We start from the raw sequence: 70751 nt of genomic DNA on the forward strand, positions 1-70751 counted from the left end.
TCTGTTGCAGCATCTGAATGATCCCTGCTCATTTGAGGACAGCTAAATGCTACAGCAGAAACCTTAATCTTTAAAAACGATGGCCTCCAGCAGGACTTCAGTCTTTTTCTTTTAAACTTATTAATTAATCATATGCAGAGAAAGTATGTTTGCTCTAAGTACTACAAGGGTTTGGAAAGGAATACACGCTCAGTGTCTGGTTTGTCATAAATACCTCTTTAGCCTCTTCCAGGGTATGGTAGTGGAACTTCTCATGCTCCAGTGACTCCACAAGGGCTGTGTGAAGGTGGTGAATGCTCTCCACAAACTGCTGGGTCAGCATCAGGTGCTGCTTGCACATGGCGTGTAAGACGAGAACCGAGGGGCTGTACGCGGTCAGGGCTGCGAGAAAGGGACGGTGCACTGCGGTGAGGCACGGCTGGCAAGCCAGGCTCAGGTGCAGAAAATAGAGTAAAAAAGAAGAATAAACGTGGTTTTGGTACCTTCTACTGCATCCATGCTGATCACGTGACTGGCAATTGGCACTGGATCGATGTAGCTGGTGCCCAGAGCGGGGTTTGCTGTGCATAGGATAGCATCAGAATTACTGCCTGGGCAGGGGGGAAAGGTTTAGTGCTACTGCTTGGCTCTTCTGCAGTTGGGACAGCAGCTGCCCCAAAACCAATGTACAGCCTAACAGAAGAACTCTCTCAGCCAAAAATATGTTGACATAGTTATACAACTTCCACAGTTTCTTTACTATTAGGCTCACTACACCATTGCAGAAGGCACCTTTTCTAACTCTAGGTAGAGTAAAAGTAAAGACTTTTGTACTCAATGCTTCTGTTTTCAAGCACACTCAAGTTTCTACTTCTTCTCAAATGTGGCAAGGAATGGTGGCTCTTAGCACTTTTTCCTTTTAGTAAAGAGATGTAGGCAGGGAGCTACCCCTCAGGATGTGAAAGCTCCTATCTGATCCTGTCATGGGGCCATAATGCTTTCCTAAGAGAGAAGTACAATGCAAAAGAGCTCTGAATGAGCAATCACTTCAGTAACACTACCAATACCAGCACTAATAATGCTATTATTTACAATAGTAAAGATAGCAGAATACTGAATTTCATTTGAGAGTACTACTCGTGCTATTGTGAGCTCTGTCCCTAACACTTGCTCATCCAGCCTCAGGTCCTGTGGGGGGTATTTTTAAGCAAAAAACATTCCTTATTATGATATTCAATCCCATGTAGACAGCAGATTAAAGTGTTGGGCTTTAGAAATTTTTTTATTTAGCACCAGTGAGGGGAAGCTGTCACTAAAGTGAAGAAGTGTTACTGTTTAGTAAGAAATGACATAAAGTCATCAGAAGGTGGAGTGGTGTATATAGTGCTCGTTTATTTCAGACTGCTCCTGTTTATACACTGTTCCAATACAGGTGGATTTGATTGGTTATTTAGTTAATACATTCCACCTAATTGACAAGATGCCCTTTTATAAACAATCTTTGAGAATAACAAGTAAACAGACAGTAGGAAAAACAACACCTGTAGGTTGTTTTTCATAACAAGCTATCATTGTTTATCTGCAGCTCCCTAAAGTCTCCCAGGCTGATTCTGGGAAAACTTCTCTAGCTTTCTCACTCTGACCAGGCTGTCACATCCACAAAGCCTCTCAAGGCTGACTGGGCTGGCATGTATGAAGGTGTAAAGGTTTTCTGAGGAGGGCAGTAAGTGCTGGACTCACCCCTGGCCCAGCAGTAGGTGAAGGGAGGCTCTGCTGTCTGCACCGCGGTTTCTGTGACGGTCACTCGGTGCCCTGGCGTGACCAACGGGCACGACCCCGAAGATGGGTGTGCTCCAGAACTGCAGCTCTCAGCATGTCCCTCTCCAGATTGCCTGTCTGTTGTAGACAGAGACCTTTCAAAGTCTTCAGAATATTCTGAATTAACAGTACTCTCATTCTGATTGAGATAATCCTGTTTGTGTGGAGGGAAATTTGAGGAAACTCCACTTAAATGTTCAGAGATTTCAGCTTCAGAGACACATTTTTCAACCTCTTCTTCAGAAGAATCACTCACAACAGTTATTGCACTGGTCAACTTTAGAGCAGCCTGGTCCTCTTCCACCTGCAATGTATCTTTTTCCACATATTTCTTTGATTCTTGAGTAAACGGAATGTCTTTTTCCTGTAAAATTATTTATTTTAGAACCTCCACACTCTACCAAAGGCAGACTGGTAATAAGTGGGGAATAAGTGGGGCATTTCTACTTACTTTCTGCTTTAATTCTTCTGCCTTACTGGTAGTATCTGGTGCCAAATCATCAAGGCTCAGGATATTCAGTCCGAAGTCTGCAAACAAATGACACCTATGCATGAGAATTTGCATGAAAATTAGAGTACACTTTCCTGTAAGTGAGAAAAGTGGGGGAAAAAAATCAGTACTACCTTCCTAGTTCAGTACTAAAAAGTAATAGCCACTTCATAGAAACCCCTCAAATTTCCTCCCTTGATCAGCTGATGTTCCTGAAGTTAAAGAGATTTTTGCTGCCCCTCATTTCCAGCTGTTCTCACTCTGGCCCATTGGTACATTGTGCCACTGATACAGGAAAACTACTCTAAATGTTCTGATTGTTTTGACATCATGATGTCACCCAGGGCAGCATCATTAATCTGAACCCATTAAGTCAAAAGCTAAGGAAAATACAAACCTATTACACTAGAAAAAAGAAACAGATCAAGATAATTTCTCTGATGAGGCTTTGGTCTATGTGAAATTTCACCAGTGAATCCTTTCAAAGTGACTATTTGCCCATGTTTATTAAGAGAACTTATCAGGAGATTATCAGTACAATTCATACTGAGTCTACTGAGACAGTATTTTAGAAAACTTACATTTCAAGCTGCTGCTGGATAGATCTTCTGCATCAGCTCCTTCAGAAAATAATTCATCTAATGACTTTATTTCACTTCTGTCACTTTCAAGGGATTCTTGGATTTGCTTGGTGTAGCTTGCTTTAGGCAGAGCACTCTTTACAGTGTTGTCTTTCATGGAAGATGACAGCAACTGAGATCTCATGGTATGTCCTGACAGGTTGCTGCTGGTAGGTAAAGGGGCTGGTGAATTAACTCTACCAAACACACTTTTCTCTGAGTCTTTGTTGTGAAAAGAAGATGCTTTAGATAACTCTGCTGGTGAAACTTCCTTACGAGGTGGAGGAGCCTTTCCTGATGGAACTGGAGTCTTGCTCTTTTTGAAGAATATTAAAAAGAGATTTATGTGTTACTTCATTGTTATGTGTAGATTGCTAAAGGGAGAACAAATCATTGTGGGTAAAATAGAGTAATTTTAAGATGTTAAGATGTCATCCTGAATTCTATCATGAGCAAGACACAAATGCAAATTTAAAATTTAGTTGCTGGTGTTATCTAAATAAAAAGCAATCAACGAATTAAAACAATTACATAAAAGCATTAATAAAAATACATGAACCAGCAAAGTTTGTATTTACCTTTCTACCCCACTGAGCATCACTTACCAGAACCTTCTGATTCCCACGTCCACTGGAAAACTCCAAAGAGCTCTCCATCAATTCTCTCATTTCCTCTTCATCACTATCCAGATCAAGCCGTTGTTTAAGCATAACACTCCTTTTAGGGCTTTGCATGCTCTCCTCTCCCTCAGGACAGGCATCCCTGCGGCTCCCGTTCCCACTGGTGCTACCGTAACTCTTCCAGTACTTCCTGCCCCTGGCACCACCTTCGTGCCCAGAGGCAGACGAGGTGCACTCCTGAGCCAAAGGCTTCAGGCCCGGGTCAGTGTTCTGCAATTCCAGGTGCTTTTTTTGACCCATGACTTTGCTTTCCAGTCGTGCCACTTTGTCCAGGACGGAGCTTAGCCGCGTGCGGGCGGCGCTGCGCGGAGCGCTCAGGGCTGCACGGCCGCTCCCTGCCCTCAGGGCGCCTCCCGGCCTCTGGCCCCGCTGCGTCCCACCAGCGTTTCCATCGCACACCTTCAGGAACCTGCCGTGCTGGGACGGAGCCCTTCCAGCGCTCTCCAGCTCCGTGTCCACCGCCGTGAGCTCACCACGGGTGCTGCTCCTGCGGGGTACGTGGCTGTGGCCCTGCCGAGAATCACAGAGTCACCGACCTCAGGGAAGAGCTGACATCAGCTTGGGACTGATCCCCACGCTGTTAACCTGACCAAAGCACTGAGTGCCACATCCAGACTTTCCTCAAACATCTCCAGGGATGGTGACTCCACAGGGACGGTGACTCCACGGGCAGCCCCTCCCAATGCCCGACCATCCTTTCTGTGAAGGAATCCTTTCTGATGCCCAACCTAAACCTCCCCTGGCACAGCTTAAGGCTGTCCCCATGTCCTGTCGCTGGTTCCCTGGAGCAGAGCTGGTCTCTACCAGCTCTTGTACAGATCCCTCCCCACACAACACACGAACACCGGCCCGCGCCGAGCCTGCCCAGGCACAGACTGAGACAGGGCGCCGGTGCCTCACCTGCCCTCGGCCCGCGGGTGCCCGAGAGATCGCGGCCATGCGGGACGGGACGAGACAGAGCTGAACGGCGCAGGACGGACGGGATGGGGCGGGACAGGGTCGGAGAGAACGCCGTCAGGTCCGCCCAGCCCGAGGCGGCCGAGGCTTCTCTGGGCCCGGCCAGAGCGGGCGGTGCGCGGCCGGGTCCTGGAGTCCGCGACTCCCCAATATCCCGCCCACTCATTGGCTCCGGGCAGCGATTCGGCGCCGCCAGCCAATCACAAGCAGGTTTACAACCGCAGGCAGCGGGCACCCCGACTACAAGCCCCAGCATGCATCGGGGTCAATAAATAGGGATTTTTACAAACCCGCGGTTTACTAATTATTGGAGCGAGTTGGGAATTAATCCACTTGTTCCGCAGGATTTGCGTTAAGACCCCCTCACTGAAACAACATATTGTAGGCTATTTCCTGCCCTTTGTACTTGTGTGTCATTTCCAGGGACTTGGTGAAACTTGTATTTCATGTGTCACAGTGAAATTTGGCATATCTAACATCTTATAGTTGATATATCTATATATCGATATATCTTATGTCTATATATCTTATATCTAACATTTTATCGTTGTAATATAATTATATAGCTATTGAGCTTCTGCTATGGATCGTTTTTATTTTGCCCAGGTTTTTTTTTTTTTTTTGTTTTTCTGGGTTAATTTTCTAGTACTTTCTAGTGATATCATTCTGCTGTAAGTCAGTCCCTAAGATTTGAGTTTAAGGTTCTTAAAAACTTTCCCTTGCTGTCTCTAAAACCCTGGCTGACAGATATACACAGCTATATATTCCGATTATATATTTTGATTAAAATTCCAGATCAGACTTATGAAATAAAAATTGATAACAAAATGCATCTGGCAACCCCACAAGATGATTTAGATTGTTTGCCACTGAGGAAAATTAATGAGCAAAGAAGCCCACAGACTGGGATGATTGAATTCGAATTTATGATCTAAATGACCAAATTTATGATCTAAATCACACCTGAGGTAATTTGCTCTCCTTATTCTGTGTTAGTGGATTCTTTAATTTCTTTTTAATATAGTTGAACTGTGCACTGGTTTTGCTTTTTTAATTTTCCTGTGTCTTTTAAAGGATTGGGATGAACCTGAACCCATGGTGGAACTAGTGCTGAGGATCTGAATTTTAGGATGAAGAATAACAATAATGCAGAATGGTATTGTACTCTGGTCAAGAGTCCTCTATACAGTTTATAAATAATTTCCTATTAGGAAACTCCGAGCTAGGGGAACACCTTGAGTCACTTTCTTTGCCTGACTGTATTCCAAACATATAGTTCATCCTGGGGGAATGGAAACCAAATCAGATGGGTAATCCAAGGGCTCTTAAGAAAACAGACTTGCTGTTTTTTTTTTCTGTTTTCCTTCCAAAGTGAAGGAGGAAGGCACAATTTTTTTACAATTTCTCAATAACAGATGCTGAGGTTTATGCAAAAGATTCTGGAGATGGAACATGGGGAGAAATGAACATGAAATTCCCATGGGTGTTTTTGTTCTTTATTTCCACATTTTAAAGATTCCTTGTCTAATCTGATTGAGAAACTATTGGTGCATAAAGAATGAAATTTTTTATGGTCATAAAAAGGAAATGGATGTAAAGCAGGCTGAGGAATAGCAGGCGAGAGAAACAAGTATGGAGGAAAAATACTTTGAGCAATAGTTTAAGAAGAAAATTAGAGAGCAAAGACGACTCTGGAAGGGACAGAGCAATGGGGAATGACATTTATGTTATAGAGAGGAACCCTGTCTGTCAGTGTCAGGGAGGGGTCAGAGCACGGCCCGGGGCGCCCTGCAATGGCACAAGAGGCAGCAGGCAGAAACTGACAAGAAGTTCCACCTGAATACGAGGAAGAACTTCTTCAGTGCGCAGTGACCGAGCACTGGAACAGACTGCAGTCCCTCACTGGGGACGCTGCAGAATTTGTGGACACAATCCCGTGCCCTGTGCTCTGGCATGGCCCTGCCGGAGCAGGGACGTGGGACTCGGCGGCCCAGGGTGCTCCATTCAAACCTCGCTCCTTTGGGGTTTGTGTGACTGCCCGGGGAGGTGGCGGTGAAGTCCCTGCAGGTGTTTGAGGAGCGACAGACCGCGGCACTCAGTGCTGTGATCCGGCTGACCTCTCAAAGCTTGGACTCCATGACCTAAGAGGTCTCATCCGTTCTAAACGACTCCGTGACTCTGTGGAGCGTTGCGGGCGGCGGCAACTGCCGCCGAGGAGCGCCTGCCGGGCCCCGATAAAGCCGCGGCCGCTCGCCGGCGGCTCTCGGGCACCTCCTCAGCCGCCGCCGCCGCCTCGCCGGGCCCGCCCGGCCCGGCCGTGCCGCCGCCGCCCGCCCCTCGCTCCGCCCCGGCCGCGGCCCGACCCAGCGGGAGGAAGATGGCGGCGCTCATCCCCCTCAGCCAGCAGGTACCGGGCTGCCGGGGACGCGCGGCCCTCCGCACCGGCGGAGCGGCGGGGCGGCCGCGGGGAGCGGCTAGCGGGGCTGTATCGTAGCCGGGTGCAGCCGGGCTGGGATTGGCGCTGGCTACAGGCCCTGTGCCCGGGAGGGGCTCGGCCCGCGGGGAATGAGGGTCGGGGCGCGGCGGGCAGCGGGACCCGGGCGGGGCGAGGGCGGCGAGCGGCCCCCGCCGTGCCCCGGGGGCCGGGGCGGGCGCTGCTGGGGGGGCCGCAAGCGGCGCCGGCGCCCTCCCCTCATGGAGGCCCTGGAGCTGCGTCCCTGGGGAGGGGCTGAGGGTCTCCTGCCGCTTCCCCACCCCGAGCCGCCGGGATTGCCGTGGGCCGGGGGTTTGAAGGCGAGAGGGCTGGCGCTCCGCACGTCACCCCCGTTTTCCTGTTGGTACCGGGGGGGGGTTTGATGCCGCCTGGAACTGCTGAGCTGTTGTGACAGGGTGCCGTGCCCGTGTGGGGTGTTCAGGACGTGCGGGGACAGCGGGAAGGGGCTGAGGGATGAGCGGGAGGCGTTCGCCTGTCAGGAGGAGGAGAAGCTTCTGCAGGGCAGGGTTCAGGACGCGTATCCCTGACCCTTGGGAGAGGCTGTTTCCAGCTCTGGTGGAATGCTTGGGATCCCCGGCTTGATTAGTGTTGTTACAAGTTTTTTTGATTGATTTCTCACCCAAATAATTCAAGCCTAAGCAGTGTGATCGCTGCTTATTATTTTCCACGGCCCTGTGAAGAGAGTCAGTTTACTTATTTGCTTTAAAGCAAAAGAAAAGCAGCACCACCCCACTACCTTCAATGTCCTGAAACCAAACTATTTTCTATGTGCTTAGGCCAGTCAGGCATTCTGAATGACTCCTATTAGTAGTTCAGATTATTTAAATATATCGATTTCCTTTTAATAATGATCTTTGAGTTGTGATACTCTAAACATTTATCTCTCAGTGGAGTTATGTGGTGCTTGGATAACATAACTTAATGTGTGTCTTACTAAGAACATGTACTTGCTGTTTAGCAAGAGTCCTGATGAACATTGGTTTGATTAAGTGAACATATTCAGAAACATCTGAAAACATCCATGTACACACAAACTGTTATCAGAAATTTTCAAGTGATTAATGTGGTGCAAAATATGTAAGTCAAATATACTCTGGATGTGAAAGGGTTTGTAGTTGTGAAACTTCTATAATATATAGGTAAAAATCAAATAATTATCAAATACTTACTCTAGAAATCCAGTTTCTCTATTGTTTAAATTCTCATTGATCTTTGAGAGACTGCCATCAATGGTATTCCTTTTGATAGAAAATTTTGTTTAGGGAGATAAAGATCACATTCTGTAAACATATCAGTTATTTTTATAGTATTTTCCAACTATTTCAGTGGAAGCATTGTAGTTCTAAAACTTGTTTTTGTATATTGAACTGTCAAGAGTAATCTAGCTGTAAACAGAATTTCCTTTAAAGTAATGAACTTCCTCCTCTAATAGCCTCAGTTTTGTGATTACTAAGGAGATGTGTGCTAATTAGAGTAAATGCCAGAAATGGAATTAGACTGAATAGGAGAGGGTACATGTGTTGTAACATTGAGGCGTGTCCACTCAGAAAAATATAAAATAAGACTGTTGATACCAACATATTAAGAGCTGCAAACAGTATGGGTAATTCAAGCAGCTTGAAATATTTTTATCATTAATCATTTATCATCATAATAATTTATTTAAAATAATTAATGTGATCCAGAGCTCTTTGTGACCCCGAGATGACCTCAGGAAAGAGAATTAATTGTTCTGGTGGCAGGAGCTTACTCGTGCCTTTTTGCCAGACCTGCTCGAAGGGACTTGGAGCCACATCCACGCGTGTGCACTGCCTGCCACAAACGCAGCGTGCGGATCTGCTGCGAGTGTGCAGGCTCACGACTTCAACTTCTGAACAAGAAGGCAACTTGGAGATGAAACAACAAGGCACTAGGGCTCTGAAGGGTCTGTTTGGGGGATGGTCTGAAGCATTGGTCAGAGGTGTTTTGGGGAGTATAGAGCAGGCAGAGGAACCACGGGGTGGATAAACTGTTAGTCAAACTGAACCTCTCTAACAGGTTATGCTTTGACATCATCAGCTGTGTGCTCTTCAAAATTTTTGCCTCTGCCAGTGTTGACAGTCTTGGGTTGGTCCTTCATGAGCAGATGTCACCAAATTACAGAATCCTCTTGGATGATGGTGATGTCATCACGTGTGGTGATGGGTAGATAGGGAGCTGTGCTATTTCTATCACTTGAACCCATTTTGTCTGCTCTGCTTCATCACAGAGATGCAGTCATTTAGGTAAATCGGTCAGAAAGACTGAATCTTTGTAAAATTCTGCAAGTAGACAATTGATCTTGAAGTGCTTTCCAGCAGAGCTTGGGTGAATAATTTGCTGTAGAAGAAATTTCACAGCATTGAAGCACATCAGTGTGCTTCCTGCCACCTCTGCCAGGTAAGTCAGCTCCACATCATGGCTGACAATATCAAATGGGGCTGACAGGAATCTCTGCTGATGGGATGAGATCATTCAGTCCTGCTGCTGGAGCCGTTTGCTCTCTATCTTGGTACGAATCCAGTCTCTGCATGCTCTAGGTCACTCACTGCATCACTTAGAGGAGCTTGTAGTTGGTGGTTGACTCTCTTGTCTGAGCTTTCTGATAAACAAGAGGTGCATAGTTTGATGATAGTTGGCTGAAAACATGCTGAGTTTTATTCAGAGTGGAACAGGCTATTTCCGACTTCCACCTTTTCTCTGAATGATGTGTTTCCTGCTTGGACAGGAACACAATGCTTATATGTGCTGATCATTTACGTGCCAGCACAAAGAATAGTCAGATTTATGAGTTATGTGTGCAGCATCCTTCTGAAATCCTGTCCGCCATCAGGAAGAGCGAGAGATTCCAGAGGGTGCTGATGTTGGAAAATGCAGCAGCTTATTTTCTGATGGAAATAAGTGATGCTTAGGAAATTCTTCTGGAAATGCAGGATTTTTCTATTCAAATAGAGCTATAATCTTCAGAGAGTCAGTGTTTGCTTGTGCTCGGTTCGGAGAAATTAGTTATTATGGATAGCTCCTTAAATGAAGAGTTAGCATGTTTATTGTAAACTCACAGGAAGGTTCTCTTGGCATAAAATACAATTTTCTTGTTCTTGATTGGTCTTTTCTTTCATCATGTTCCTGCCTTCCTTCCTCTCAGAGTAAGCAGAACATCTGGAAATCCATGAGGAAGACAAGGAGGAAGGTGACATCTGGGAGGGGACATAGTAGTGATGGGACTTAGTGTGAAATACTCCTCTTCAGGTGTCTAACTGCTGTCCTGGAGAGTGGCTGTCCCAAGCAGGTTTTGTGACATCTCTGTGTTTTGCTCATTAAACTCTTTATTGGGTTGTTTTGTTGCTTTCTTTTTAAAGCCTCTGAGTGGTCTGAGAACTGACTTGGTTTTGACCAGATTGGTTTTGCTGTTGGCATTGAGGCTGAGGAGAACAGTGTGGGGGGATAACCTGCACAGGGCTAGAACTCATGTGGCAACTCTAGGAGGTGTGTGAGAAGAGAGTTTTAGAAGATGATAGAATGCATCTTTTGGCATTCCAGCTGCCATTTGCCTGGAATGTCAGCAAGAGGAACAGGGATCTGCTTGTTTAGTACACTGAAAAGGCAGGGCTTCCCTTGGGTCTGCAGCTTTCGTGTAATGCAGTGGTTGCACCAAGTTGAAATCCTCCAAAAGCACTGTCAGGGAATTATGAGAGTTGTTAATTTGCCATTCATTTTACATATATATATATATATTCATATTTATTTGGGTTTTTTTGGTTTTTCTGTTTACTCCGTTTCAGTTTAAGATCCTAGTCTTGAAAATGTGTTAACACAGGCACAGGGCTCTGTGTGTGTGTGTAATTGTTAGCTGAAAATACTCTAGAAGGATGTATATGGTTCAGGGGGTGGTCAGGTCAGCATTGTGTTGAAAGCTTTGTTATCAGTCCTTCTCATACTGAGATCTGAAATACTTCAGCAAATAATTCAAAGCTGCTCTTCAAAACCTTATCCCTATGTAGTGTCCCTAAGTAAAAGTGTGAGGAGAGGTAGGAATCCTGATGAATGAGAAGCTCTAAGAGATGACAGTACTCTGTGGTCTTGGTGTGCATCACTGTTATCCACACTTAAATTTCAAGTGTCCAGTTTGTAACACAGCAAATGAACACACTATTTTAGGTTTTCAGTAGGAGTAATACACGAAGTGCTGTATGTTTCTTTTCCTGTCAATTCTGGTTGTTTATTGTGTTTTCTTACTTGTGTTTCAGTTTTCTACTGGGAATCCAATATATGAAACATATTACAAACAGGTATGTTCTTTTAAAAAAGTAAAAATAAAGTGCAGTTTCTTCTTCCCCAGGATTTCCTTCTCTTTCTTTTTCCCATTGCAGTGCTAAAACTGTGTGAATTCTGAGTGGTGATATAGTTTTTGTAACAATTTTTGACCTAGAGGCAAGAGACATTGAATTTCTTAAAACTGCTTTCACAACAGCCATGTTTCAATTAAATGTTAATTTTTCTCCTTCAGGTAGATCCAACATACACAGGGAGAGTTGGGGCAAGTGAAGCTGCTCTGTTTCTTAAAAAATCTGGTCTCTCTGATATCATCCTTGGAAAAGTAAGTTGAAGGAATTGGATAATGCACTACTTGTCTGTACACTTCTTTTAGGTGAAAAAATAATTAAAAAGAAAATTTGGTTTTTGTGTAACATTTTTGTTGTTAACTCGACAATTCAGTAACATTGTGTGTCATTACTTGAAAGCTGAATGAACACTTTAAGGGGACATGCAGTAGGAACTGTTGAGCTAAGTTTTCTTTGAAATCCACAGCAGCTTTTATTTTGTATCTCCACAGATATGGGATTTGGCTGACCCAGAGGGTAAAGGATACTTAGATAAACAGGTAAATGAAATGTTCATGTAGACTTCCTGTATTACCTTTCCCAGGTTAGCCTTGTTTCAATCAAGCCCCAGTACCACTAGTAGTTATCTTTTTCAGGGTTGAGTTTTTGTTTACAAGGTGAGTTTTTTCCCCAGCACTGCTCATATCCAAGTATATTACTCAGTGAGGCTGCAGGAGAAGTTTGTTACTAATTTTCTGTATCTCTTTTGTTTTGTGAATAATCAGTGTGTGTACTGTGTAGGTACACAGTCACTGAGTCACAAATGAAAACTGTAATTTGATTTTAGAAGACTTTTGTGCATGTAAAAATCTATCATTTTTACTAAAAATGGCTTGGAATACCAAAAAGCAAGTTACTTGTAGATACAAAAGAACTCTTTCAAAACATTACTAACTTTTAAGAAAAAACTGTTGTATTTTAATTAGGAGAGAGTTCTTCATAAAAACTAACTTCCACTTTTCTCCTCTTTGTTTCCTGTTACTGTAAAATTTTTCCTGACTCATCCTTAAAAGGAAAGGGGTAGTTGCCATTATGGGGCTGTAAATGTGAGGTTTCTTTTTTACTGAGTTGCACATACACAGTGTTAGTAAAAATGGTAAGTGGGTTATTTTTTGTGATTGAAACTGGTTTTTTAATAGACAGCACAATTGTTTGTAGGGTTTCTACGTTGCGTTGCGCCTTGTAGCATGTGCACAGAACGGCCACGAGGTAAACCTGAGCAGTCTGAATTTGACTGTGCCACCTCCTAAATTTGTAAGTAGTATCCACTTAAATGCAGGTATGTGTTGTATGAGAATTAAGGCTTCAGTTGGAACGTTGGAATGATCTTCTGTTTTGTAAATGTTATGGTTCTGGGGCTTCAGGCTGCTGTCAAACAGTTCCTTAGGACACAGCAGCCAGGGCTGCCATAGTCTTGTCATGCTGAGTGACAAGAAACCAGCTCCTTCCTGGACTGCAAAACCAAAGTGAGTTTAAGTCTGGTCAGCTTGGTCAGGAAGGGGCCATTTTTGTCTCTGCCAGTGTTGACAGTCTTGGGTTGGTCCTTCATGAGCAGATGTCACCAAATTACAGAATCCTCTTGGATGATGGTGATGTCATCACGTGTGGTGATGGGTAGATAGGGAGCTGTGCTATTTCTATCACTTGAACCCATTTTGTCTGCTCTGCTTCATCACAGAGATGCAGTCATTTAGGTAAATCGGTCAGAAAGACTGAATCTTTCAGTCTTGTCATGCTGAGTGACAAGAAACCAGCCCCTTCCTGGACTGCAGAACCAAAGTGAGTTTAAGTCTGGTCAGCTTGGTCAGGAAGCTGATGTGGCTGAACTCTTAATTCATCTAAAAAAAGGAAACAAAAAAGATTATTTTGGGGCTGGGTCAACAGGAATGAGTAGTAAAAGGCATTGCTGCAGCTTTGCCCTGCACTAGGTGCTGCAGAACCTCTTTGGCTTGTGTTGGTTCTGTGTTTGGATACCGAGTGCATCTACTGGATGTCCTTACCCAAGCCCTGTAATGCTATAAAATGAGTGTGACTTCTGTTTAGCCTATTTTCCTCAGTGTAGTTAAACTTAATGTCTATAACCATCTCAAACTTAGTGCAATTAGTAAGTACTAGAGACAGAAGTATGTATATTTATCTATTTATATATATATATAAAAATAAATTTTTTCTCATTTTTAGCATGACACTAGCAGTCCTTTGCTGATGACACCACCCTCAACAGAGACTCACTGGGCTGTTAGGGTAAGTGTAAAAGAGAACACATTCCATCCATTTTTTGGAAGTAAATACTTTTCTTGTGTGTAATTTTCCCAGTGAGAGAATTTTGTATCACATGTATTTCCCATTTCAGAAATCCTCCCTTTCTGTGCAAACCTGTGCACAATAGAGAACACCAAGGTGTCGTTTTAGATATGCAATAAGAATTAAAACAGCCCCTTGACAACCACTGGTGGGATGTTTTTAAGAAAATTAATTTTAATCTTCTGCCTGGATTTCTTCCAGAATCCTACAATTAGTCACTTTGTTTGTATAAAGGAACCCCACTGGGAACAGCAAAGTATTTCACCACATCCAGTCTGAACTATTAATTTAAAGCTTGAGTTCCTACTTTCTAATTAGTATTCAATGATACAAACAATATGTATAATTTGGAAAAAATAACTTTTGATGCATATGTGGAGATATTTATATTTAGGTAATTTTCATCTCCAAACATTTCCAAAAGGTAGAAATTTAATTTAAAAACTTGTAGTTATATGTACTTTAAAGTGGGAAGAATAAGTTTTAGTTCTACAGAGTTTATCAGAGTTACTTTAAAACAGAAGCACACCTTGTCTGCTGCATGGGAAAATCTCCCAGCTGTTGTAACCTTTAGATTTTGGAGCTTAATTTCAAAGCTTTCTCTATGGGTTTACATTTAAATACAGTACAGTGGCACTTGCAAGAAAGCTTGGAAATTTAGGATGAATACATTACTGACCAGTCTTAATTTCTTGCAAGATCTCATTTTCATTACTCACACAGACACACTTTTTTACTTATTCAGACTATTTCTTACCAACTAGGTGGAAGAAAAAGCAAAGTTTGATGGTATTTTTGAAAGCCTTTTGCCAGTAAATGGTTTACTTTCAGGAGACAAAGTAAAACCAGTACTGATGAATTCAAAGCTACCTCTTGATATCCTTGGAAGGGTAAGTAAGTTGTTTAGATTTAGCTACTCTCTATATAACTTCTTGTAGTTGCAATGTTAAAAATGTAATTTATCAACAGAGGTCAGGATTGCCTGAGATTTTGCATCATGTACTTGCTATAAAACAGGAACATTAAGATTCTGAAGTCTTCCACTTAGAGTAAGAGTAGTAATTTCAGCCCTAGAGTAGATTGGCTTCATTGTCTCTCTAGTCATTTAAGAGCTGGAAATTTGATTTTGGTTGATTAAAAACAAGAAAAAGCTTTCCTGAACCATAATAGCTGTTAGAACATTAGATTCTAGTGTTCCATCATTTTTACAAATATGAGTTATTAGACATACCATTAAATCCATCCTTTGTACAGGAGAATACCTTAAAACATCCTCCTTTATTCATAGTGCAAATTGTCAAGTTGGTTTTTCTTTCATCTGTATTTATAAATACTTCCAAGGTCTGAGTTTTGTGCATCCACTGTATATTTGCAAGGGAAGCAGGCCTTAAAGTATTTTTCTGCCTCCATTAAAAACACACTCTTTAATGCTTTAATATTGATATTTCTGAGTACATTCTGTGTAGGAGTTCTGTCTGTCTCTTCAGGAAGAAGTGCCTCTTGCTCTGTATTATCTACAAAATCTAAGTATGATTTGTTTTAATTCTGTACTTGAGTGTTGTGAAGTCTTGAAAGGCTTCGGATTTTATCTTGTTATTGTCACAATAGAAATTCAGGAAGCTTTTGCCTCTTCCAGAAGAGTTTGTGAACAAGATAAGGCACTGAGGAAATGGACAAAGGACTAATCAAGGAGTTTAAATTTGTCAAGGGTCCAGTGATAAAGCAGAGTTCTCACAATTGAGCCTCAAGTCTTGGCTTTTTGTGGACTCTACTGTCTCCAGGTCATATCGATGATTAAACAGTGCTGTGTTGGAGTTCACAAAGTTTTGTATTTCTCTAAATCTTCTGCAAGTTTTATTGACTGTGCCTCACCTAATAATGAACTAAAGCTGATAAATGCTTAAATTTTCTCCAACAGGAAATTCAGGGGGCCAGAGGGAGCTGCACATAGTTTCAGTTTTTAGTAGAAAACCCTAATCATCTAGGAATGGAATAGGAATGAGAGATGTATTGAATTTTCTGTTGAACTTTCTTGTGAGGAATTTGAATGATCTGCTAGCCCACACCCTCTGGGCAGTTCTGAAAGTCACCTCTGAATGCTTTTACTCAGCTTGATGACTCTGTAATTGCATCATAGAAAGATGAAAAACCTGCCTGCGTTGCAGCCAGAATTTGTTAGAGCCAGTGGTGATTCATGTGGCCAGAAAACTCTAATCCAGCCTGTTTCATCAGAGAATGTTTAGATAGGTAGTATAACTAAAGTGATCTTCACCAAAATCTATGAGGAGTCTTTAGAAGGCATGTTAATACAATGAATTCATAAAGTGTAACTTGGTCTGCAAATCATTTTTTAATCTTAATTGCTGTAGGTCTGGGATCTCAGTGATATTGATAAAGATGGTCACCTGGACAAGGATGAATTTGCTGTGGTAGGTTACTTTAAATTCTCAATTCACTGCCTAGTCTGTCTGTTGAAACAAATAGCTCATTTCTTTCTCAAGAGCTTTGCAGCTTTCTATGCTACATTCATCTCTTCTAATCTAAATTGTTCACATGGAGCTATTTAATGGCCTTCCTCAAATTCATCTACTGACTCTTGGCGTGTGTCAAGATTAAACTTGTTGGAATTACATTCAAAATTAATGGTTCTGGTTTGCATTTCTAGTCTTACTGTCTTTGTTTTACTAATATGTAAATGACTGACACAGGAAGATCTTGTTGCTTTTTCTAATAATTGTGAATGTTATCTGACCTTTTTGCCTTTGCAGGCAATGCATTTGGTTTATAGAGCTCTTGAGAAAGAGTCAGTTCCTTCACAATTGCCCCCTTCTCTCATACCACCTTCTAAAAGAAAGAAGACATCCGTCTTTCCTGGTGCAGTTCCTGTTCTCCCTGCAAGTCCTCCCCCAAAAGACAGCCTCCGTTCCACCCCATCCCATGGCAGTGCCACCAGTCTGAACAGCATAGGGAACTTGTCTCCCAAGCACAGCATCAAATCAGCACAGGTACATACCTCTCTTTCTTGGTTTTGTAGATTTGTGTATTTTTGTAAGCTGTAGGAAAAATAAATACATCTTTTGATTTCTGCCTCATGTGTTTGGGTGATTCAGGTGGAGAGGGTGAAATGAGAATGGTAAGACCTGGAGGAACATTGGATGAATTTTAATCAGTGACCACAAGGTAGCAAATCTTAGGGGGAATTTTCACTTTATGTAGGAAATGAAACCATAGAAAGGTTTTGTTTGTGTATCTGCTTTAATACCAAAGAAATCATTAATCTAAATCTCCTGCTATTAGTGTGAGGACTTTATATGCCTAGTTGGGTCTGTATTTCTGAAGAATTAATGCTTTTCCACTGATGAATAGCTCTTTATCAGTGTTTTTATTCACATAAAAAGTGTGAAGTTAAACCATGCCATGAAAATACTTATTTACTGGTCAGACTGGAGTATGCAAGATGTTCAGCACATCCAGCTCTGGATAATGTCCTATATACTCAGTGTGTTCATAAAGACTATTTCTGTTCTTTTGAAATACCAACCTTTGTTTTGCAGCCAGCTGTGAATTGGGTGGTCCCAGTGTCTGAAAAAGTACGATATGATGAAATCTTCTTAAAAACAGACACAGACATGGATGGGTTTGTGAGTGGCCAAGAAGTAAAGGACATTTTTATGCATTCAGGTCTATCTCAGAATCTCCTAGCACATATATGGTAAGAATTCCATACTAGCAGTATTTTTGTAACTTTCTGATCTGGGAACTCAGATTCAGAATGTGATCCCAACATTAAAAAAATGCCAGAACCAAACAAAAAATCCCAACTTCTTTTACTTGTCCACATACTGCAATATGTGGGCTATATGGAAAATGAAGAGAGAAATAAATACTCCCTTTGCTTCTCTGGGAGGGGGGCAATAGGTCAGTCTGTGAATTGTGATTGTCTTTTGAAGTTCTAGTGCTCTGAATATTTTCTCAGAGTAACACTACTCTATTCAGTTAAATATGTCTAATAAAATACTGCACTGTTTATGGAAACCTGACTAGAATAAGTAAGCTCTGATGAGGATGAACCAAGAAGAAATTACATGTATATATGCATTTCAGGCTTTTTAGTGGAGCAGAAATAAGATTTTCTTGTTTGTAAGTATGATCTATTTTTTATCAGGTCTTTGGCAGACACGAGACAGATGGGAAAGCTCAGCAAAGACCAGTTTGCACTCGCCATGTATTTCATTCAGCAGAAGGTCAGCAAAGGGATTGATCCTCCACAAGTGTTAACTCCAGATATGATCCCTCCCTCAGACAGAAACACACCCATCCAGGTAAGTCAGCAGTTTGTTGTAGATAACACTGAACTTATGTGCTTTAAAAGTAATGGGCTTTGAGTATGAATTTTATGTGAGTTTTTTTTTTTTAGTAATATGATAAAGAATTGCAAATTTTTTTTCTTATCTCCTCTTACAAAATTCTTTTAATGTTTGAAAAGATAGCTATTTTTTAAACAACTAAGATAGTAAGTAAAGAAAAATGCAGTAAAATATTCCATAAACCAAGGAGTAATAATGCTGGAAGAAATCTAGCATAAAAAATAATCTTTTGTCATACACAAGGTTGAATCAGGGAACTTGTAACAGCAACTATTAAAAGCTGGTTGAGCAGCCTGTCCCTGACTGTGATCAGCACCAAATTCCTCCCATGGAAACATAAAGTTTTTTAATGGCTAAATGAGGAGTGATGACTTCCTCGTTTCTGGGATTCATCCTTTGTAGCAGTCCACAGTCCTGTATCCATCACTGCTAATATCACTTTACTGGAGATCCTTTGCTGACCCTGCTTTGCTCCTTTCCTTGATAGCATGTCAGTGCCTTTCTGAAACTGAATTGAAGAAATACTTCTGTCATGTCACTACATTCACCTTTTCTATAAATTATACTGTGTTCTTCTTTACTTTTATTTGCTTTCCCTAACCAGAAACCTTTGGAACTCTAAATATATTTTGATTATTGCTCTTGCTATGGTCCTCCTAAGGTTTTTCCTAAATCCTTTTCCTATAGACTCTATCAGGTTACTTGACCCCTGTAGGATCTGAGATCTCAGCACTAACAGAAATGCGGCGGGTGAGTAACTGCAGTGTCCAAAGGAATGCACATTTCTAATGTTTGCTTTTTGTAACTTCAAAAAAGTTTTTATTTCTACACCTTTGCCTGTCTCTACTCTTGAGTTCTGTGCCACTTGCTCTTGGTGTGGTGATAATGTCACAGCAATGTGAAGTGCCCAGCACTGGCTGCCAGCCTGGTGATGTTCCTTCCTTCAGCAACTGGAGATGTGTTGATCTGGCAGGAGGTTCTTGGGACAGGCAGCTCAGTGCTGTTGAAATTACTCCTGGACTAGTTCTCAGCAGCTGGGAGCAGTAAATACATCTTGGTGTGAGAGCTTTAAGCTTCCTGCTATTTTCAGTTAATTGCAATTTTTTTTTTTTCCATGTAGTATGTGTTTAGCTGAGCATAAGCTAAAATAAACTGTATGCTATTGTGAGCTTAGTTAAGGGACTCTTATCCTAACCAGTGCAGCAGCTCATTTTAATTTATTTCATAGTCATGTTGGGTGACACGTGGCTGTGATCCTGTCCAGCATTCAGTACAGGTCTCTCAGCAAATCTGTACCTGGCCTGACAGTATAAAAGTGATTTTTGATTTGAAGAATTGAAGAATTAATCTGTATTGTTGTTATTTGTGATTACTTAATGGCATATTACCAAAAAGTGAAGACTATCCCTCAAAAGTGAGGACTTATTTAAATTATTTAAACTGTATATTCACCTATTGTTTCCACAAAAATGTCACATCTTACTCTGCTGGTCTTGGCTTGTTGGTTGGGTTCTTGTTTGTTTTTTAATATTTAATAAAGCCAAGCTTTCTATGGTTATCACAGCAGTCTCAAAGTGAGTGAAGCAGGCAAACTCTGCATTCTTCTATATAAATATATATGCTATATAAAAGTTATAGGTCTCCTGGGTTTATCATACTAGCAGTAAGTTCAGTGCTGCAATTTTTCCTCAGTTGTGTTTTTTTTTTCAAAGAACTTTTTTTTCAATTGCTTTTTTTCCCAAAGAGCAATCCTTTTTATAATAAAAATATAAACCCAACCAGTTTTGTACCTAATACTGACATCCTTTCTTATCTAGAAGGCAGAGGATCCCCTCTGTATCTTCCCTGATCTATGCTTGAATGAATGTAGAATTTCCTCCAGGAAATGGGGTGTAATTGCAGAAATTGCCATTGATTTGTGACAGGGCTCTAGAAGACTGGAATTACAATCTGATTTCATTAAGTGCCCTGTAAACTTTCCTATTGACTATAGCAGAACTGAGTTTTAGGTTTTGAATTTTAATTCTACCACAGTCTGCAATTTCCCTGTTGGCATTGTGCCTGGCCTTTCATTGCTGTGTGTTAAACAGGCATATTAAAAATTCTCCTTTCTCATGGGTAGAACTGTGTGGCATGTTCCTTGCTTGTTACAGAATAATTTGATGTCTCTTATAGAGTTTTGCAAATGGAAATAATGAGGATTTTGTATCCCACCTCTGTCCTCAGCCTTTGTTAAAGGAAGAGCTTCTGTTACAACTTGACATTTTAATAGATTGTTTCATTCTTAACAGGATAGTGCAAGTTCTGTTGGATCAGGAGAATTTACAGGGGTGAAGGAGCTGGATGATATTAGTCAAGAAATTGCCCAGCTGCAGAGGTAATAGTTGTGGACTGTTAAAAAAGTCTTGGTGTAAATAACTAAGTCTGTAGTACTGATGTGTCAGTTTATTTTCTCTTAGTCATTTTGTCATTATTTGTTGCTGTAATTGGTGCTGAATTTCCTAGTGGTACCCTACAGGTCTATCAGGTGACTTCAGGAGATTGATGATGGGCACAGATGGCATTTTTCAAAGAATAATTGATTCCTATGCACCTTTTCTCCTTTAAAGAATCCATGAGAATACGGGCTGGCATTTTTATCTGCATGGTGTTTCCAGAATAATATTTAATTGATTTTTGCATGTGTGTTGTATTATTTAACTAATCACAAATACATGTTCTTGTTTATCTGACAGAGAAAAATATTCTCTGGAGCAGGACATTAGGGAAAAGGAAGAATCAATCAGACAGAAAACCAGTGAAGTTCAGGTAAAAACCATTTATCATCAATAGTTTCCATGTTAATCTAAGTAATATGTGGCAGTTTAGCATTTTTTCTGTCATTCTATCATTCTTTCTCTCATTCTTTCTTTCTTGGGATTTTCCTCTAACTGGCAGAAAAAAAATATTTTACTGTTCTCCATCAGAAATGTTTTCATCTGATGCTGGCTAATATAAGCATAGTATATGTGAACAGTTTGAATGTCTTTTTTGTTAATGTTTAGCTAACATGTAATTTAGGAAATCAATGTTTGGAGAATATTGGTTTTGATAATTAGGACAACTCAATGCCATGTGCTCTGTGTCACAGTCCCTTTTCTTGTGAGCAGTGATTTATTTCTTGATGTCTTACACAAGTTCCTGCAGAAACAAAATAGGCCAATGCAGGGTGTAGCCTATATGATATAGAAAATATTCTGAATTTTGCTAAGTTGTCTGTAGCTGATGCTTCCTTAAGACAACAGCTAAATATGAGTTACAAGTTGTGGAATTTTCTTCAGGAGCTGCAAAATGATTTAGATAGGGAAACAAGTAACTTGCAAGAGCTGGAGGCTCAAAAACAAGATGCCCAAGACCGCCTGGATGAGATGGACCAGCAGAAAGCCAAACTGAAAGATATGCTGAATGATGTAAGGCAGAAATGCCAGGAAGAAACACAGGTGGTAAGTGGATGTTAATTCTGGCCCTGCTCAAGAGTAAAATGCCTTCTGTTGAAGGAAATTCTATTTATTTAATGAATAAACTTTCTTTTTACCATAAATAGCAATTTTTACACAAATACAGAGGTCCAAGAAAGGATTTTGCTATCCTTAATACCTTCCATAAAGGTCATAAAAGTTGAACCCGATGATCTCCAGGGGTCCCTTTCTACAGGAATTACTGTTCTGAAAATATATTGAACATTTATTCAGCCTAATAGGGCAGTTGAAAATCAGTAGTCCTAACCCATGAGACAGTCCATGGCAGTGGTGCTGGTTTTGATCACTCTGAATATCATCAGGATTGAGTTTTCAGGTGGATGCAATTGCCAATAGAAATAGGATGTTACCTTAAGGTAGAAACATCCTGTGTAAGGAAGTCACAGAAGAAAATGTATAAGGAAGGTTATAAGCAACTCTGTAATTTTAACTCTTAAAATCAACATTAAACTACTTGATAAATGTTTGAATGGGACCAAGTTCTGAAGGTGAACATCTAGGAAACAGCTTTACCTTTATAAGTAGTGGGATAGTTCTCTGATTTAAAATAATATTTCTAGGTTTTATTGAATGTGCTTTTATCAAGGATTCTGTGTAAGAGCAGAAGCAGCATAACTTCATATTAAGTTCTAAATATTTTCCCTAGTAGTTGATAGGTTGCTGTACCACTTTCTATTACTTACTGTAAATTCACCATTTAATAAGTCCCTTTTATTCTGAATTTCACTCTGATTTTTCAACTGTGTTGTTTCAGATTTCATCACTAAAAATGCAGATTCAGTCTCAGGAATCAGATTTAAAATTACAGGAAGATGACCTTAACAGAGCAAAAGCAGAGCTGAATCGCCTCCAGCAAGAAGAGACTCAGCTGGAGCAGAGTATCCAGGCTGGAAAAGTGCAGCTTGAAACAATAATCAAATCTTTAAAATCAACCCAGGAAGAAATAAACCAGGTATTCACTGTGCTTTATACAATTTTTTTGCTTCTTGAAATGAGTTGAAAAATAATTTTTCAGAGGAGGAAAAAGTCCTGGTTCATGAAATAAGCCTTTTTTGACTGGTGTTTAGTAGGTAAATTCCTGGTTTGAGTCAGGAAGCATTCAATTCCTGTGGGAATAAATGCCACAGTCAGGCACCAGTGTTTAAGGAGAGTGTAAGAATGACAGTGTTCTTGAGTGTGTAACATGCTAAAGCATTTTTCCTTCTCAGGCAAGAAGTAAACTCTCTCAGCTGCAAGAGAGCCACCAGGAAATGAATAAGAGCATTGAAGAATACAATGAAGCTCTCAATGGGATTCATGGTGGGAGTCTGACAAATTTAGCAGACATGAGTGAAGGCCTTGGGCAGACAGAAAGAAGCAATTATGGAGCTATGGTAAAAAAAATACTGTTACTTAGTATATTTTACACTAATTAAGCTTCTGACTTGCACCTTATCTGAAGGATTGTTTAGCTGGTTTTTGGCACATGGTCTTGTGGATTTGTAACCTGTCACATGGTCAGTCTCAGGACAGAGGTGGGGCTTTATTTCCAGTTTAGTGTTTCATTTTTTCTTTCATTTTTTTCTTCTCCAGTTTACCAAGGTGAAACCTTCTTTTGCTGTAAATTTTCCTTTATCATGTATTTCCTTCTTATTTCCAAAGGAAGCTCTACAAATTTCTGCTTTACATTGAGCTATATTTATTACATATCTCATGCTCCCTTTCTGACAGGATGGTTCTCTTTTGCTTAAATAATTTCAGCATCACCTTTCTCATTTATTATGCTTTTATTTAATCAGTATTTTTTCCCAAATCATAGAATCTTTCAAGTTCTTAAACATTTTTCGAGTCAATTTCTTTTGGGTATCTAATGTTGATTTAGGTATTAAATATTCCTCTAAAACACAAGAATTTTCTTTCGTTTTTTAAGCTTATTTCTTCTCTTAAATATGACAATATAAAAGCTGCATACTTGCTTGATTCTGCTTGCACATCTCACATAATGAGGCCCTTCCTCATTATGGAAACATATTTACTGTTGCAAGCACAGTATTTGCTATGGGTTTAATACGAAGTTGAATATATAATGTGTTCATAAATATTTACCATTTATAAATAAATATTTACCATTGCTGCCTTTATGCAGTACTTCACACTTGCTCTGTAAAAACAAACTGCTCAAAAGAAGAACGGTATAGATAAAAAAGAACAGTGCATTGAGAAACATGTACTAAAGTACTTTAGTGCTTAGTACATGGCTTGCATAAATATGTTTAATTTCCAGTGAAAACTTCCAGATGTTTTCTTGCAAAACCTAGGAGCCACTTACTGGCAGAAAACACCAGCCTATGTTCATAGCAATTTTTTTAAACCATTGTGCCACTTTCCTGTTTCTCAATTCTTCCTTCCTCTTCCTTCTCTCCCCACCTCCCTCCCGCTGTTCTGAGAAGTATTAATTAGGATATTTTCATTTGCATCTTGTAAAGGGATGAAAGAAATCCTGTCTCTTTCTGGTGCTGGGGGCAGTGTAAGTGGGTAGTTGTTTCTGGATATTCCTTTTGCTGGGATGGAATGGCTCCCATTGTCCCTGGAATTCTGCTGTGCAGGTGCTGTCTTGCACTTGGGGTTTCATCAGAGACCTCCAAACAAGGCCCAAGCCAGGGGTATCATGAAAATGATTGTCATGAAGGGGTTTCATAACTGCAGTTTGCTGCTTGTTCATGCAGGATATTTTCTGCAACTTGACAAATGTAGATTTGGCCTCTGCTGGGAAAACTCTGTCATCAAAATGTTGGGGTGACTCTTCCTGCATGAAGTGCTTTATCATGGGAAATCAGTGTTTGGAGCTTTAAGCTCAAAGATGAGTTAAGAAGAAGCAATCTGGTATCTGACTACTCAGTAGTAATCTGTTGTATTTGTAGTCACAGATTATTTTTATATCCTTTTAAATAAATATTTTACCTGAAGCTGAGCTATAATGGGGGGGGGGGGGGAATAATTTTTTGATACTGTGATGTTTGGGGTTGGTTTACTTTTGTTATTTAAAGTGTTTGAGAGTTGAATATATTAATATGGGCAACAGTTTAACATTTAATTGCTATATGTACTGTTATCTTTTGGTGTTCTGTGTAGCCTTGGGGTACACATTTCCTTCTGCTGTGTAATTACTTCTACTTAGAAGTCACATATTCAGAAAGTTCTTTAGGAAGTAATTTTAAAGACTGTTAAACAGGAACCAAGATAGCATACAATTTCTGCTAAATGGGTAACTGGGCATTTTTATTTTTATCATGACAAGCTGCTCTGATGTTTCTCCTCTTAATTTTTAGGATGATCCATTTAAGAATAAAGCCTTGATGTTTACCAATAATACACAAGAATTGCATACAGACCCATTCCAGTCAGAAGATCCTTTCAAATCTGATCCATTTAAGGGAGCAGACCCCTTCAAAGGCAGTAAGTGACAAATGCTTATCTAGGACCTTGAAGATCAATTGTTGAGTAAATTATATTTTTACAAACTTTTATCATCTTGCTAAATAGTAGATAAAACAAATTGTTTTTCTCTTCTGCATAGGTGACCCATTCCAGCATGATCCTTTTGCAGAACAACCACCTGCTCCAGCAGGTAATAGTCCTTTTTAATGACAGGACAGATGTAGTATAAACAATTTGTAGCCAAACACAAACATCTACAAACACAAAGGAAGCTTAAAGGTTTCCTTGGCTTCAGATTTTTGTTTTGCATGTGGGAACATAGAAACCCAACAGGGTGTGCATTCAGAATAAATATGTTTAATGAGAAGTGTGTAACTCTTTATTAAGTCTGAAAGCTTCATATAAACATTTACTTGCTCAAACTTAGTAAATACCCTCTGTAGAGAGGTCTCTGGAAGTCTGTCAGATTTATCAAAACACTGTGTTTGTGTAAGAAAAATTGTATCAGTGAGTGTGAGGTCAAATATAGAATGTTCTTTATAGACACACTAGTGCTACATTATATTTACCTTTTCATGCTCCTTCTAGATCCCTTTGGAGGAGATCCATTTAAGGAAAGTGACCCATTTCGTAGTTCTGCCCCTGAGGATTTCTTCAAGAAACAGGTGAAGAGTGACCCATTTACCTCAGATCCATTCACAAAAACTCCCACTTTACCCTCAAAGGTCAGTAATTTTTAAATCTACACTTAATAGATTGCTTTACTATTGACAGGCTTATTGTCTGAAAGCTAAAAGGAGTGTAATAACACAAAATACTTTTTTTCCTAACTGATGAAATATCATTAATTATATTCTGAAAATGTAAGCATGGATTGTTTAGGCGATCAGCAGTGTTCTCTCTGGTTCCATGATAATGAGATGCATTCACCATGAAGGTACTTTTAGGTGGATATTTTTCCTCTCCATTGGGAATTTCAAACCAGCAGCACCCACTCATTCCCACCATTCCCCCCATCCCAGAGATCTCTGCAGTCACACAGTGAATGAGATGGAGGAGCTGCTCTGGCTAAAGGATTCCTGAGCCCTCAGCAGACTCTGGAGCCAGCACAGTGGAGGGACTGCACAGAGCACACTTGTTATAGCCATAGCTGCAGTTCTGAGCTGTCCTGATGTACATGTGTGTGATTGTTTGGGGGGGGGAGTATGAATTTCTTGGTTTTGTTTTTACGAGTATTTTCCTCATTCTTATGCAATTCATTGAGTGTTACTACCCAAGACCAGATTCAGTCTGTGGGAAGTTAATTTGTCTTGAAATATAGGGTTGTACTTAAATAAAAGCTGACTTGTCCAACTGAAGAGCAGCTCTAAAACCATCTGTTTAAAAAGAAGCAGTATAGAGACTCTCTAAATTAATAATAACATAAATGCATGACCTGAATATTCTGTCTGTTGCTTAAAGGCTAAACACTTTTGGGGGTATTTTCATATTTTGCCCTGGTAACTAATGTTGCATAGATTTCAGTGGGATGTTTTTCTCACTTGTAGGTACCTGGTGTTGTGTTCAAGGCTATCAATAGCCAAATGCACTAATAATGTAAATTCCATATAATCAGTTGAATCATACTCTGTCCACTGAATAGAGTGGTCTGAAACTGGAAACTATTTGTCTTAAAGCAAGAGATTTTGATAGGCATGAAATGGTAAATGCTCAATCCAGCAGAAAAATAATGATGTGTATCTGTTCTTATTTAGCCTGACCCTTTTGAAAGCACCGATCCTTTTACGTCTTCCAGTATCTCTTCAAAAGGTCCAGGTAAGAAGTAAACATTTTCACATGAAGATGAATAATGAGGTATCTATTTATGAGAGAAGAATCAAATATAAGAATGTAGAATAAGGAGTCTTGTGAACCATTGGTAAAAAGCATCATGGTCTTGTTACAGTTCATGAAGGCTGTCTTTGTGGCACTATGTATGTCACTTTTTTCTTCTCATATTTTCCCTCCAAATAACTGGCAGAAAACTTATTGTTTTGTGGAATTCTCTTTGAACATCTCATGGCAGGTCAAAATGCAGGTGTTTTTTAATCACCTGCCTAGTTTTGTGCTTCATTGGCACCACCAAGCATTCATTGTAATTCTTAAGTATTATTCAAAATAACTTTTTTTTTTCCTGCTTATCTGTTCCAGATCCATTTGGAACACTGGATCCATTTGGAAGTGGTGCTTTCAGTGGTGGTGAGGGGTTTGCAGACTTCAGTCAGATGTCAAAGGTAAAGGTTAAAAGGAAAGCAACTGTCCTTTTAAAAATGTATGTACAGACACTTTTTAAAAGAGTGTGATATGATTGTAATTTTTCAGCTGACAATCTGGTTTTGTTCATTTTTTTCCAATCAGCCTCGCCAGCTATATAGCAAAGAATTTTCCAACCCTGTCAGATACGGCAAAGTCTTACTAAGACTGGTAGATTCAGTAGGGACAAATAGACTTTTCACAAATATTTTCATATACCTGATCAGGAGAATAAATTAACTTGTAGTTTTAACTTGTAAAAAGAGGTAGTTGTTGCAGATATTAATATATTTCAGTATCCAGCCTTTGTATAAGTCCTGGAATTTGCTTCTTGGTTACTTCATAGTAAGTAACCTGACTTGTTTCTAAACTTACCATAAAATCATTAAGGTTGGATATTAATTAATTAAGGATAAGGCCTCTAAAATTGAGTCCAACTATTAACAAAATACTGTGCAACTAAATATATGTAACCTAACCTTACTCCACTCTGAACAGTCAGTCAGTCTCTCCCATGTTTTAAATGTGCAATTTTTGTTCATTTTAAATAGCAGATGAAGAAAAAGGTCCAGGACACACATGAAAAAAATGGATAATTGGAAAGGTCTTAGTCTGCTTTCCTGAGGTGGAGTTTGGGATTTACAGTTAACATCAGTGCCCAACTCCTTATATTAGTTCTGCAGTAACACTTGAACACTGTGGAGTAAATGTTAAAAATAAAATAGGTTATCATTTCACTTTGACTAATTATATTTCTTGGTGGTGTTTTCCCTCCCCTAACTTTTACTATTTTGGGGAGGGTTTTAGCTCTCCACTAGATGGCAACAGCCTTTACCAATAGACATGGCTGGCTTGAGGTAGAAATTTTAGCAAAGGTTTGACTACAGTTTTTACCTTTGCTTCACAAATGAAGATAAATGTGAATTTATCTTCATTTCACAGTGATAAATTTCCCTGCATGGCATAATATTTATGTGCTTCTTAATCAATAAGAGAGTCCTTTAGAAAAGCTGTCTGAATATAGGAAGATTTAAACACATGCTTTTAGATATTCCCTAAGGTTTTGACTAAAAAGTCAAATACCTATGTGTAACTTCAGAAAAGTTTGCAATAAAGTTATCCCCTCTGCAGTGTTTTTCCAGGTTCTGTCATGGTTCTGTTTATTAGAGTGAAGGTCAGGCTGTGGTGTGACTGTTCATTGCCAAATAGTAAAAAGTAAAGTTTTACTTCCTTTTATTTCCTCATCAGCATTTTTGCTAGGACTAAAAGTTCTGGAAGTACTGAAATGATTAAGAGCATAAGGTCTTTTGAATGTTAATGGAATCTTAGCACCTCTGTCATTGGGCATGAGCCTCCTACACCAGTGACAATTCTGTGCATCTGCCCTCAGGTTTTGAAGTTAATGCTTTTACTTGACTTAACCTGTAGCTTCATGAAACCACAGGTGTTCTCCAGTGTGCTTACATCCCTTTTCTCTTCTTTTTTCTCATGTAGTCAGTAGCTTCAGACCCCTTTGCCTCCTCTTTTGGAGGGGCAGGATTCACAGATGACCCTTTCAAAAGCAAATCAGACACACCAGCATTACCACCCAAGAAAAATGTCCCTCCACGACCCAAGCCACCCAGTGGTAAGGAGGTTTTCTTCTTTTAAAAGCTGCTTCTTTCAATTTACAGTGTATTGCTGGATGTAAGAACAAGTTGACAGTCTACTGTCTATCTTATATTTCAACCATGGAGGAAGATGTGAAGTTATTGGTAAAATGACAAAATTATCAGTAAACCAGACTGAAACTCTTCAAAGTGGAAAACAGATGATGAGAGAGTGCTATTACAGATCTATAAAATCACATGTGGCAGGAAAAAACAAGGAGGAAAAAACCTGTATTTTCTAAGAAGGCAACATATAAGATTAGTAAACGGCATCTTTAAAATGAAGAGGTTTGTTTTTATATGGCAATCTAAATTCAGGATTTATTTCTATGTTTGCCAGAGAATATGGTAAATGTAAAAAAGTTTAAATAGTCTTTAAAAGACCTCTAGGTAATTCTCAGAAGAAACAGAGGCAATGGGGTGTCCCAAAAGCCAAAATACTGGCTCTAGCTTCTTTGTAGCTGAGTAGGAAGGCAGTATGACTATGGCTGCATCCTTGTCTTGTTTTGATGTTCTTCCTGAGGCATCTGCCACTAGGTACTAACAAGAACAGGGTACACAGTTAGACCTGTCCTGATCTCTCTGTCCAGGTGGGATCATTCTTGCATTTGCACATTAAACAGAAGACACTTTCTGAATATATATGGCTTTGTTCCTGCTTCAAGTCCATTATTTATGGAAATCTGGGAGATATAAAAATCTCATGAATTGAAAATAAGATCTCTCTTAGTGGAGCTTCAATTTCTCTTCTCCCTGCAGTTGTTTTCAAGATATTCAGCTACCAGTGAAACTGTTTAAAGAACTGAAGCCATGTAGTTTCAAGTCTCCTTTTAACAGCAATGGTAGAGTTCACTTGATATCAAGAGGGAACTTTCAGTTGGCTCAAAAAAACAACAGAAGCTAGATGCTGCTTATGGATAGGCACAGAATTTTGCATTAAACACATTGATCTTCATGTATTTATATATCCACAGACTGTATTAGGAAGCACAGTACAAAGAGAACAGATCCATCATTAATGTCTCCTGCAGTGTGTGGATTCTCTGCCTTTCTGCTGCTGCATTTTGGAGCAGAGCAGGCAGCCTGTTTGTGACAGGTATTGTTGATCTGGCTGGTTTTGCAAACCAGTTATTCTACAACAAACTCCTTGGATAATGTGAAAAGTGCTTACTTATTACCAGGGTATCCTTAATGTCATTACCTATGCCATAAATTGATCCAAAATATGAAAATGCCATTTCACACAGTAGACTTAGAAGCAGACCATTGCAGCAGCATTACTTTGTTCCTATTGCTGTGATTTTATTGCTTAAGAGATGATGGTGCACCCTAAAACCCTGAAAGAAGTTTGTTCCATGCTTGCTTTGTGTATTTTCTAGTACTGAGGTACTAAAGAGTTTTCAGTAATAAAAAAAAAAAAAACCTACATAATATGCCATGTTGACAAATATCAATCACTAGGACAGACATGAATAAAAGGAGAAATAGAAAAGCTGAAGGGAAGCTTATTTCACATTGTGAATGATGTTATTTTTCTTTATTTGGTTTTCAAGAAAAGAATTCAAGTGGCCATCTTTCAAAAAATACCTATATAAAATATTTTAGAGTTAACAGGGCCTATATAAAGTTGGATGATTCAAATAAATACCAGATATACCTATGTAATCTCTTATATGTGGTTTCTTTCTATTTCTTGTTAGAAACATGATTACTCTTAGCAAATGCAGTGTAATAGTAGCAGGAAAGGTGAGTACTGACTCACCTACTTGAGGGTTTTTGGATTTCTGTGTCCTCATTCCCTCTTTTATACAGTTTGAGGAATTTGAGGAATATTCAGGTGTATTATTTTGTTTTTAATTTAGACATGTGCAGTCAGCCTTTCATCAGTTGGTTAAAAATGGTTTAAGTGTGTCTCTTCCCCCCCTTCTAGGAGATACAATATTTGTGAGGTTCCGCTGCTCTACCAAAAGCAAATGTTGTTATGATAAAATAGGCTAAGGAGGAAACAACAGGGTTTTTTTTTAAAGCAAATGAGCCTCGTGTGTTTATGCAGTTCTACTCCTCCCTTCCTTCCACAACTAAGGCAATCTTCAGTGGTTACTTAAAGCATGAGAAATTATATAGTAATATAGTGTGATTGTAGCAAGAGATACAGACATAAAATGTGCGTTAGAGTGGGCTCAGCAACCAAACAACAGAAAGAAGCTTCCGTTGTTTCTTACCTTTCTTATTGGTCTCTTTAATTAAAAAACAAGTAAGTGATAAAGATCTTGCTGAAGGATGAATAAATGCTAATTGTTACCAGACAAACCTGTAATTTGCCTTTCTGTTCCAGGCTCGTACTCTTTTTAGTAAAACTGTTCTTTCTGTTGGGGGGGGAATTTCATATTGAAAAACACTTTTGTGGTTTGATTGCATTTTGGTAGGCAGGTGCAAAAAGCTCTAAAAGGAAACTTTACTTGTCCTCAAACCTCTGCAGTCAAGTAGAAAATAGAAATACTTTTGCAGAGCATTGGAAGCTGTCTGATTTCCCAGGCAGTTGATGGTGGAAACTAAACAGGATCCACCAGGGATTGTTCCTGATTAGCCCTGATTTGGTGCTTTTCTTTATGTGAAGCTTTTGCATGTGACATGCAAACATTGTCTGATATCCCATTGTGGGATTGCACAATGTCCTGGACCAAAGTGTGCCACCCACCTTGCCCATGAGTCTCTCTTTTGTCCAGATGAATGAGGAGTTTAGCATCAAGACTCATTCCTTCATGAAAACAAAGAGCAAACAGAGCAAACCCTTGGAGCTGAGCACAGGATCAGGGAAACACTTAAAATCATGGCATGTCCTGAGTTGGAAGGGACCCATAAGGATCATGGAGCCAAACTGCTGGCCCTGCACAGGATACCCCAACAATCTCACCCTCTGAAAGGCTGAAAGCATTGTCCCAGCACTTCTGTTGAGCTCTGCCCAGCACCCTCAGCATTCCCTGAGCTCCATGCCAAGCCCTGGCACAGCTCCAGCCCTTCCTGGCCTCCTGTCCCTGGCCCAGAGCAGAGCTCAGCCCCTGCCCCTCTGCCTCCCCTCGGGAGGAGCTGCAGCCCCCGAGGAGCCTCCCCTCAGTCTCCTGTGCTGCAGCTGAACGAGCCAAGTGCCCTCAGCCGCTCCTCAGCCCCTTCCCCAGCTCCGTGTCCCTCCTTGGGACACTCTCCAACAGCTTGGGATCCTTCTGACCTTGTGGTGCCCAAAGTGCCCCCAGCACTGGAGGTGAGGCTGCCCCAGTGCAGAGCAGAGTGGGACAATCCCTCCCTTGCCGGGCTGGTGATGCCAGGCCTGGTGCCCTCCAGAACATGGTGCCCTCCAGAACTTTGAGCTGCTGTGGCAGCAGACTGGTGACTCAGATCCAACTTGCCACCAACCAAGGACTCCCAGGTCCCTTCCCACATGGCTGGTCCACAGCCTCTTGTTCCCCAGTCTGACCATGCATCCAGGGCTGCCCTGGCACAGGGGCAGGATCTGGCATTGACATGTTAAGTTGAGGATTGCCCAGCCCTTTCCTTTGTCAAGATCTCTGTGCAGGACATCTCTGCCTTCAAGGGAGTCAGCAGCTCCTCCCAACTGCGTGTCATCACCAAACTTACTTAAGTCTGCCTTCCAGTCCCACATCCAAGTCCTTCATGAGGAAGTTGTAGAGTGCAGGTCCTGAAACGGAGCCTTTTGGACACAACCTCAGTTTACCATATAGTGATGGTCAGAGCAAAAGGCCTTCAGATGTAGCTGGAAAGACCTCTAAAAAGAGTTTGTGGTTCAGGGGAGCTGCTCTCATATCCAGGTTCTGGACACAGTCTTTGCACAGCGTGTAGAGAAACTTCTCTGCTGCTGCTGGGGTTGTCACTAGCAGGATTGCAGTGGATCATCAGGTCTGGTCCTACACATCCTGACCTGTTCTGCTTGTAGAGTGAAAATGGGTTGGTTGGTTTGGTTTTAGTTGCTATTTGGGTTTTTTTCACAGCTGGAACATTGAGGAACAGCTGTGATCTGAGTGTATTAGCAGATAGTTCAGTTCACAGCTCTCTCTGGTTGGTACTGTCAGGCAGGGATAGGTAAACCCTTATTGTGTGGCATGGATTAGGCACCCTTCAGATCCATATCTTTCCCTTCTTGAATACTAAGATTAAGAGAGGGTCTGACAATCATGAGATTATTTAATTAGATTTGTATCTTGGGTAGAATCTCAGCTTTATGCTAGTTTTGTTTATCATAAATAATTTTCCTTTTTTCTTACTCTATTGTTGACCAGTCTGTCAAGACCTTTTAGATGTTTCAAAGTCCTCATCTGATCCTTGCTTGGTCCAAGAGAAATCTCATGCTTCTTTTTATGGTAAAATACTCTATTGAGTATTTATTCAGTGTAACTGTTTTGAGGTTAAGTGCAGAATCTTTAAAGAGAATTGGAGGAAGGTTAATAACTCAGTGAATCCCAGTAGAGAATAGCAAGGAGAAGGTGTTCCAGAAGGAGCAAATCTAGATTCTAGTGTACCTCAAAGCTCCAACTTAGTGTCTCATGAAAAGATTTGGAACATCACTATCTCTGTCCCATACATGGTTTAAGATTCTCTTTAGGTTGAGGAAGATCAGCCAAGAAAATGTTCTTTTGCTCTTCTGACGAGACTCTTCTAATGCAAATCCCAGGAGAGTGTGGTGCATGTTCTTCAGGAAGGTATTCATCTCCAGGAAGGTCCTAATGGACATTAAGTTTCATAGGCCTCCCCTAGGACTTGGCTGGAGTAATTTGATGTTCACCAGGTGCTACTGGAGAACTTGCAGGTTTCTTTGGAGAGGAGTGGAACGTTTTGTAAATTTATTGATTTTATATCTTGAATAATGCTCAAAAAAGCGCGGAAGAAATGCCAGTGCTTTGTGTAACAGGCTGGGATAAATAGAAAGAAAATAATAGTAAAGTATCTCAGCATTCTTAAACAAAGGTGCCCTGTGACAAGGATCTACGTTCCACTGCACATTATTTTCTCAAACTCCCCTAAAACATTGCTGAGTTTTGTAGAAGTACATTTTATTTGCTGACAGAAGACTGCCTGTGCTGTTCAGCACTACCAAACTTCTGATTGCTTTATATTTCTTATGGAGGTTCTCAACCTTTATGGGACTTTGGTGTAATTAAGGATAAAAAAATATGAAAGAACTGGTAGACTGAAACCTGTCAGTTAAAATGGCTCTCGTAGGTTCTCACAGATTAAAAATTATGTTTTCTGCTGTGAGCTGCAGATTGAAATCAGTCAGAGTTCGCCGCTAACTAGTTTCTAGGTAAAAGTTGTTGATTACAGAAAGAGAGAAACAGATTTTTTTTTTTTTTTTCTTTTTCTTTTTTTTTTTTTTTTTTTAAAGTACAGGAAGTTGCTGTGTGGGTGTCAGTGATTGGGTTATAAGTAATATGCTCTAGTGCTTTGATCGTGGGACCTAGTGCTCATGCCCCACCCTTACCACTTCCTTTCGGCGCAGCCCCATGCATTCCACATTGCGGTTATAGCAGCGCTGTTAACCAGTGAGATTAACCACTACTGACAAGCATCTGACACAGTACTCTCTATGCTCTGGACTCCTTGTCAGGCCCTTGAGTTCCTGAAGGAAGCCTCTCTGTATCCAGGGAGGATGAGCAACACTTGACCCCTGCTGTTACAGCCCTGCCTTGGTGATGCTGTTCATGAAGGGTGTGAGGAGAAGACGCAGGTGTGGTGCTGTGTCTGCCTTCTGTGCACCCTTTCAGACATGAGAGTTCCTTCCCCATCAGCCACAACAGGAGTGTGTGTGACCTGGCTTCCAAAGGGACAGGGCACGTTGTAGGATGCAATCAGTTCCCAGTGATAACCTTGCATTGTCTTGGGTTTTAGCACTGACTGTTCCTGTAGGCCTCCTCAGGGATGGGAGAGGTAACACACACAAGTGGCAGAGAGAGAGTTTAGTGCCTTTAAGGCTGCTGGTGCATTCAGTGACCCTTACCCACCACTCAGTATTCCTGCAGGGTGCTGAAATGAGAGGGTATAGTCAGTGTCACCAGGTAACAGTTGGCATCCTCCAAACAAATGTTACTGGCCCTGCTCAACTAATGATGGTCCAGGTGCACATGCTTGCTGGAGAAGCTCAGAGACAACATTTTTTGCCATCAACAAGTTCTTGGATGAATGTGATTCTGGCTTAATCCTGATTCCAGGAGTGATGGATGAAGTACCCAAATTTCAGGATGCATGGAGAACCCTAGAACTGGCAGTAGGTTCAAAATGGCTTCTCATGCAAAAGTCACCCTGAAGCCTCCAAACTGGCACCCTCAGTGTTTCCATGACTTTGTGCTGACAGTGCTCCTACCTTTAAGCTTTAAAATCCTTCCCATTCAAACCATTCTGGGGTTCTGTGATATTAATGGAAGAACCTCCAGCCTTTCCTTAATTTTTATTGCTTGCTTATAGTGGTTTTCACCTTTCTAGCCTTGAAAGAATAATGTCCTAAAAACACAGGAAGAAAAGGCAATTTTCAGTTTCAGCGTGCTGCTTTCTTGCAATGATTTTTTAATAAACACAATTATTTTAATAATTTTTATTATTAAAATAATGTTTAGCTTGTATAAATGTTATTATTTATGTTACTGTATATTAGTGATTAATAGAGGTAGTGAATATTATGTTAATAATGAACTTTAGAATGCTAGTGCACTTAAAAAATTTCAGTTTTTCTTTGGTGTGCCAACGTGTAAATAGCTGAAAAATACAATGTATCTTGGAAAGTATAGAATCAGAGAATCTCAGACTGATAGGTGTTGGAAGGGACATTAAAGATCATCCAGTTCTAACCCCCTTGCCTTGGGCAGGAAAACCTAGACCAGGTTGTTCCAGACTGGCCTTGAACAATTCCAGGGATGAGGAGTCCACAGCCCCTCTTGAGTAAATTTAAAGGAATAACATATTGAATTCATCCTGTATAAGAAATAAATTAGTGGGGTTACTTAGCTGCTATTCGAAATACAGGTGTTAAAATAAATTCCATTGGTAAATTGCTATTCCACACTGCACATGGGGAGTTTGTCAAAAAACTTCAGCTTTGTTTAGTGATCCATTTATATTTTGTAGCTCTGGTCTATGATGGCAACTGAATATTGGCTTTTCAGAGGTTAGTGGTTAACACCTCTGTATTAACCTTTTTGAGTTTAGGGCTTCAGTGTTGTTCTCACAGTGTTTTTATTACTTGTTATGGTTTTGAAATGTTAAAATACTGAAAAATTAAAGGGGACAGTAGCCTGCCTTGGGCTAGGAAGCACGACCCTGATCCCTCAGAGAGACCTGGCTCTGTGCAGCTCAGACCTCAGTGCAAACACAAAGGTTTGCAGAGTGTTTGAGTGACTAGAAATTATTACAAAAGAATAGTAATGATGTTACTGATTAATTCAATCAATCAAGGTGCTAGGGTTCAGTATTTCACCAAATCACTAATTACAAGGCTGCTAGATGTATTTTGCTGTCCTACCAAAAAAGACAGAAAAGGCTGATTCAAGCAAAATCTGGCTGATAAACTCCTCTTTTTTCATCTTGCCAGTTGGCTGATAAATGATATCTGAACATGTTGGTAGCTTAAAAACATGAAAATGGGTCAGGGGTTGAAGATCTTAAGAGGTATTCAGGATCTTAATATTGTGTTTATTGAACCAATCTGCAAACTTAGAGCTGTGCTGACTGTTGTAATCCATCACCTACAGAAACACTGATTCCCTAATTTGAGGTGGCCATACTTTGCCTGTCCTTTGCAGTGTGGTTGCAGAAGGTTGTTGTCAGCCCCAGAGAAGCTAGAAGTGCAAGAAAAATTACCAGCAGAGCATCTTTTTGTTCTGTTCCTGTGGTGCAGGGAGCTTGCAGGGGAAATTGCAGCTGGATTTGCCCACTCAGGTGCTCATGGTTATGGAGGGATCCTGAAAGAGGCACTTTGACCTCAAAGCTTTAACCCAGATAATCACACACATGCATGTTCCAGGTTTCTTTGGACCAGGATTGTCCAACTGAAAGTTTTATATTCACTCTTTGGGGGTGTCTTTTGTACCCCTGGGGCCATTTCAGAAGCCTCTTGCTCCTTCTGTGTGTAACCAGCTGCTGGCTCAGCTCAGGGCAGTGCAGGCAATGTTTGTGCAGCTTCTGCTGCTCCCTTCCTTTGTGTTTGATGCTTCCTCCTCCTTCATGCCAACGATAAATATAGTTCTTTTTTGTATGTGTCACTTCTCTAAATTTAAGGCATTTTATGGTTTGACTGTTTTTGCAATTTTAGACTTATTTCTCATCTTTAAGGCAGCTCAAGAGCACTGGCAATGCACATTGACCTCATGTTGACACTTTCCAGTGTGGTAAAGAAAGCTTAGATCTTTGCTACTTTTTGAGTTGTGTATGTAAATGGGTTTTAGTAGTGTGTTTGCCTAAGATGTGAGTTTGTCTCAACTAGATCAAAATTAAAACTTTACAATTTGTTCAAGACTGTACAATTTGTTGGTATCTTCCTTGTAAATGCAGGCCAAAGTCTGTATGCTTTGTCTTGTGCATTTACTGAGTTCAGTTCTTGAAAGAAAATAATGTGTCTTGTGAATACTTAGTGTTTAAACACATCACAATTTTGTGGATTTTTTTTTTTTAACTTGCACCATGTACAGTGTCCCCATGTAGAAATTTGCTCTATGTATTTAGTCAGATGAATTTTAAAAGAAAGAAGCCATGTTAGGTATAATGGAGGTAATCAAGAGTTAGGAACAAAATAAAGGATTGTGTTAATGAGAAAAAGATATTGTAATATAATTCCCTTGATTTAATTTAGATTTAACTCTAAATTATGTGGAGTTATTGAAGTTATGGGTATCAGTCATTTGATCTAGAGCAGGGTATATAGAGTTCTGTTCTTTAATCATTGTGAGATGACAGGAGTGTTGGGATGTTTATTTGTGCAAGATACCACACACCTGTTTCCTTAGAACTTTTTCAGCACCCAGAGTTATACACAAGTACCCTGGTGCCTGTTTACCTTTATTTTTTCCCTTATCTATAGCCGAGAGTGAGAAAATCAGCCTGAAAGTTGTGACTGACAGGAAAAGTTTTTTTTTTATTTTTCATGCCTTCTAGAAGACCTGACAGTTGCATTAGAGCACAGGCATCCCTTGTTGTGTAGGATAAATGACTCATGGGTGGAGCACCTGCCTGGCCACAAGCTAAAAATTCCATTCACGCTTTGATTCTCTTGTTTATGCTGGCCTCTGAGAGTCAAGATATTTCAGTACTGATGGTTGAAAGAGGTTGTCCAGAAGCTGTTTCAGAGCAGATTGTTGGGCTGAACGTGTAACGATTTCTCACCTTTCAAGAAGTTGGTAGATTGTCAGAATGTTTCTCTTAAGCAGAAGTTTTTGGTGAACTGAAGGTGCAGACTTTGCAAATATTAAGCAAAAACAGTTCTGAGGGGGTTTGGCGAGGGAAAACTTCTCCCTTCTGTTGCAAAAAACATGTTGTGATTTTTTGCAAAGAACATAATCAAGTAGTTGAGTTTGAAATAGCCCCTGTTGAAGACAAAGAGCTCCTAAGTATTCTGTAGAAAATGTAGTTTAATGTAACTAACCTTCAGGCAAAGTTTGAAACTAGTAATTTTTTTTCTGTGAGTTCAGTTTATGAAGGTGTTACTCTGCATCACTGGAGGAGCTGGATAATCTTAACAGGATGGTGGAAAACATGCTGAGTAAGTTGGGAATGAGATGTAAATTTGGTAAACTGCCAGGAGAAAGATGTGCTGGGAGGCACCTGAGGCTTCTTCTGCCATGTGAAAAAACAGGAGAGGTGGAAGTCCTGGGATTGTATGCTCAGGTATAATCACAGGTATGGACTTAACTCACCTTATCACTCCTTATCCTCTGACTTCTTAAAGGCTATTTTTCAGTTTAGAAAGTATCCTGGAAATGAGCCCTTGTTTAGTGAAAGTTTAAAGTTGTGTCATTTCCACTCTCTCCTGTTTGCCCATGAGCATGATCCATCCAGGCTTCAAAGGCAGGAAAAATGCTGCTTCTCATAATTTAACAAGATCTTCTTCTAAGCAGAAAGTCAGGCCCAGCATTGAAACATAGAAATATTGAGACAGTTCTAAATATTTCACTTTATTGTCAATATCTTGTAATTCAATAAGACAAATTTTGTGTTTGCATCCTACCAGTGAGGTTAAATTTGCTTTGAAATATAGATCTCAGCCCTCCAAACTCAAGTTAGCTGTGGGGTATGAAATGAGATAAGCCCTTTGTATGGGTGGAGTTCACTGTAAGTAACAGCACTTGCTGTGGTAAACCATTTTGTTCATCATCTCTTTTTGCTGAAGTGAGTCCTCGGTGTGGTTTGGGTGCACCACTTGGGTAACTGCTGAAACTGCTGTGGTTTCAGAATAGGACCTGTTTTGCTTTTTTCTGAACTTCTTTCCCCTGAAACTATTAGCAGAAAAATCAAATAAGGGTTACAACTGTTTGCCTGCCATACCTCAGAACAATGAGCAGAGTCATGTACAAATACAGCATTTTCCAGCAAATGGAAGATGAATGCAATCTTAGTTATGACTATATTTTGCATGATTTTACCAATGTCCATCACTGCAGTTGATAACCTTTTACTGTGCTTTGGGTACTTTTGCTTTATGTTGTAGAATTCCCATATCCACATTCTGGACACACTAAACATGGGACTACAAAAATCTTTGTGTAGTTAAGTGCACAAACACTACAATGGGAGACTTACACTTGCTGTAAGCCAGCAAAGACATCAGAAAGATAATACTGGTGTTGTTCTTACTAATTTGTGGCTAATAATTGAATAAACTTGAACATCTAACTGAACCAAGCAAACTTTTGCCAGACCTCAAAACCATGTTTGCAGAGTGTGGCAGGATAAAGCAAACTGTGAACAACATACAAAGGGCACTAAAAGAGAGAGGGATTTGGACTTGGAGTTGAGCTCGATGGTCCTCGTGGGTCATCAACCTCGTGGTTGATGTATTCAGAGTAGGTGCTGCTCTTAAAATTGCTCTGCAAAAGATAAACCTCATTGCATAAAGGTTCCCCTCTCACTATTTTTTTTTTCCGAAATAGAAAAATTACCACCCTATTCTATTTTTTACCATCTAAAAATCTGAAGAAAATGGCACTCAGTGTATAAAATGAAAGCTTTTAATATCATTAGCAGTAACTCTCATTACATGGTGACATTTCCTCTACAACAAAGTGATTTTTTGTGATCTTTTGTGAAGATGAAGCACAAGAAACCCTGATGCTCTGTGCAGGTTCAAAACCACCCAGGGCTTTGTGCAAAAACCTTAAACAGGCCACCCAGAAAAGCCAGTCTTGCTGAACAAATACGTTGCAAACCCAGCGTTTGTGTTAACAGTCACCAATTCCACAAAGTGGTTTCGCTAGCAGAAGATTTAACCTAAGAAAAAAGCAGCTTAAAATGGGTCAGTTTTACCTCCATCAATCCAAATTGGTTTTGGGCAATACAGGGTGAAGTATGAGGAGCAATTTCCTTGCTGGTAACTGGCAGTAGAGGAAGGGGAAATAACTTAGAGGGCTCTTGTTTTGCCTTGACCAGAAGTTGGAAATGCAGATACTTTAATTCTCTTTGTAATTCTCCAAGACCAGTTTGGATGGAGCTTGGAGCAACCCAATCTAGTGGAAGATGTCCCTGTCCACAGCAGGGGGTTAAAACTGGATGAGCTTTAAGGTACCTTCCAACCCAAACTATTCTGGAATTCTATGACTCTAATTTAAAACAAGTTAAAATAAGTTGCTATTTTCTGTGGATGTTGAGTTGCTCATCCCTTGCCAGGTTTTCATGTCCCTTGGCATGGGATGGCTGTGGCAGTGGTGGGATCTGGAGGCCACCAGGATGGGCAGGAAGGAAGTGCCAACACTCCATTCCAGAGAGCAAAAGGTGCCCTGTGGAGGGGCAGGTGTGGTGAGGCAGGGTCTGTGCTTGTGAGGAGAACAATTTCCTGATTAATCTGTCACTTCCTTCCATGAAGGACAAAGCCTGATCTGCCTCTCTTTAGGAGTCACACAGGTTGCTGCCATGGGGATCTGTGTATCTATGTCACATATGTTGTCCAGGATGGAGCACGTACTGAACCATGGAAAATAGTGCTGGGGTGTGCTTTGAGAGATCTCCTTTATCTTCCAGCTTCGAGGCAGCTGAACCAGTGTTATTTCTAGAAACTTTCTCAAACCTCGTGGATGTGTTGATAGAATGTCTCCCCAGAGCAATGGTCCTGGCCCCAGGGCTGCCAGGGCTCAAGGAGCTCCCAGGCCCAGGGTGGGATTGTTGTGGTGCCTGTGCAGGGCCAGGGGTTGGACTGGGTGATCCCTTCCAACTCAACATGTTCTCTGATTCTATGAATGTTGTAAGTTCTCTGGGCAGTCTGGAGTATCCTTAAGTTTTAAAAATGTTGTGGATTTTCTGATGTGAATCTCTTTTAGTCCAGTTTAAATCCAGTTATTGTTTTCCTGATGGAAGACTTGCAGGACTATGATCAAGTTCCCCTCAAACTGTCAGGACTAAACAAATCCAGTTCTATCTCCTTCTGCACGTGCCTTGTATTCCATGTCTCTCTCTGTCTGCTTGTTCAGCTGGGGACTTGCTTGCTTCCCACTTTGCATGCAGCTCGATGCCTGCCAGTGCTGCCAGTATTGCACTTGAGTCTGACGTTGACACTGCACTAATGAGAGTCTGTGTGATTCCCTCACCTCCATGTAAACCTGATTCCCTCAGCTCCATGTAAACCTGATTCCCTCAGCTCCATGTAAACCTGATTTCCTCAGTTCCCTGAATACCCAATTCCCTCAGCTCCATGTAAACCTGATTGATTCCCTCAGCTCCATGTAAACCTGATTTCCTCAGTTCCATATAAACCTCATTCCCTCAGCTCCATGTAAACCTGATTCCTTCAGCTCCATATAAACCTGATTCCTTCAGTTCCATATAAAACTGATTCCCTCAGCTCCATGTAAACCTGATTTTCTCAGTTCTCTGGGTGCCCAATTCCTTCAGCTCCATGTAAACCTGATTTCCTCAGCTCCCTGAATACCCAATTCCCTCAGCTCCATGTAAACCTGATTTTCTCAGCTCCCTGGGCACCCAATTCCCTCAGCTCCCTGTCCACACGTGCCTCTGACTCTGGGGAACAGAGGCCAGCTGAGTACAAGGGAGGATGGCTTTTGGCTGGCCCCGGGGCAGGAGGGGCTGAGCTGGGATTTACTGGAAGTTGCTGGATAGGTGATTTATTCAGTGCAAGTTTGCTGATCTTTATTTCCCTTTGATAAAAGTATTTCCACAGATCTGAGCACATATTGTGAAGTTCATGAGCATATTCCAAAGTGCTTTCTGAAAAGTTCCCAGGCTATGATTTAGGTGTGAAAAGCACACTCTGAAATTTGGGATTTGATTCCATTTCTCTGTGCTTCCCTAGTATGTATATCATAATGAGAATGAATGATAAGATTCCTATTAAATTATAGTTCAAATAATTGGATATTTCAAAACAGCTCTATTGTTACAAATCATGTATGAAATTCAGGTTATTATGCAGAAAGTTGTAAGTATTTATTTATTTTGAGAATATTTCTAGATTTTCCTTTATCAAGTACATATTGCAATCAGGAATGTTCACCCAAGGAATATTTTCCCTGGAAGCTGGATGAACACTTCTCAGGAGCAATCTTTTTTTTTTTTTTTTAAGGTGGGGCAGGAGGAGAAGAAATATATCTATCTGTTTAATGATTTGACCTCACAAAATAGTCTTTTGGCAAGGGGAATTAATCACCCATTGAGGCTTTAAGTGCAACAAATGAAACATACACATATTTATGAGTATACACAGTAATTCCTGTGATGTCATTTGTTGTTGGGGTGGAATATAAGAACAGTCACCTACAAAAGGTGGGTTGTGGAGCAAAGACCCCAGAGAGAGGTGATTCCTCAATCAGCCTCCTTTTCTTTTTGTATGTGATGGTAGAAGGATAAACCAGTTCCAGGAAAACAAGCAGAATGTAGGCATTCTGTCAAGTGACAGCTAAGTTACTCTTTAATCCTATTTAACATGACTTATCTTTAGTGACACATGTTTTTTTATTTTGTCTTCTATATAATACCAAACTTAAACTTGAATTATCTCTAATCCTGGAAAATCAAAGTCATACTTGTCAATTTTTTTCTGACCAAATGTCTTTATAATGGGTTTCATCATTTAAAATCTTGATGGTATTACTATTTTGGTATGTATAAGATAATAAATCCATATAAATAAAACAACTGTTTTAGATGATTTGCATTGAGAAATGAACACCATTATATTTGGTTCAATTTTCACCCACCCCAGGAAGGATGGATGATGCTTAAGTGTATCAGCACAATTTCCTATTTCAGGGCTTTGCATTGTCCATGGTAAGTAACTTCTCTTTTTCTCCTTTTTTTTTTTTTTTTTTTTTTTTTTTTTTCCCTAAACTTTCCAGGTAAAAGTACTCCTGTAAGCCACCTTGGGTCTGCAGATTTTCCCAAGCCCCATGATCCATTCCAGCCATTTGGGGCTGACAGCAGTGACCTGTTTCAAAGTAAAAAGGGGTTTGGGGACCCATTTAGTGGAAAAGATCCATTTGCTCCCTCCTCTTCAAGTAAAACTTCTAAAGACTCTTCCTTGGGGTTTGCAGACTTCAGCTCTGTAAGTTAAGTTCCTTGTCTCTGAGCAAACCACTTTCTGCTCTGCTTGCAGCAATCTCTGTTGGGTTTTTTGTCTTACCTGCAAACCTACTGTTCCCTGGCTTCTGTCTCTCAGTACCTTCATGCTGTCCTCATTGTTTTTGTATTAATATTTCTGTAATAAAAAGGCGTTATTTCAATAAAAAAGAAGTTTCATACTAAATTTTCAAGGGTTTACGTGCATTTAAATTATTTTAGTACAGTTGTGCCTTTACTCTCAAATTCTTTGTAGCAGAATCTGTGTATTGTTTTTGTTGCATGGAGGCTATTTTGTAAATGGATTTTTGGGAGCCAATGATGTAAAGACTCAAAAACAATTGATATTGAACATTTCTCTAGCAATTTCACCATATTCTGAGAAGCAAATCCTTGAAGGGAAAGTTTCTAATAAGTACTTGTAACTGTTTGTGGAGAAAATTCTGACATTTGCTGTATATGATGGAATGTGGTCATAGAGAGACACAGAAATTGAGACAGAAATTGAAAATTTAGCTGTTGAATTTTGTTCCTGTTAACTGATGTAGAAAAGACAGAGAAAACAAAATGGTTTTGTAGAACCAAGATAGAAAGGTCCACACTGCACTCCAGAAGACAGTCCCAGAAGGTTTGGAAACAAAGCCAGGTCCCCATTCAATTAAAAATATTGGGGTTTCCAAAGCCTGGCTTTGGTTTTAGTGCTGGAATTGGGAACCACTGTAAATGCAATGGTGGTGTGGTTCTTATTGCTTCCATAAGTGGATAGAATCTGTTCCATCCACAGCCTCAGGCTTCTTCCTCCTTTCACATGTTTTTGTTTTCTCATGTTGCCATGCAGTAAAATTGCAAACTTAACTCTGTTCCTTAACCCTGCGGGACACAGGTCAGTGTTCAACAAGGGGAGATATTTAAGCTGAATCTTTCTTTGTTTATTTTTAATGTTTTGGGTTTTTTTTTTCCTAGTTACTATTTAATATTAAATGTGTATCATTTTCCTATTTGATATTGTTAGCTGAGGTCATCTGTGCAGACTTTAGTTGGCCTCAGGGCTTTAATTTATCACTTTTGAAACGTCCACGTTCAAGATTTGTTGTATGTTTGACCACAGCTAGTTGGATTTGCACAGTTAAATTCTGATTGTATACAAACTGGTGACATTCTTAATAAAAATAAGACACAAAACCTGCTTTATCTGAAGTTTCTTCAACAACATCTAATTTCTTCCTGCAATGAAAGACAAATGATGGAATGGAATGACGGTTACCCAGTTGTCATCTTACTTTCCAGACTGTATTTCTTAAGTTAAAACTTGGTTTACTCTGAGTGATTGTATCAAATGATTAACCAAAATCTCTGATCCCAGTCCTAGTGGGTGCTCCAGGGTCAAATTTGCTGTGCCACCAGGTTCTCAGCTCAGATTAACTTTAGAAGATAAGGAACAAGTAGGAAAAATGAGATAAGGAGCAGTAGCCACTTAATAATTCCTGTCAAATGGCATTTCATCAAATGAAATCAATTTTAAAATCAGTTTTCTGAATTAATTTCTCCTCCTGTAGGAAAAAAAAGAAATGTTGACTGAATTTGGCTGAAAAGACAGATTTGATCCCTTGTCTCCTCAGTTCATGGGGTTTTTTCCTTTTCTATGACACAATTATGCTGCTACACTTGACAATTTCTAATCCTTCTGCACAATGTTTTAAATGTGCCAGGTACCTTGAAATGATTGAAAACATTCTGCTTCTCTTTGCCTCATGGTTGGGAAACTTGGTCCATAATGGAAATGAAAATCAGTTTTACTTACAGAAGGTTTTTGATGTCTACTTTGAATCCGTGGAATCTGAGAACAGAATCACGTAGAACTGAATAATCAACCAACCTGATTTTTAATTGAAATCCTTGACTGTTGCAAGAAAGAACATGAGAACCTTCATTATATTTTAGTAGGAAAATCTGGTGGTTTTTTGACACACTGGCAGATTCATGCACCCAGAGTTTGTGTATTTTTTTATTGCATCCTTAACTTTGTTGCTGTCATTAAATATGATTCATTGGAACAAAACAGTCTGTTGGTAGCTCAGATTTCAGGTATTTCTGGGCTCCAGCTGCAGTTTACAGAACAAGAAAAGCCATTTTTCTGCCAAGAAACAGAATGCTAAGCACTAAGCTTTTTGTCTCAGTACAAGCTGGAAATTCAGTACACACAAATTAGTGGAGCTTTTTGTGATTTGATTAGTCTTGCTGCATTCTGCTGGTTTCAGCTATGCCTTGGGTCTGACTGTACTTCTGCAAAAGGAAAGGAAGGGTTTAATGCAATTACACGTCACACATATTTATAGACTTGTTGAAACCTGGACATATGCAAAAAAAATGTTATTGTATGAAATTACCTGTAAATTACCTTTTGATAGATAATCTGTGCAGGAATCTGTGGCATTAATGAACTGTTCTGTATTTATTTCACTACTCAATGGTGAGAGTTATCTCCTGAAAATTGTACTTTGTGCCAACCACTTGTAATAAGGCACATCCAGATTTGTTTCCAATGAATCACTTGCCTATTTTTTCCTTTTTTTTTTTTCCCCACTCAGCACTTTTAACTGCAAAAATATAACTTGTGTTCTATAAACAAGTTATAATTGGGGCTCTCCTAAACTTTGGAAGCCTTATCCTGGAATGGAAGCCATAGAAGTAAAACTGGTTTCTCAACATTAAAAAAATATCCCAAATAGTTTGACCAAAGCATCTTTTATTTCTGAAAATAGTAACCATTCATTTTCCATCCCAGCTGTTGGATCTGCCTAAATTCCTGGACTAAGCAGAGAATTCCTGCTTCCATTTGTATCTGTCTTTACCCTGAAAAAAATTAATCTATTTAAAATCTTAATGAGCTTTTCAATCTTACCTAGCAGCTGACGTTATTTAAATGAGGAATGTAGTAGGGTAAAAGTAAAATATCAAAAGGTGTTGCACTTCTGTTGTATTTCAGTAACATCAAATGCAAAGATTCTCATCTAAATTTTTATAGCAATGACAGCAGAGATATTGCATGAAGAAAAGGTTTTTGTGGGTTTTTTTTTTTGGTTTTTTTTTTCATCAAATCATCTCTAAAGTCATACTGGAAGAAAAAAAATGAGGAATGATGAGCAGAGGCATGATTAAATTATGAGTGAATGAGAATTGGGCTTGGGTTAAAAGAAATTCAAATAGACAGATTTATTTCAAAATACATAAAAAATAAAAATTACAGATACACTGCAGAGTGGAGGAGGAGGCTGGGGTGGGACCATCACAAATGTTTATGCAGCTAGGCAGGGTTTAGCACTCATTTGAACACTCAGGTCAATATTTCAGGCTGGTCTGGGCAGGTGTAGCTGTGTTTGTTTGTGCCATGGCACAGCAGGATGTGCTCAGAGTCACCATGTCCTGGGCCACAAGGAATTTTTGCAGTATACATCCAGCTGGAATTTTTCTCCTCAAATAATATGTTTTCCTGCACACACAGAGAAAAAAAAAATACTCAAAAAAAACCCAAAACAAAACCCAAAAAGCAGATTTTAGAAGTGGGCTTTAATGGAAACATTTGCATGCAGCTGTTCCCATCCTCCTCCTCAGCAGGTGCTAAAATTAGCTGGGAACAGATTAGATTTGAGTTTGAAATTGCTCTGATTTCAATAAAACAGTTTCAGATTTTGTTCAAAAAGTTCAAACAAGCAAACTTTTGCATCCTTCACTGGGAAATCCTAGAATATCATTTTGGACGAGTTTTGCTGCACTGTGCTTGTGTTTTGGGGAGCCCAAACAGGTTTAGGAGCTGAATGTTACAAAAATGTGATATTTTCTTAGTGTTCTCTGCTGAAGTCAACTGGATTCTCTCACATTATTTCTTACTGGTGAAACTCTGTGTGTATTTTATGAACAGCAACACTTTGGGTAACTTTTGATTTGGTGATGAAACTTCCCACATGTCAGCAGTGTCCAAAATCACTTCTCAAACCCCTCACCCTTAGCAGGAACTACCACAATAAAACTCTCTGTTGTGCACAAGAATAAATAACTGTTAGCATTACCAGCTATTTATTCTTAAAAATGGTTGTAGTTGCTGTGCTTCCAAACCATTAACTTCCTTTTTTTTTGTTCTTGTGGAGGTTTTTTTTTGGCAGTTTTCAAACCCAACTGAGCCACAGATGCAGGGACTTGCATCCCATGTGGGTTAATTTCCAGGTGGGAGGAGGAAGAAAGTAAGGAAATTAAATAAGGAGGTAAAGGAAGGAAGAATTAAGGAAATAAATCAAGGGAGGAAGTGAAGGAGGAAGAAATTAAGGAAATAAAGGATGAAGTGAGGAAACCAGTGAGTGAATTTCTATGTCAATCTAGAACTGCCCTAAGACAGCCTGGTGTACTTCAGCTGTATATTTAATAAGTCTGATTCTTTGTATTTTTTTGCATAATTTCTTCGAGCTGGTTGGTAACTTCATTAATTCATTTTCCATTTTCATTTTTTAGTTTGGAAATGAGGAACAGCAGCTGGCCTGGGCGAAGAGAGAGAGTGAAAAAGCAGAGCAGGAAAGACTGGCTCGGTTGAGGAGACAAGAACAAGAAGACCTTGAGTTGGCCATTGCTCTCAGTAAGGCTGACATGCCAAACTCTTAAAGAGGGTCTTGGCCTCCACCCTGTTCAAGAGAAACCTTGGAACAAAGCTTTTATAGAAATACGAAATCCTTGGTTTATATTTGTGAAAATAATTTTAGTCACCTTCAGATCTGAACAGGACTGGCTGGTTGTGTCTGACCAGGCTCTGTGTGGATTCTCGAGTGCATCATCTGCAGGAAACTCTGTATAAGCTGTATTATATGTTCTAGAGAAAATTTATTGCTTGTAAGAAATCTAATGTGTAATCCTAAGGTACCGAAAGTTTCTTTATCTGAAACACAAATGTTGCATAGAGTAAACTGCAGCTTGTGAATCTGTTTTTTTTTTTTTTTTTAATAACCTGAATTCCACTGGGTCTTTGAGGCTGCAGTATGGATTTCAAAGGAAATGTCATAAAAAGAGAATATTTATAGAATTAGCTTTCACTTGTTACATTTATTTAATAATTCATGGTAGGCTAATCAGTATTTCTTCTGCATCACCTATGTCAAACCCTAAATTCTTTAGTAGGTGGTCCCTTTTTATCCAGAAGTTGTGGCTTTTACAAAAGAATCTGACAATTTATATATGATGGATGCAGTGAACTCTATAAAACAGTACAAATTTGAAGACTCTAGAAATTAGTAATTCTTCTAATTTAAACATTTGTTTGCATTGATTTTTAATAATTGTGTAAGACTAAAAGTGGGAATTAATTCAGTTATAGTAAATGGGATAAGTAATTTAGCAGTTAAATTATGAAGTAAAAATTTGCTTTATTGTAAGCAAATGGGATTGCAAGATGGTGACACACATTTGGGTGCTGCTTTAATGTGACATCAAGAAATGAAGTGGTGGAAAAGTTGCCATGTTTGAGGAGTGCTCACCCCTACCACTCACTGTACCCTCATTTTCTCCAGCTGCCAGCACACAGACTAGGTTGTGTTAGCCAAGTGACTCTGGGACAGTCTCTACCTCTGCTTCTTCAATTCCACCTCTTTGGGGTTACAGATCAAGCAGCTGTAGCTGAAATGAAGCCAAGTTGAATCAGATTTTAGTTGCCAAATGCACATTCACACATCACTTCTGGCAGAACTGGCTGGGTTGGCTCTAAAATCCAGTTTGCAGGACTCAGACCAGGTAGGAGCAGGTTTTATATGCACTGAATGCTTCCACCTGGAAAAGACAACACAGAATGTGTTTGACATGTCATAGAAAAAATAAGTCTGTGAATTTAATTTGCTTACTAGAAATGCCTTTTCTGATTACAGGAATTCTAAAAGTTCAGTTGTGTTTGCCTTGGAGTTTTCTGTCTCGTGGAGTAGGGATCTAGCACAGCATTTTTAAATGTCCTCAGTCTTCTTTCCTGCCCTTTGTTCTCTGGGAGTACAGAAGCTTTACATTCTGTGTTCTTACTGATGTGGCCCTTATCTTACAACATTTTCTCTTTTTTTTTTTTAATGTGATATTCCTTCACCATCTTTATTGCATTTCTATTTTTTATGTCCTTGCTTCCTTACTTTTATTTTCATGCCACAATGACAGTGCCTGCTCAGTGACTGAAAACAAATCTTTCCCTGTTCTGTTTGGATTGCCTTATCCTGGATGCTTTCCTGACACAGAGGAGTCAGATTGGATCATTTTTAGCACCTTGGTGGCTTTCAGCTCTGAAATGCAGCCAGGACGTGGCATTTGTAGTCTCAGGCTTTTGTGGGGAGGTAGGTGGGTGGGTGGGTGTGCAGACACACACATCTATTTGTGTTTAGGATGTTATTTTTAGGAGTCACAACTCCCCTTTACTGTGTGTCTCCTGTGCTAATGGTACTACAAATAATGTAAACCTTTTATTCTCCTCCAAAGGAGAGAAGATTTATTTCTAATACCAAAACCAATCATATCATGGTCTTTAATACTGTCCTTTAATGAGCCCTTTGGGATGCAATAGAAGCTATTTCTAATTTTGAAGAACCTGACTTGAAGTCCCTTCCCATTGCAATATTTTTTCTCTAATATATGTTTGATTACATGATCAAACACACTAAACCACAAAAATTTCTCTCTTCTGTCGGTGTACAGAACTTGAAATCTCTGAGAGCTAACTTGTGTCTGTCTTTAGGTAACATGATGAAACTTTTGCAGTGGAAGAGCAATTTTCAAAAGCAAGTGGCTGCAGGATTCTCAGTGCAGTTACACAAACTGTGCCCATGTGTAAGATCCTCCTGTTCACTTGAACCTGAGTCCTTGTGGTGTCTCTTCTGCTACAATAAAATTTAGAGAGTAGTGCCAGTTCTGGGTGGGATGGTGCCACTCCAGTGGGACAGGTGCATGACTAAACAGCTTGATGCATTTTTGAAGTTCTGTACCATAACAAGGCTTTCTGCTGCTTTGTCAGGGCCCTAAAACACTGACTTTATAATGCTTCTAGGCCAATGAGATGATGTTTTCAAGATTTCCAGCAGGGAGGCAGAAATGTGAATTAATCCAGCATTCTGTAGAGTGTTAGGGCTTGTTTTTGTATTTCCTTATTGACTCTTCCTTATCTTTGCTTGGACAGTGACTGCAGATCAACAAACAAACAGGGACAGAACACAACATATTGTCTATGCACAGTATTAGATTTAGGAACCTTGAATTTACTGAAACTCTCTTGATTCAAAGTGTTGTCACTGCAGTAGAAGAAAACCTAGCTGTGATTTCTCACGTTGTATTTAATACAGTTTTCCATATAAAAAGAAGATTCCCCACATTCTTTCCCTATGCTGTAACTCAGTGTTTGTACAATACCTGCACCTGCTCTTTGAAGCAAAACTTTGCAAGACGTTGCTCTTCTTCCTCCAGACCAGTGAAATTTAAAGCACAAACAGACCTGTTGCTATTTGGGCAGAGAAGATACACACAATGTAAGATATGGAAAATGTGAATACCCCCAGTGCATATACAGTGTACAGTGAGATCCACATTATTTGTGTCTATGTGTATATATACAAATATATATATATATATATATATAGTATTGTATAATGTAATCATAGTGTGTGTATATACATGTCCACATGCTATGTCCAGTATATAGTTCCTTGTGCTGTACATAAAATGTGTATATACAGTGAATATGTAGAATATGCATATATATTCTATATATTAAAGCTTGTGTGTAAGTATGAATTCTGTAACCACAGATGGGTACAGAATTGGAATCTTTACAAAAATTCAGATTAGCTCCTGGCTCTGAGAGTTTCAAAGTCCTGGTTAAAGAAAAGAGGAGAAATTAATCAATTTGTATCGAGATTTCTTTCATTGACATGAAAAACTGTGTTCATTAGCTGTGCCAGGTGTAAGAGAACCCTGGCAGAAAGTGGTAATTATCTGCACTGGATGTCATTTCACATTCTTTGTAGTTTTTAAAGCATCTGTTTGGAATGTAGGCTCAACTGCTGATCTTGCATGTCATCTTTCTTCTCTGGGCTGAGGCAGTGAATTTTCTCCTATGTTTGCTCATAGTTTCCCTCTTCCCTCTTTCTTTCTTTTCCTTTCAAAAAAATTATTTGTGGGGAGCTGTTCCCATACACACACCCCAAACAGTCACAGGCAAAGGTGGAAAACATGTTTTTCTTGCCTCATTCCAGTTAGATTGGTTGCACATAATTGTCCTCTGGATTCCAGTTCTGTTTTTCTTGCATTTCCACCTAAGCTTTTACTTCAGGAGTTACAAATATCCATTGCATGTTTGGCTTAGAGGAAAGAGTGGGGGTGATTCTTCTTTCTACTTAGATAAATTATTAGACTCTGTGCTACCTTGAGCAATCACTCAGAGTTTAGCAGGGTTTTATGGTGGCACACATGTTTTATATGGAATATACACTGCTGGAATGGTTGGTGGATTGCACAGGGCACTGAGGCACAGCAGTTAAAAGGACAGACAGACAATTATTCACATCCAACCTGCACGAGCAGACAGTGCACACAGGGCACAGATATTGAATTACCACACAGAACTGTGTGTTCACATTTGCCTTGAGTGCTTTCCCTCAGTTACCTTCAAATTGTCTCGCTGTAAAACCTCCCAGTCACCCTGCAATAAAACCAGATGCTCATAAAAGTCACACTTCCACAATAATGCTGTAGGAAATATTTCTGTATAGGCAACTTTTTCTTCATGGAACCTCTGCCCTGTGTGGGTCATCACTCCTTCCTGTATCTTGTTCCATGTCCTGTGCTCTCAAAGTGTAGGAAATTCCAAGCTGTGTCTGTGTAAGCCTTTTTATTTTGAATTCCCATCTGTGAAATCTGTTGGCTCAATTGTAGAAATTATTTTGTCATCTTACGCTCAAGGATAACGCACTTTTCTTGAATTCTTCTTATAATCCTTTTGGGGTTACTATTTCTTCTTTAGTGTTTCTCCATTGAGAAGAATATTTGTTCTGTAGAACCGTGGCCCAAGGAGTTTTGGTCCAAGTAGAATTGTTGCTTTCCCTTGTGTAAGAGTTTGATTTCTCCTTTCTTCTGCATTTTATTCCTCCTTCTCAGGAATTTCATTTCTGCTTAATCCTCATGTAGAGCTGGAACTCTGTTGATGTGAATTGATCTCTGATGTTAATGATCTAATTCAATTATCATCCTGTACTAGTGGAACAGCCAACTTTTTGGTTATATATTTGGTTATATATTGCATCTATGTAGACTTCACAACAACCATCTTTTCTTAGAAAGGAATTTTGCTTGGAGTATGATGGAATCATAGAGGATTTATTTTTAGAGTAAACATGTTAACTATAATTCATTGACACACCTGTTTGATCAGTTGATATACTGCTCTTTTTACTTGAAAGTTTTATAAATAAAGGCTAATTTGTTATAAAATTGAATTTTCATTTTTCCAACTTCTGCCTCTCCCTTTAAGTTTCAAAGGAAAACTCCTAGTGACTGTGGTTCCTTCAGCTGTTGCAAGTACAGAGTGCTCTTCTGGTGTCCCTTTTAATATATCATTCTTAGTCTGACCTGAAAAGGTGGAAACACAAAGTGGAAACTGCAGTGCTGACCTAAATCTGACTAATATCTCCAAATATGTACATTATTGTGGTTATATTTATCTTTCAAATGTTATAACAAATTGTAAGGTATTTTAATTTTAACCCATCTCATGTGTTTATTGTTTAATATAATAAGAGAAATGTTATTGTTTAATATAATAAATGAAAGTTACTTTTTGGAGCTCTGAGATTTCAGCACTCTTTCTTTACTTTTTTTTTTTTTTTGGAGTCCACAATTTCACAAGTTTTCATGTTAAATTTGTGAATCTTGCTTTGAAGAACAGCTCTATTCTCTGCACTGAAATCTTTTTCTTGTTGTACTGTTTTCCCTCCTGTCCTTCCCGTTCTTCCTTGTCCCAGGCAGATTTGGGCTGAGCAGACCAGTCCCAAATCCAGCAGCACCACGCCCTTCCCGAGCACTCTGTGCAGCAGTGCTGGGTGTCCTGGCAGCTCGCACTGGCAGTGCCTGGGGAGGTCACAGGAGCAGCACACCTCACTGCTGGGCTCTCCCATTGCTCACTTGGACTCATTCTTCTCCCAGCTGTTCACTGGCTGCTCCTGCTCACCTGCCCAAAGTCAGCAGCAGGTTGCCAAGGCGGGTTTCCCTCCCGTTATTTTTAGTACATTCCCATTTTGGAGGATTTGACTGCAGCGTGTCACAGAGGGGCACAATCCCTACCCAATTCTCATCGTGTCGTGATTCTCATCTCTCATAAAACCATGACCCAGCCCTCCATGTGTTGCTCCCACTGGAGTTTCTGGGGTCTGACATATGCAGCTTTCTCATCCCTGTGCTTTCCCAAATGCTTTCCTCATCCACATTGTCTGGGCTTAATCTGAAAGGACCCCCCTGTACCCAGCATGGCCAAAGAGCCCCTTCACTGGGAAGGGAAGAAAAGCATCACCATTCTTTCAGGATGTGGAAATTTCACCCTAAAGGCTGTCCAAGGTCTGAGCCCAACTGTTAAACAAACATTTATTTATGTATCATTTATTGACTGAACCTAAATGTGTCCCAGGCCCAGCTCTCCTCTTGGAATTCTGAGCTCCCATGCTGGAATTGCTGTCAGGTTTATCTGTGGAATTGCTGAATCTCCCATCTGCTGTGCGTGACTATCAGTAGTCACTCTGAGTCCCTCCTGTCTGGTTGTTTGTTTGGTTTTTTTTTTTTTAATGTTATGACCACAATTAAAACTTTTTTATTGGTGCTGATGCAGCATCTCATAAAATTGCTGTAGCCTTCCCAATTGATGAAATCTCACAGGGCTCTGCCAGCAGCACACATAATAAATTTCTGCTGTTTAACTTCCCCTTAAGGTCCTTGATCACAATTTTCAGAATGAAGAAGCCCTGTGCTCTCTGCCTATCCCTTGCTTCCACAGAAAGGACATCCAGGCACTCTATATCCCTTATTTTGCAAATATAATATAAAATCATTAAGATAACAAAACTCAGGCTGTCATTGCACACAGACTGTAAAAAAGTGGTCGTTGGGATCTGAGGATATTTTTGTGTGGTTTTTTTGTTTTGTGTTTAAGCCTCAGGCTAAGTAGTTATTCACCTAATATATTAAATATCACAGGAGATCATATCCAAAATGATATTCCAGATATTTCTTTGTGACATACTGAGTCAGAACTCCAGGTATGCTCTGAGCTGTAAGAAGAAACTAAAGTAAAAGTGATTTGAAGCAATATCCTACTTAGTTATAAACCTGTACCAGGTAAGTTCACCTGCAGTTTCTGTCTTGCTGAATTTATGCCCACGACAACAGGCAGAAAACTTCTGATTTGCTGAAAGGATTTACAATGGGAGCAGGTAAATAAGCAGGTAATTAATGCTAACACTGGTTACAGAGTAAATGAAAACATGGTTGCTTCTGCTGTCCTTGTGCTTAGAAAGGAGGTTTTGGTAAAGTTAACCCCTTCTTCATTCTGTAAAGCAGTCCTTATGGTTCCTCTTTAGTGTCTGCAGTAAATATGGTAAGATCAAATAATTGTGGCTGAAAAATCAGACCTCAAAAGAGTAAATCAAATATATTTTCTACCTAACAAGTTCAGGATAAACCTGTGCATCCTTTGTGTGATGCAAGTGGAAGGTGCTGGTTTGTGGCAGGGGCTGCTCCCAGTCTCAGCTGAAGTGCCAGGGAATGGGTTTGGGATCAAATGCTACAGAGCTTTATGGGGTCTCTGGGAACCAGAACACTGAACAAGTTACCTCCAGGGCCTGTGAACTGAGCGTGGCTGTGTGCTTTAGGTTACTGGGGTTTGGCTTGTAAACCAATTTCTCCTCCAGATCAGTGGGAAGCACTGCCAGAGCCCGGGCCATGGCAGAGGAGCTGCTGCAGTGCCAGAGTTCAGAGCTCTGGCTGCTCCACTCACAGCATGTAGGGCATGTCCTGCACAGGCAGGACCTGGGACAGGCCCAGCTGAGAGCAGCTGCTTCCAGCACACCCAGGAATTTTAAACTTTGTAGCTGCCACCAAGTAGGTTTTGGATGCTAGCATGGGGATGGCTTTCTCCCTGTTAAATTCCATGGGGTTTGGGATGAATTTTTTGCTAGTTACCATAGCAATGGCTACATGACTTTGTTGCAGTTGCTTTTTCTAAATATAGCAAAAGAAATTGCTAGAGCTTGGGGTTCTGGCTTCAAAAATTCAATTTAAGCAAAGCCTAACAGCTACTCTGTGTTAGAGGTGCACAAAATAGCTTAAGAAACCACAGAGCTTCTACCACAGAAAACCACAGAACCACACAATCCTATCATTTGAAGAGTGGACAAACTTATTTTGGCATTCTTGTGGATGGAAGACCAAAGTTTAGAGCCAGGCAATGTTTCCAGGCAGTTTGTAAATGGCTGTGAGTAACCAAGGACTCACACAGGTTGAAATGCCCCATCCTTCATGAGGTGAGCCATGTCCAGCGCTAAAGCTTCAGCTCTCCCAGATGTGATTAGCTACAATACTGAATCTAAAATAAACTTCCAGAAAAGCCAGGGGGTTTCAGCCTTCCACTTTAGGGTTAAAAAAAAAGAGATTTGGAAGTGTTTAGCCTGCTGGCTTGCTGGGTGCTGGTTGTGCACAGGGTGCTGGGGTGGTGCTGGGTATGCACAGGGTGCTGGGGTGGTGCTGCTGGGCTGTTTCCCCAATGCTGGATTGGTTCTGGATTGGTGCTGAGATGGTGCTGAGATGGTGCTGGGCTGCTTCACCAATGCTGGACTGGTTCTGGATTGGTTCTGGGATGGTGCTGGGTATGCACAGAGTATTGGGGTGATGCTGGGTGTGCACAGGGTGCTGGGGTGATGCTGGTTTGGTGCTGGGGTGCTGCTGGGCTGCCTCACCAGTGCTGGATTGGTTCTGGATTGGTTCTGGATTGGTGCTGGGTATGCACAGTGTGCTGGGGTGTGCTGAGGTGATGCTGGATTGGTGCTGGGATGGTGCTGGGCTATTTCCCAGCACTGGATTGGTTCTGGATTGGTGCTGGGATGGTGCTGGGCTATTTCCCAGCACTGGATTGGTTCTGGATTGGTGCTGGGGTGGTGCTGGGTATGCACAGGGTGCTGGGGTGGTGCTGAGGTGATGCTGGATTGGTGCTGGGGTGCTGCTGGGCTGTTTCACCAGTGCTGGATTGGTGCTGGGTGAGCACAGGGTGCTGGGGTGGTGCTGGGTGCTGCTGGGCTGTTTCACCAGTGCTGGATTGGTGCTGGGTGAGCACAGGATGCTGGGGTGGTGCTGGGTGGTGCTGGGCTGTTTCACCAGTGCTGGATTGGTGCTGGGTTGCTGCTGGGGTGCTGCTGGGTGAGCACAGGGCGCTGTGTCACCTTCAAGAGCCAAAAGGTGACCGAGCCACACTGAGCCCTGCAGTGGCTGGGCCTGGTCCTGCTCTGGGCTGTTTCAGAATTACAGTGTGTTCTGACAGTGAGCTCCCATCTCAGAGGAGTTTAACTCACTCTTCTCAAGTCAGTGGGTGAGGAAAAACCATTTGCAGCAGGGTGAAACACAATGCTCTGAAACTCCACGTGGAATGATCCAACTTTGAGCAGTGACTGCTCTGGATGGTACCTGAGTTCAGCAATATTTACTAAAGTTTTCACTAGGATCATTGTGCAGGATTTGCTTGTTTCTGCACTTAAACTGCTCTAACTCACCTCACAATCTGTCTTACAACAACAGGGAGCCCATGGCTGTGGTATCTTACATTAATATGTGTGAAAATCTTGTTTTCAATGGACTCTACATTTCCTCCCATCAGGTTTAATTACAACTTCTGTAGTTTTTTTCCTTTCCCTAATATATCAAAATCAAATCCAGGATAACTGCAGGTTGTGCTCACTGGATGCTCCCTGGGAGGCAGATGGTTAATTAGAACAAAATTACTTAAGAGATGACAACCTGATGGTCAGTTATTAGAAAATGTGGAACATTAGTGGTTTCCTGCTGGGTAGATCACTGGAATTACAGAGTATCTTTGGATGTACTCATTTAAAACAATTAAAGAAAGGGAAAAAAAAAAGAGAGTTGACAATTACTCATAATAGAATGTGAGAAGAATGAGATCAGCATCTCTTTTTTTTTTTTTCTGCTACGAGATGATCTCAAGATTCAAGAACTTGCAGTTTCCTGTAAAGACCACACATCTATTATCACAGATGCCCTCCCTTAAACAATGACAAGAAAGTTTCTTGTGAACTTTTATTAGTGCTTTGTCCCCCCCCATCCCTTCCCACATTCATATAATTTTTATATGAGGTCTTTTATATTTCTGTATGAGGATTCCTGTGCTCTGTTTTCAGTTGAGTCACAAACCTGAAAACTCAGAGAGCACCAGCTGCTTCTCTTTCCACATCTCCACTGCTCATCAGGGTCTGAGCACTATTTGGTAACACAAATGTCTGCCTGATAGCAGATATCAGCTGCCTGATCTGAAGACATTTGAGTGAGCAGGAGCAGAGGCAGCAGAGGTGATAACCCTCACAGCCAGACTGTCACCTGGAGCAAAGGCAGATTTGGATGCTCCCATGCTGAGGCACTGGAGGAGGAGGAGGAGAAGCACCCAGTGTGGGGGTGCTGCAGAGTAGCCACGTGAGGGTTTTTTAAGGGTTGGTGACTGTGGTGACATTTCTTTCTGCACAAAGGCCCTGAGCAGCACACAATGCCTTCGTGCCACTCAGTGCCTGCAGCTGTCCTGAATCACAGAATCCCAGAATGGTTTGGGTTGGAAGGGAGCTTAAAGTCCACCCTGTTCCACCCCTGCCATGGCAGGGACACTTTCCACTAGCTCAGGTTGCTCCAAGCCTCGTCCAAGCTGGCTTTGAACATTTCCAGGGATGAAGCAGTCACAGTTTCTCTGGGGATTCTATTCCAGTCCCTCACCACCCTCACAGGGAAGAATATTTCCCCATGTCCCATCTAACCCTGCTCTCTGGCCGTGTGAAGGCATTCCCTGTGTCCTGTCACCTGAGCCTTTGTCTAAAGCCCCTCTCCAGCTCTCCTGGTGCCCCTTTAGGCACTGGAAGGGGCTCTGAGCTCTCCTTGGAGCTTTGTCTTCTCCAGGCTGAGGATTTGGAAGGGAAAGGAACTGGTCAGACCAGCCAGAGGTCAGGAGAGGGCTGGGGACAAGCAGAGCCAGATAAGTGTGCTGTGATGCTGTGATGCTTCCAAGATCTCCATCACTGGAAAGCTGTGGCTGGGCCCTTCCCAAGGCAGATGTGGGGCTGAGGTGTCACCACCTCTTTGTCTTTTAAATTGCATCACAAACAAGGGAATCGTTTAAGCTTGCACTGTGTTACTGAAACCTGGGTTATAACAAAAACTGGGAGTGCTGAAAACTGGGAACAACTATAACCATTTCCAGTTCTTCAGAAAAAGCAAGGGGAGTATGAAGAGATGAGGGTAAGAATTTAAAAAGTTGTCTTCTTGAAGTTATAAACACCAAAGGACATGCTGAAATATGAAAATATTCAGCTATGGGGAAAGAGAAGGAAATACCTAGAACTGTTGCAACAATGAATGTGCCAAATTTAGAACATCTTTAAGTCATCCTCACTTTCTGGAATTAGATTGTGCAATTTATTTTTTCTAGCAAATAAATGAGTTTTGTTTTTGATGAAGAAACCCTAAAGCTCCCTTATATTTCACTTTGAAAGAACTACAAAAGTGAAATGTGGAACTCGTTCTTCCATGCCAATGATTAGAAGCCCAAAATACATCTGTTCCACATGAACAACTCCAGCTTTGCTTTCACAGAAGAACAGCTACATTCGTAGTTACTCTAAATGCATTCCTGTTGATTTCATTCTTGTGTATTCTAACGCGTAAAGCCAGAAAAAAAAAAGGTCACAATCTTGATTAAAACCAAGTTCCAAGGATCCATATGTTAAGGGAAAAAATGCAGCAGTATTAAGCTGAATCTGCATATTTGATTAGCAGTGATACACAAGTATTAAAACTCCCCACAACACAGGGGCTGTAAAGACAGAGGATGCCCATCAGAATGTCAGAACAGCTGCTTGGATTTACTGCCTGGCCTTCTCAGCTCCTTTACAGCTGAGAAGAATTTTCTGGGGGCTCAATTTGAATTTTGTAGCTCTCTTTACTGCTATGGTTGTTGCAGTATCCAGTTTACTTGCAATCAGTTTTCAGAATCTCAATTCCTAGCTGATTTCCCCCCCCCAAATCATTAATAACTGTCTTAACTCCTGAAATCTAGGTGGCACTACAAATTATTAAGCAAAATTAAGTTTTGGGGAGTGAGTTATGAAGGTATTTTAACCTGTGTTGTGAATCCATGCTTGAATTCCACTACTGTTCTATTGGAATTCTGCACTGAGCTCTAGAGAACAAGGATAATTTATGTACAAGAATGCCTTAAAATAAGCCCCCATAATTACAAAAATGCAGTGTTTAAATTTATAGTAAAAACCCACACACTGCTGGCAAAACTATAACTGCATCTGGAAAACATTAAGAATGCTATTAAAATAGTCTAGCATAAACTAGAACTGAGACTGAAATTACAGTGTTGCTTACTTAACCATTTTTAGGAAGTATATTTTGAATATGATCTACTTTCCTTTTTGATTTTTTGATAAAGCCCTGTACTATGTCTTATTTACCACTGAGAATACCTTACTCACTCAGTTATCTATTTCAGACAAATCCATGGCTCAGATTTTTTTAAGTGTCTTGTTACAGTTGTTGATAATTTGAAACACAATCAGGTGGTTGCTGATCCAGCCATCAGGGAAAAAGTAACAGGGACATCTCAAAGGAGAATAAAAGTCACAGTAATTAAAATCTTATTTTATTAAAAAGATGAAATGTTTTCAAACATTGAAAAATTATGTTTTTATAAAAACAGAAAATAGGCAAAATACCTATTTGTCTTCTATTTACATATACAATATTTCTCATTGTATAAAATTATTTACAATATATAAAAAAATTACAGTAAATAGGTTATTTTCTTACAAGACATCAAGCCCTGTACTTCTAGTGTAGATCATGGCAAACAAGAATACTATTGCACCTGTGAACCAAACAGTCTAACAAGAGGAGTGTTCTCTTAGCCATGCCTTCAACTGAGATCTAAACTAACATCGTTAGCTACAGTAACATTCATTTTACCTCTTCTAGGGTCAACTTCAGGCAGTTTCCATACAAACATTGTCTTGTAAAGCTTAGGAATGGGCAATTAGAATTGGGGGAAAAAAAAAAAAAAACAACAACAAACATATTTACAGCTTCTTCTATACAATCTGTATGGAGTCTTATGGAGTTTCCCCTTCACAGAAGCTGCATAAATTAACCCCTGTTCTCCTGACCGGGACGGGCAGGTCACTGACTCAGGCAGGGCACATTCCCTGCAGGAGATGCCTGGCTGAGCCTCCTCGTGTCGCATCCTCCGTGTCCGTCCTGGAGCGTCGGTCGGTGCCTCCCTATGTAGTACCAGCTACAGATTTCGAACGCTTCTGCACCTGAGCAGTTAAATAAGGTCCGCAGTGGGCAGGGCAGGCTCCCCGGGGCTACATGTGCCGCTTCATGTGCAGAGCCAGGTGGTCTGACCTGGAGAAGGCCCTGTCGCAGAGGTGGCACTGGAAGGGCCGGTGCCCCGTGTGCTTGCGGTAGTGACGGGTGAGCTCGTCGGAGCGCGCGAACTTCCAACCGCAGCCTTCCCAGTTGCAGTGGTAGGGCTTTTCACCTGTTTGGGGAGATCGGAGAGCGTGACTCAGCGAGGCACCACACACCAGGCAACCTGCCGAGTTTAATTCTAGCGTATCCCTTTAGTCGCTACCGAGCCCTTCCACGGCAAGATGCAAGTGCTTTTAAGCTGAATTACTAGAAATTCCTTTACCATAAAGCCCTTTCTCCAAAGATTTTCAGCTATACGTGCAGTGAAAATCTTTGGAGAAAGGGCTTTAGAAGCCCTTAGCAAAGCTTTGACTACACAGGTAAACACCTAGATATTACAGACCTGACCATCAGCCGTGAATTCAACAGATTACAGGGTAAAAAAAGCCCAGGCTGCAAACTGGGCTATCCCAGCCGGCACACGGCACATCCCCGCATGAAGGCCATCAGCAATGTTTACCTGTGTGTGTCCTGAGGTGGGCCTTCAGGTGTGAGCTCTTGGTGTAGGTCTTCCCACAGCCGGCATAGCTGCACGTGTGGGTGGCCGTCCTCTTCCTCGGCCAGGACCGGCGCCCTCGCTTTGGTTTGGAGTCCAGCAGCTCCAGAGGGGAGGAAGGAGGGGTGAGCATGCCCCTTGGAGCCGAGGGCTGTAAGGGCAGGCTGTCCTCGAAAAGGCCGAACTGGGAGGTGTTCTGGTACTGGAGGTGGGTCTGCGGGTGGTGGAAGCCGGAGGCCGGGTGGTAACTCTGCTGGTAGGACACGGACGAGGGGCACATCATCTGCGTGTGGCAGTCATTCACCATGAGATCGTCGGGGCTCAGCGGGGGCGTCTCTGCCCCAGGGATCTGCGGGGAACTGGCCACCCGGGGCTGCTCGTAGGCCATCATGCAGGTCGCGTTCCCCTCCTGCTTGATCTTCGGGCAAGCCTGGGGCACCAGACCCAGGACCGGTCCATAATTGTCCATGTCGGGCTCGGGCTTAATGTTCTCAACGAACTGCGGGCCCCCGAAGGTGGGTGTCACAAAGAAGCGGCCGTGGACGCTGCCAGAAGGGCAGTAGTTGGAGTCCATCTCGGAACGCATCATCTCCGGCACGATGCCGGCGTTGTAGGGCGGGGGGCTGCCCTGCTCCAGGGCATTGTAGCATCCCGGGGACGGGTTTGTCTGGTAAAAGCCACCGCTTTCGCCTTGGGCAGGGGGATAGTCCCCGCCGGCAGCGCCCTGGCCGTAGCCGTCGCTGCCCATGGAAAGGATAAAATCCAGCACGTTGTTGAGATCCTCATCCTCTTTGCGCGGGGAGAGGCCGCCCCAGGTGCCGGCGGGGGTCTTGGCCTCCTGCTCACACTTCCACCTCTGGGGAGAGAGAAAAGGGAGAGGGTTAGAGGTGCCGTTCGCCTCGGGGCACCGGGGGAGGGGGGGACGGACCCGGGGCGCGGCTCGGCCGCCCACCGGTGCGCCGAGCCGTCGGTGCTGAGCGCGGGGGACACTCACTTCGTGCAGGGCTTTCTCGCGGCAGGGGCTGGCGAAGGTGGCGAAGGAGGGCAGGGCGGTGTCGCTCAGCGCCATGGTGCGGGACGAGCGCGGCCGGCCGCCCTCCGCACCTTATAACGCGGGCGCGGGCGGCCTCAGGCCAATTGCAGGAGCGGAGGAAACGCGTCCGTCCCGGACGGGGCGGGCGGGAGGCAGCGGCTCGGGCGCAGCCTAAATTTAGCCCCGGTATAAAAGGACACGGCAGCGGCGGCGGTCCCAGCCCGAGCGGGGCGGAGCGGAGCTGGGACGGGCCCCCTTCGCCGCCCTCCCCTCGGCGCGGGGATCGGGGCCGGCCCGGGAGCCGCGACCCCCGGCTCGGACCGTGGCTCAGGAACCGCGTCCCCCCGCTCGGACAGCGGCTGGAGAGCCGCGACCCCCGGTTCGGGCAGTGGCCGGAGAGCCACGACCCTCGGTTCGGGCAGTGGCCCGGGAGCCGCGACCCCCGGCTCGGGCAGTGGCTCAGGAGCCGCGACCCCCGGTTCGGGCAGTGGCTCAGGAGCCGCGACCCCCGGTTCGGGCAGTGGCTGGAGAGCCGCGACCCCCGGTTCGGGCAGTGGCCCGGGAGCCGCGACCCCCGGTTCGGGCAGTGGCTCAGGAGCCGCGACCCCCGGATCGGGCAGTGGCTCAGGAGCCGCGACCCCCGGATCGGGCAGTGGCCCGGGAGCCACGACCCCCGGTTCGGGCAGGGGCCACTGACGGGACACTGAGGGGTCTCTGCCACAAGTGAGCTGGGGGAACGCCAAGGGATCTCTAAGTCCCCGCTGCAGGGACACTGAGGCACCCTGTGCTGTGCTAAGAGACACCGTGAGGGACTTGGGTGGGATGAGGGGCTGCAGGGGACCCTGCCCTGGAAACACCTACAGGACCCTTCCTGACACGAGGGGACCCTGTGCTGTGGGGGTGGAGGGCAGCAAGGACTGCCCTTGCCCTGGAACCTGCCCTTTTTCCTGACCTGGAAACACCGAGGGACCATCTGTGACATGAGGGGACACTGATAGCTACAAGCTTCAGCAGGGACTCTGCTGTGGATGGGGAGCACTGAGGGGTCCTTGCCCTGGGGACACTAAGAAAAACACCATGAATTAGGGGGTTGATCCCCCAACACCTCAGAGCAGCTGCCCCACAACCCAGCTTCATCCCTGGGGCATGTGGTGCAATCAGACTCAGAAAAAGAAGGTGGAAGAAGAGTGGAAGGTGTCAGGAGCTCAGTGGGGGAGAGAGACATGCCCTGCTCCCGTGGGTAAACTGCTGAGCTGATGATGGGGTCTCTTGGCACTGGTCACCCTAAAAGTCCCAGATGCATCTCGGTTATCTTGGTTATCTTGGCAGAAAGGTGTTTGATGCCACTTTGTATGGTCTTTGCTGGAGTTTTGCATTTAATGAAAGTCCAGATCTGTAGCAGAATTTCCATTTGCTGCACAAAGATTGCCAAAATCAATGTTGCAATGTGACATTATGAGAGAAAAAATGCACGTAGCTTCTGTGATCTCTGCTGGTTGTAGGCAATTTATGGTCTTGATTTTTCAGAAGGGAAGATTGTTCTTCTCCCTTACCTTGGCCTCCAGCTCAGATGCTGACTCTGAAGGAGCAATTCTCCAATAACTTCTGATAACATGCCCCAGACTCCTGTTTCTGAGGATCACGGCTGCTTGGCCATCATCCAGGAGCAAAAGTGACAGACCTGAAAGGGGAAAAAACTATGATCTGTCAAGGGACAGACTGATTCTTTGAGAGCCTGTTCAAGAAAGAGCTATGCTTTCTCCTTTCCTCCTCCATATTTCCTTTGCAATCGCTTTTTAGAGGGGTTTCTAAGTGAGCTGGAAATCAGGAGGGTGCAGGAGAACAGCTCTCACATTTAGGGGAAGGAGCAATGCCCTTGCTGGGCTCTGGCTCTCCCAAGCACTTTGAGCCTGTTCACCAGAGCCCATCCCAGGCTTGTGGCTGTGTTTAACCACCTCGGGAAAACTCAGTTGCTAGGGTGAGTAAATGATCGTTTCAATAGCCACACGTGTTTTAAAATCAGGACTATCTCTTGTTTAACTTTCTATAGTTTTCATTCTAAAAGTTCACAGGTTGGCCAGAAGGAGCAGCCAAACTTCTGTGACTGGAGCAGAATCAACACACGGAATGCATGGTAACGCTGTACACAAAGATGTGTGACTCACGGCTCTGTAATGTCACACTTGTGTAATCTTTCAATGTAAACTCTTTTCCTCTAATAAAACGTCCTTAAGTGAATGATACGTATATATGGGGCTGTGAGTCAGCCAAGAAAATACACTCTGATGAATTCAGAATGAATGTGAATACTCCCTTGATAACACACCCTGAATGTCTGTGTCAGTTTATGTGCTTGTGATTTCAGCAAAGCTCTAACAAAATATTTTGTTTCTAGGATATACAACTGGACGTGTAGGTTTCACTGAGGAGCTCCAATCGGATGCTGCCTTCCAGCAGACACTGGAAGGACTTTGTTTATGGCTCCATCACCAAACTCTGCATTTTCTTTGTGTAAAGGAAAAGTTTAGTGGGCAGAGAGGATGAAAGCCAAGCACACAAAATAATAAATTCACTGCCTTTAGTTTCTTTTTTGTTTTCAAGAAAAGCAGCTAGGCTAAAAATTGAGAGCTGCACTAAACGTGGGGAGACAAATGTGAGAATTTATTTACCTTGTGAGTCACTGGTTCTGCACAAATTGAGAACAACTTTGCCATGACCTTCCACTCGGTCTGTGACAGTTGTGCTGACATTTTCTGGCTTTTTGCTGCTCACAACTCTCATTTTAAATACCTAAACGCAAGATCCTGGCAGTGATCTCACTTAGCATAGATCAGGAGTGATGCCACTGGTGTATAAATGTGAAGAATGTGAGATTAGAAAGTATTTGTTAATCTTCTGTGGGTAGAGGAGAGCTAAATGATGTGTGATTTGTCTTCCAGCCAAAGTAAACACGGACTCAGCCATTTTTTATATGGCAAAGTTCATTTTCCTAGGTGTTGCTGCTGCTGTCTCCTGTTGCTTTTAGATCAAGGAGGAACTTCTTAAGGAATTGCAATCAAGATTTTGCATGTTAATAGAAGAACCCAAGCCAGGGCTGAGCAGGGCTGTGCCCACTGAAGCTCGATGCTGGGTGGGTTGGTGCAATACCCACGTCACCTGGCTGCCCCAGCTCTGAGTCATTGCAGAACTCAAACAAACAAAAAGCTTCTTTCTCAGGGATTGTTCTCAGAAAGTCCTGATTGCACCTAGAGCAAACAAGTAATAGTAGTAATACCAGGGTAAACGACCTGAAAATGACACCTCTTAGCACCCAGAGTACACAGTACAGGTAACACCGTGACCAACCCCTCGTATTGAAATGAGACAGAGGAGTTCCCTGCCTGGCTCAAATTGTCACCGTTCTGTTGACTATACATTTTTTTTTTCTGTTTTAAACTGCAGGTTCTGAGTAGGCACATTTTAGAATCTGCTGTCAAGGAAGTTGATAAAATGATGCAAACAACCACATAAAATGAAATATACAGGTATGTGTCAGAGACACGCATCTTAATTTGGGGAGAGTGATTTAATCCTGTAGGTCTTTTGTCTGAATAAAGTAACATCAGGAATGAATTGGAGAAAGGAGCCTTTTTGACCAGACCTTTCATGGCTGGAGCTGATTCCCATGCAGGGACTGACAGATGAAGGTGAGCCATCTCTTTGATGAGCTGAAGTGGCTCATTAAGTTTTTAGGAAAACCTATTTTCCTTTAATACTTTTTTTTTTTTTTTCCTTAGTGATTCTCCTCTGAGCTATTTCCATAGTCTTTCTTGAGGTTTGAGCACTGGAAAAGTGGAGTAGCAGACAAAACATGAGTCACTTCTCTTTAAGGACTTGACTTGTGCCCTTTGTCATGGTCTTCTGCTGAGTAGCTGCTTGGCAAAGGCCTCCTGTCCCCCAGCTCTGTGCCATGGAGGGACAGGACCCAGGGAATGGCTCCCACTGCCAGAGGGCAGGGATGGATGGGATTTTTGGGAAGGAATTGTTCCCTGGGAGGGTGGACAGGCCCAGAGCAGCTGTGGCTGCCCCTGGATCCCTGGCAGTGCCCAAGGCTGGGCTGGAGCAGCCTGGGATGGTGGGAGGTGTCCCTGCCCATGGCAGGGCTGGCACTGGGTGGATTTAATGTCTCCAAATCCAAACCATGCTGGGATTCCACGATACTCTCTCATCTCCCCAGTCCAGGCCAGCAGCCCCCTCTGCACTCAGTGTTGGCTGCCAGGCTTCTTGAGAAGGTTGAGTTTACGAGAGTGCTGAAAGCTGAGCACGTGGGATGTGGGGGAAGACTGGAAGGTGGAGCAAAGCCCTGGGAGACCTGATGGGAATGCTGGTGGCAGGGCTAGGAAGAGGCATCAAGAGAGAATTGGAGCCACTGGGAGAAAGCCAGCTGGTTTAGAGTTGCACAGGAAGGTAGAGGCTGTGAAAGAAACCATCAAACAAGATATCTGAGAGCACAGCAATTTTGGTGTCCCAGTTTTTCTGAATATTTCCCTGTTGGCCTATGTAGGAACCTATTTTTGTCCATGCCAGAAAGCAGCTTGCATGTTCCATTCCTAGAACTGTGGCCTTCAGCTTCTCTGTATTGCCACGAGTGGGGTTCCTGGATAGTCTTCCTGGATAGTTAAAATAATCCTTTAACAATGACATGTTCTTCAAATTATGTTGCACTTCTGTGCTCCTTGTCATCTAGGGCTTTATCAGAAACAATTTCTGTTTTCGTCCAGGTTATTGTTAACAACATTGAATGGTAAGCAATGATAAAAAAGATCAAGAACCAATAAACCTGCCTGATTAAAATCTAAATTCCATTTCCAGATGTCCTGCTGCATGTGCACACCATGTTAATTTGTCATGTGCTTCTTCAAGATCACACTGCACCCAGGCACGTACTTATTCAAAACACCATCACAAACATCAGTAACCAAACCATCTTTATTTAGAATTCTTTTTATGTCTCAAGTCCTCCCTGTCTCTGCCCAGGTTTAGGTAACACTGACAGGCATATCTAGGTCATTCTGTTTACCCTGTTGCAATATTGACATAATATTAACATTCTCCAAGTCACCTGGGGCTTCCCCACTGCTCTGAAATGAATTGATAATAAACATTAACCATCTGGATATGTCCTTAGTTGGTTCTTTGGAAACATTCACTTCTAAATTACCCAGACCTGGCAACTTAATACTGTTTGAGATGAGTAGCAGTTGTTTTAACATCCTCCTTAGTTACTGTAATGGAAAGTATTTCAACATCATTATTGTCTGATCTCGATGCAGCATCTGGCTTTTTCCCAAAGAGAGAACAGAAATATTTTTTAGCACTTCTGCTTTCTCAACGTGATTATTGGCAGTTCTATCCCTTCCATTCCTTGTGATGGCAATCTTAGTGAAAGCCTTATTAACTTAGCTCCCAAAAGATTAGCAAAAGTCAAGTTCTGATAGTTCCAACCTGCTTTAGCAAGGCAGACTCCCATCAATGCAGAGGGAAACCAGCTTAAATTCCATTTCAATACGTAAGTCAAACTATATAAATAAAGCTTTTCTCAGAAATATGCAAGAAAATGTGTTCATGGTTGAATAAATCATGCAAAAATTCATCTATTTAGCGAATATAATTGAGGTAATTATGTATTGCTACTTGAATTTGCTGTGTGAAGAATGATAGCGTTCAGCTGTAAATGATTTTTTGTAATTTTTGATCTGGGGACTCTTCAAACCTAACTAACGTATGCCACTTTTTAAATGATCAGCTTTGATTAGGTATGTAGCTGTGTTTCTGCCAGCTTTTACTGACGTGTGCTGAGTGCCCATATGTTGTTCTGCAGGTGTCCCTTTCAGCTGGCAATTAAAAACATGTTTGAAAAATCTTCTTTTTTTTTTTTTTTTTTTTTTTTTTTTTTGTTTTTTTGTTTTGTTTTTTTGTTTTTTGTTTTTATTTTTGTTTTTGTTTTTTTGTTTTAACAGAACTGTGAAATGATACCACGGTTTCCAAAACTTGGCAAGCATGTTGAATCATATTAGCAAAACTGCTTGAAATGTCAGTCACTGATCGTGACAAGGAGTTTTCAGTTGCTGCCAAACACTTCAGATTACAGAAGCAAATATTTAGTGAAGAAAAGGGCAATTGGGGCATGGAATAACAGGAGCATAGGGCAGAAGCACCTGTGTGATTTCATTCAGAAAAATTACTTTTATGGTTAACAAATATTTAATGGGCTCTACAACATCAGGAAGCCAAGGAGATGAAACTCATTTAATTCTGGAATACAGGAGGGTTACACTTTGAGTGTTCATACTGCTTGTGTCGTTCCTGGCCTCCATTTTTAATAGACAATTTGTATAATTGGTTGGAGATGACAGCAGGAAAAGGGAAATTGTGTCTTATCTGTCATGTCCACTTAGGACAGCAAGTGTTGTCAGATGTGCCAAGTTGACTGGGTTTAGAAGTGAGAACTGTGTTTGGGGTTTAATAAATGCAGAGGGAAAAAAAAATCTGTTTGAGGGGACATCAAAGCCCTAATCAGCTGCTTTTTTTCCTCTTTTTGATTTGTGAGATCTGTTGCAGTCTGAGTCAGCACAGATGCAGGTGCCCTTCTTAGAAGAGAGTTTTGCCACTTTGAAGTTTACATGTTTTAACTGGGGGAGTGGGAGAGAAGACTGGACAGAGCTTAAAAAGAAGAGAATTACTGAGGAGTGAGGAAGGCTTTGGGGTTGTTTCCCTTGCTGGCCAGTAAAACACGGTTATAGGTTATGGCTGGACCTTTAAGTGGAGCTTTATTCACCAAATATACAAAGTAGGAGCTCATGTAGGGTTGCAAAGCCTTGTTTGACGTGATGAACATGTGGGGTTTGGTTCTCCTTTATAAAATACCATCTTTGTGCTGCACCTGTATGATTTATTAGTCATATGTCCCGGAGTAAAGTAATGGGAAACATTGGAGCAAGCATTTCATTAACCATGACGCTGCTAATTGGTATTGCTGGCTGCCTGGAATGACTTTCCCTGTTTGAATACATGGAAGTGTGAATCAGAGGCATGAATTGGCCAGTGAGAGGAAGACAGGCACCTCTGCAGGACAGGCTGCATATACAGAGCAGCTGATTTCATTTGTCTTCCTGGCCTCTCAAGTCCTTGCAGACTTAGATCACTGAAATATTCAGTATGGTATATAATTTTTTTCCATGATCACAATTATTTATATAATTATGGTTAAGCTTTGAAACTTCAGTGGGCTATTTCGGGATAGACTTTTTTTTCCAGATGCTTGTGTCCTTTGTTGTGATAATTTTTTTCCTTGAGCTATTAATGCCTACATTTTAGGATATTTATATATTTCAATTCCTGGCTATGTCTGAGCTTAGGAACAGTGCTTTGTGTTTCACAGAAAATGCTTTCATAGAAAATGTTTCATAGAAAATGCTATTCAGAAACAAAACTTCAGCTTATTTTCTTCCACACACCTGAACTTTTACTCCAAATTGTAAAGCTGATGCCCGTGAGGAATGTCACACCCACTGCTGAATCAAGTGCCAGTTGTCAGGGTTAACACTGATCAAAATTATTAATATTTGGTGCTGTAGCATATAAAGCAATTGTAGCTGAAGAGAACAACGCTGTTGAAACCCCTTGAACGGTTACAGCC

The 70751-nt window shown here is 41.4% G+C and overlaps 3 protein-coding genes across 8 annotated transcripts in view; 1 reads left to right on the forward strand and 2 right to left on the reverse strand.

Annotated features, from left to right (window-relative positions):
- Positions 1-4654, reverse strand: part of C26H19orf44 (chromosome 26 C19orf44 homolog) — a 4962-nt gene extending 308 nt beyond the window's left edge. Inside the window, exons 1-7 of one of the 2 annotated variants that reach the window (XM_053999275.1) lie at positions 4488-4654; positions 3513-4097; positions 2869-3223; positions 2249-2325; positions 1720-2161; positions 483-560; positions 215-381 (exon numbers count right to left, since the gene is read on the reverse strand). In XM_053999275.1, coding sequence (XP_053855250.1) covers positions 215-381; positions 483-560; positions 1720-2161; positions 2249-2325; positions 2869-3223; positions 3513-4097; positions 4488-4526 — 1743 coding nt within the window. In that variant the 5' untranslated portion in view covers positions 4527-4654. Of the gene's footprint in view, positions 1-214; positions 382-482; positions 591-1719; positions 2162-2248; positions 2326-2868; positions 3224-3512; positions 4098-4487 lie in introns of both variants that reach the window. The other variant, XM_053999274.1, reaches the window with a different exon arrangement.
- A 2201-nt stretch (positions 4655-6855) lies between these two features.
- On the forward strand, positions 6856-48720 carry EPS15L1 (epidermal growth factor receptor pathway substrate 15 like 1). 5 transcript variants are annotated; one of them, XM_053999276.1, is made up of 25 exons: positions 6856-6951; positions 11304-11345; positions 11564-11653; positions 11891-11938; positions 12597-12692; positions 13620-13682; positions 14507-14632; positions 16112-16171; positions 16511-16747; positions 17297-17454; positions 17908-18064; positions 18797-18859; positions 20401-20486; positions 20845-20917; positions 21430-21591; positions 22382-22579; positions 22836-23000; positions 24936-25062; positions 25184-25234; positions 25633-25769; positions 26799-26859; positions 27235-27317; positions 28831-28963; positions 43538-43743; positions 48261-48720. In XM_053999276.1, exons 1-25 carry the CDS (start codon positions 6922-6924, stop codon positions 48405-48407), a joined length of 2799 nt encoding a protein of 932 aa, XP_053855251.1. In that variant the 5' UTR covers positions 6856-6921; the 3' UTR covers positions 48408-48720. The 5 variants fall into 5 exon arrangements, with proteins under 5 accessions (XP_053855251.1, XP_053855252.1, XP_053855253.1 ...); XM_053999277.1 differs by having other exon boundaries at positions 25633-25709; XM_053999278.1 differs by lacking the exon at positions 18797-18859.
- An 11975-nt stretch (positions 48721-60695) lies between these two features.
- Positions 60696-63148, reverse strand: KLF2 (KLF transcription factor 2). Its single transcript, XM_053999726.1, has 3 exons — positions 63035-63148; positions 62005-62896; positions 60696-61614 (listed from the first exon to the last, which is right to left on the reverse strand). Exons 1-3 carry the CDS (start codon positions 63107-63109, stop codon positions 61439-61441), a joined length of 1143 nt encoding a protein of 380 aa, XP_053855701.1. The 5' UTR covers positions 63110-63148; the 3' UTR covers positions 60696-61438.
- Positions 63149-70751: the final 7603 nt, after the last annotated feature.

This window comes from Vidua macroura, chromosome 26, assembly GCF_024509145.1.
Source record: "Vidua macroura isolate BioBank_ID:100142 chromosome 26, ASM2450914v1, whole genome shotgun sequence".
Taxonomy (NCBI): Eukaryota; Metazoa; Chordata; class Aves; order Passeriformes; family Viduidae; genus Vidua; species Vidua macroura.

Coding starts and splice junctions, on each gene's coding strand:
- EPS15L1 (XM_053999276.1), top strand. CDS start 6,922: ATGGCGGCGCTCATCCCCCTCAGCCAGCAG. Junction 6,952..11,303: donor TCATCCCCCTCAGCCAGCAG/GTACCGGGCTGC, acceptor CTTGTGTTTCAG/TTTTCTACTGGGAATCCAAT. Junction 23,001..24,935: donor GAAGCAATTATGGAGCTATG/GTAAAAAAAATA, acceptor CTTAATTTTTAG/GATGATCCATTTAAGAATAA.
- KLF2 (XM_053999726.1), bottom strand. CDS start 63,109: ATGGCGCTGAGCGACACCGCCCTGCCCTCCTTCGCCACCTTCGCCAGC. Junction 62,897..63,034: donor GCGAGAAAGCCCTGCACGAA/GTGAGTGTCCCC, acceptor CTCTCTCCCCAG/AGGTGGAAGTGTGAGCAGGA. Junction 61,615..62,004: donor CCACCTCAGGACACACACAG/GTAAACATTGCT, acceptor CTCCCCAAACAG/GTGAAAAGCCCTACCACTGC.